This window comes from Ctenocephalides felis, unplaced genomic scaffold (genome assembly GCF_003426905.1).
Source record: "Ctenocephalides felis isolate EL2017-DRISC unplaced genomic scaffold, ASM342690v1 CF-g0.4_SCAFFOLD_01886, whole genome shotgun sequence".
Classification (NCBI taxonomy): Eukaryota; Metazoa; Arthropoda; class Insecta; order Siphonaptera; family Pulicidae; genus Ctenocephalides; species Ctenocephalides felis.
In genome coordinates this window covers 59,666,830-59,738,918 of record NW_020538040.1, presented here as the reverse complement: position 1 = coordinate 59,738,918, position 72,089 = coordinate 59,666,830, and the positions used below count along the sequence as shown (strand labels likewise).

General features: G+C 28.1%; 3 protein-coding genes across 4 annotated transcripts; 2 read left to right on the top strand and 1 right to left on the bottom strand.

Moving 5' to 3' along the window:
• Positions 1 to 14,431: 14,431 nt before the first annotated feature.
• On the bottom strand, positions 14,432 to 36,862 carry LOC113377105 (ceramide synthase 6). The gene is made up of 8 exons (XM_026617304.1): positions 36,548 to 36,862; positions 25,352 to 25,472; positions 17,214 to 17,435; positions 16,369 to 16,590; positions 16,180 to 16,298; positions 15,072 to 15,216; positions 14,783 to 14,906; positions 14,432 to 14,689 (listed from the first exon to the last, which is right to left on the bottom strand). The coding sequence occupies exons 1-7, from the start codon at positions 36,733 to 36,735 to the stop codon at positions 14,808 to 14,810; spliced, it is 1,116 nt and encodes a 371-aa protein (XP_026473089.1). The 5' UTR covers positions 36,736 to 36,862; the 3' UTR covers positions 14,432 to 14,689; positions 14,783 to 14,807.
• Positions 36,863 to 38,792: 1,930 nt separating this feature from the next.
• On the top strand, positions 38,793 to 42,091 carry LOC113377963 (protein unc-45 homolog B). Of its 2 annotated transcripts, none has more exons than XM_026618436.1 (4): positions 38,793 to 38,882; positions 38,973 to 41,314; positions 41,482 to 41,728; positions 41,825 to 42,091. In XM_026618436.1, the coding sequence occupies exons 2-4, from the start codon at positions 38,981 to 38,983 to the stop codon at positions 42,070 to 42,072; spliced, it is 2,829 nt and encodes a 942-aa protein (XP_026474221.1). In that variant the 5' UTR covers positions 38,793 to 38,882; positions 38,973 to 38,980; the 3' UTR covers positions 42,073 to 42,091. The 2 variants fall into 2 exon arrangements, with proteins under 2 accessions (XP_026474221.1, XP_026474222.1); XM_026618437.1 differs by having other exon boundaries at positions 38,869 to 38,892.
• Positions 42,092 to 46,975: 4,884 nt separating this feature from the next.
• Positions 46,976 to 68,583, top strand: LOC113375158 (tetratricopeptide repeat protein 28-like). Its single transcript, XM_026615108.1, has 42 exons — positions 46,976 to 47,043; positions 48,887 to 48,946; positions 49,663 to 49,876; positions 50,134 to 50,336; positions 51,469 to 51,566; positions 51,648 to 51,873; positions 52,532 to 52,649; positions 52,719 to 52,846; positions 53,372 to 53,611; positions 54,700 to 54,813; positions 55,459 to 55,678; positions 55,774 to 55,993; positions 56,132 to 56,405; positions 56,470 to 56,685; positions 56,783 to 56,905; positions 57,094 to 57,329; positions 57,549 to 57,728; positions 57,836 to 57,980; positions 58,394 to 58,641; positions 59,370 to 59,424; positions 59,778 to 59,970; positions 60,080 to 60,214; positions 60,302 to 60,451; positions 61,101 to 61,225; positions 61,326 to 61,468; positions 61,553 to 61,641; positions 62,181 to 62,411; positions 62,543 to 62,685; positions 62,753 to 62,878; positions 63,250 to 63,393; positions 63,568 to 63,785; positions 63,864 to 63,972; positions 64,058 to 64,332; positions 64,852 to 64,987; positions 65,243 to 65,409; positions 65,487 to 65,638; positions 65,808 to 65,933; positions 66,073 to 66,401; positions 66,640 to 66,733; positions 66,788 to 66,838; positions 67,064 to 67,591; positions 68,082 to 68,583. The coding sequence occupies exons 1-42, from the start codon at positions 47,020 to 47,022 to the stop codon at positions 68,546 to 68,548; spliced, it is 7,473 nt and encodes a 2,490-aa protein (XP_026470893.1). The 5' UTR covers positions 46,976 to 47,019; the 3' UTR covers positions 68,549 to 68,583.
• Positions 68,584 to 72,089: the final 3,506 nt, after the last annotated feature.

Below are 72,089 nucleotides of genomic sequence, written 5' to 3'. Positions count from 1 at the left end.
ACACATTTTGACTAACAATAAGAACTGTTTTATCTGAAAGAGATTAATTTGAAAAGACATTGACATATTCTAAGAAGATAAAATAATCGATTATTTTTTTAAAAAAATATGTAAATATTAATTATCTTATAAATTTTATAATTTATGTATTTTAATTAATTTCATCTGAATGAAAGCATTTCCCGAACTAAATAAAATACTGATTGCATCTTATAATTGATGTTTTCTCTTTATTCTCATTTAATACAATTTATGTAACCATCACGCGATTATTGTTCACATAAATTAATATTTTGTTCGATAACACAAACATATATGTAGATCAGTAAGTTCACTATCAATTAGTTTAGAGAAACCAAAAACTTTTAATTGACAATTTTGAATTATCAACAGAAGTTCTTAAAAATAAAAGTCATTCAGTTCTTACTTTACCTTTAAGCATCAGGACGGTAGAAATATGTGATACGGTTTCTCTTTTAACAGAGGTATAATCACTATGCTATTTTCTCCAATTTTATTCGGATTTTCTAGATCGTAGTCCGTAACGTTCAAGATGTCATTAAGTGGTGACAAAAATTCTAGCACAAAAAACGAGGCGGACACTTTCGAAGCAAGAGTAGTTTTTTATACTTCTTGAACTAAATATATATATATATATATATATATATATATATATATATATATACATTATATATACAAATGAATTAAATAATACATATATAAATAAATTATCAAACGACATGTACAAAACTTTTAGATAATCATACGTATTATAATTTTATAAATTATATATAAAATTAAATTATTTAAATCAGGAACTAAAGTTATTTTGACATATCAATATGCAAATTAAAATATTTGATGTGTTTGAATGAATCTTTTACGATATTACTGTATCTTGTCAGAACGTTATGATTTGCTAATAATTCAGTTCTTTATAAAATAAAATATTTGTAAACTAATCGTAAGTCGCTATGTAATATTTAAATTTTGTCAAATGTCTCATCTTGACAAGATTTATGAAATACTGTTTTTATCATGAGATAATAAATGTTAATTTTCCATATATATATATATATATATATATATATATATATTGATTTGATTAGATTATATAGTAAAAACCAAACCAATTATATAACAACAAATAGCACATATCAAACAAACAACTATCTTCAGTAAAATTCCCAGCTAAATAACCATTGTAGAAGTGTGTTTTTTGTTTTTTTCTCAAACATTTGTCATCTGGTCCTTTTTACCCCATAGGTGGAGTAAAATTGGACATCCAATGGGCAAACAGATCCAACGGCTTATTTTTGACTTTAAAAGGGGTTTATGAATAATAGTTACGTTATTCAACCAATGCAAAATATAAATTTCATTGAAACATTTTTTGCATAGATAATACTATATATATATATATATCCTTGATCTGGCATTTTGTCAAGAATAATCATCAGCAGATTTAAAATCACTATTTATTTAACTTATCTCTTGTAAAATTGCTTTCTTTAACTTAATTTACTTTTTTAATTACTTTTTTTGTTTACATATTTGACAGGATAAAAGCTTTTTACCCCACCCACGTGTAAGCTTTTATAAAGGTTATATAAATAAAACTGTTGAATCTAACTTAAAAATAACAATACATCAGATAAAAGTTCAAATAACGTATATTATAAATAAAATATAAATTAAATGAAGGTCTCGTAAACTAAACAACCGTGGTCACAACCAAAAAAGCTAACAACGAAAGAAAATACTTTTGTTATAGATTTCCAAACATTGCCGTTTATTTCCCGATAGTGATGTCGTAAGAATCAAGGTGATGGTTATACATATTATTCCTTCTACTTTCAAATATCGTTGTTAAAAAATTGTTTTTGAGCAATCGGTGGTGGACCTTTTTGCCCGCAGACCTTTAAGCCCTGCTCTACCATATATATAGCGAACAAATGAATGAGTTTTATTCAAAATTCGACGCTCTGCAAGCAAAACAAATTATAAAAAACCTGTTTTTCAGAGAGTCGAATTTTCAATAAAAGATGACACGAATTGTCACTTTTAATTCATTTGTCGCTACCTAAGTTATACCTAAAAAACATTTTTTAAATTTTCGAATTTTTTTCCATCCTATTTCCATACGATGCTTTGCTTGAAATGCGCACTATCTAAAAGTTAATATTAAGAGTTAAAACTTTTAGAGAATTTTTTTTATCAATTTGGAAGCATTTAAGCCCCTGTGAGCAATAAAATTCAAAAATGTCCATATTAAGGACCTCCTTAATATATATATTATATATATACGAGGTCTGTTCAAAAAGTACCCGGAATTACTAATAATTAAATTTCGCGGGTCTGGAGTGTCTGATTGTCAAATTTTTTTTTTATTGTGTTGGTATACATGCCCCTAAAGTATGATGAAATTTTCAGCTATATTCACTGTTTACTTTGTCTGTGGTAGTCGCTAAGGTTCGACGTGTTTTTCTGAGCTCGGCGATTTTTACAATGGAAGAATTGAAAAGTCAAAGAATTTGTATTAAATTTTGCGTAAAAAATGAAATAAAGTGTTGCAAAGTGCAAAAATTCACCAGATATGGCTCCGTGTGACTTTTTCCTATTCCCAAAGTTGAAGAGACCCATGAAAGGACGGCGGTTTTCCTCGATTGAAGAAAATCGCTGAGAGTGCTCAAGGACATATCAAAAAGTGAATATCAAGGGTGCTTCGAAAATTGGAAAAAACGCTGGCATAAGTGTATTATATCTGGGGGGGACTACTTTGAAGGGGACCACATTAATGTAGACGAATAAATAAATATTTTTTTGAAAAAACGAAAATTCCGAAAACTTTTTGAACAGACCATGTATATATATACACCTAAGTCTGTTTTTACACGGAGATTGGTTCCAGAAGAAGTCGTGTAAAAAAAAAAACGTGTAAAAAAAGACATTGATCTTATACAAAAATGGGTGATTTGTCCTACTCTCTAAAACCTATTAAAATTAGTGAAAAACAAGAATTTTCAAGAACAAGAATTCATGTTTATTTTAATAATAATTCCCCTAAATTAGTGCTATTCACATTTGCTTTGGCAGTAAACATTGTTTGTACGCGCTAAAGGAGAATTCACTTAAATCTTTAAGCTGGTGTTCGCAAACTATCGATACTATCGATGGTTTCAGACTTTTTTCTTTCATAAATACTTTTCTGTGATATGAACATACTTAGCAAAAATTAAATTTTACAAAAAAATTTAAGTACATAAAATTTCAAATCGTGCTAAATGGAATAAAATCGTGTAAAAAAATTAAAAATATTCAATTTTCAAACCGTGTTATACCAAAACCGTGTACAAAAAGACCGTGTAAAAACAGACTTAGGTGTATATATATATATATATATATATATATATATATATATATATATATATTCACATGTCTCTGTGTACTCAGAAAATAACTTTCATAAAAGAAATTACAATCGGCTAATCAAATTCAGTCATTTGATATATAACAATTGACTCCGCGGACTCGAGCTCGATAATTTATAATAAACGTATTTTCTCTGTCGCACGGCTACTGTTTATGCAGGAAATTATTTCTAATACTAGAACGGAGGTTTTTGTAGGCCAACTCGATGCTCATTCGAGATCTATACGGAATATTGTACCGAATCAACGAAGAATCTTAGGAATTGTATTTGTGAACCGCGCGAATCTCAGATATTGCAAAAAACAATAAATAACTAACACACGCATTTCCTATGAAATAGATATCTTAGCTATGAATTCTATATAAGTCAATAACATTAATACAAATAATATGAATAAATATAACAATGAAAGCAACTTGCAAAAGAAAATCATTCCAAAGAACAATTTCACATGTATGTAAAGCGGGGCTTAAAGGTCCGCGGGTCCACCACCAAAATATCAAAACCAGTGAAGTTATGAATTTTTTAACTAAACATTTTTATTTAAAAATAGAAGGAAAAAGATGTATAACCAGCCATCACCGCTATCAGGAGATAAACTGCAATGTTTGAAAATCCATAACAGAAGTATTTTTTTTCGTTGTTAGTTTTTTTTTGGTTGTGAGCACTGTTGTTTAGTTTACGAGATTCTAATATAATATTTTGGTAGGTATACATTATTTTTTTGTATTGTAAATTTTAAGTTAGATTCAACCATTTTAATATATAACCTTTATAAAAGCTCACAAAAAAGTGAGGAAAAAACAACCAACTGAAATTGAAAAAAGTGTAAAAATAAAAAGAATAAATTGAGTTAAGCAAAGCAATTTTGTAAAAGATAAATTAAATAAATAGTTCTTCCAACTCTGTCGAAGATTATTCCTAACGAAACACCAGATCAAGGTTATTTACAATGTTATCTCTGTAAAAAATGCACCCATAAAATTTATATTTTGCATTGGTTGAATAATGTAGTTAATATTTTGTAAAATTTCTTTAAAAAAATGAGACATTAAACCTGTTTGTCCCCTGGCCTTCCCAAATTACCTAACCCATCGAGTAAAAAAAACTAGGTTACAAATTTTTGAAAAATACCAATAAAAAACATATTTCTACAATAATGAAGTAGCTGGCAGTTTTACAGAACACAGTCAGATTTTTGTTCGTTTGATATGTTGTGAAAGAATTGGTTTGGTTTTCACGATACAAGTGTTCAAAGTCATATTAGACCTTTGTGTCCCGCTCTACTCAATTTTTTTGTAATTCAATATAGAGCACTTCTGCTATTTTCTCTATCATATTTTTCGCACAAGAGTATAAATCATATTTCAAAAAGTTATCGAGTTTTTGTTACAATACGAAATATGTTGAAGATCACCTTATGTTCTTCGTTGTCGTAATGCTAGCTGAGCAACTTGGAAACTTTTAGGTATTTAACTCAAGTAATTATTATTAAAGTTATATAATTCAAATAGAGAAAATGCTTTCAAATCATTCAATAACATTTCATAATAAAGACGAAAGAATTTATAAGTCTCAAAGCTTTTCCTATCACAAAAAATTGATAAACTTCTGAATACAGAAATGCAATTCTTAAACGATATCAAACAAACAAGAAAACTTGAGAAATTTGAAAAAGTATTTGCAAGTACATCTTACACTGATATCTATAGATTATATATTAGTTCTAGTAGAGAATCTCTATGAAAGAGACTTCTAAGCCATAAAAAATCAACATAAAGACTTATAGAAACTTTGTAAATTTTGATTGAGAATTTAAATAAATAAATAAAAAAGAAAAAGTTCATAGTGGCAACAACAATACGAAATTTAGGAAGAGTTATTAGTTATTAGAAGTAATTAATTATATCTAATTGAATCTAGTAGATGCTCTTAGTAATCTAAAAAGAATCTATGTTGAATCTAATGATGCCGTCGAGAAATTTTCTTAAATGCATTAGATTTCTTGCTGCAGCCTTACCATCTTACAAGATAATTTCAAATTTAACAAAATTTATTTGATTGGGTAAACTTTTTATAACACTGACCGTCATGTTTTATAACTCTAAACGTCATGTTTTTATCATAACTTAATTTTTAAAATAAATCGAATTAGAAAAATTTCATGAATGTAAGCAAATTAGTAACTACTATCTAAGCTCCACGCGTCCTTTGCAATCCTGACATATAAATTGTACATTTTCTTCTTTATAATTTATTTCAAGCTTTATTATTCACAAAATAGTGCTATTTTATGTAGGATTACATACAAAACCCTTCATACAAACACGAGGCCATTTACGACGATTAAATTTTTTTAATTATTAAATTTTCGAGTATATATCATGAAAATATCTTCACCAATTGAGTACAATAATATTCACAATTGCTACGTTTAACAATTAATTGTTAATACCTGTACAAAATGAAAATAAAACTGATTCAAGTGTTTATTTGCTATAGTAGGTGTTTCGAGTACAAACATTATACTAATGTGCAAAGAGAAACAAAAATGCCATTAAAGACAGTTTGCTATATATGGCAATAAAGATTAATTTTCATAATGTATATATATATATATATATATATATATATATATCAATGAGTAATATGTATACAGACAACTTTTGCAAATGCAGCATTTTTACTTGAAAATATGTGAAATAAGCACATTATTGGATTAAATATAAATTATTGTAACCTAAATTGTAAATAGCAAAAACTATGTTATTAGGAAACATAATTTAATGTAGACCATAAAAATTAATATATTCGTCCGACGATTTTTGTATACATTTATTTTGCATGATGTTTCATCATTAAATTGATCAATATATTCACAAATTAATTTTTTTAATAAAATTATAAAAACGGTATTTATCTATTATCTGTATATATATATATATATATATATATATATGAGTGTATTAAAAACAAAAAAAAATATTATATCATTTTCTTGAAATAAAATTGCATCAGTACCATAAAAATATCATTAGTATATAAGTATTTCTATTATTTAAAAAAGTCTAATCTAGTCATAATACAAAATCAACCATATAAAAAAATTTAAAAGAAATATCAAAACTTATATATTTTAATTTACATTTAAATGTTATATTGATTAATTAAAGCGTCCCTTATTCCCCCAATTGCATACACCATAACGATGCATACTGCAACATTAAAAATGAACTGTTTCAAAACATGTCTGAGTAATATAAAAACAAAATAAAAAATCAATAAAGTACAATATTTTACTAGACCGAGAAAAACATTTTGAATAAAATTTATAGTAATTTATTAAAAATAATAAATAATTTAATTAAATTATTTTTTTTTATGTTTAAATCAACATATCTGAATAAATATTATATACAAATTAATATTTTTTAATTAGAAAATTTCAATATTTTTTAAATATTATTAGCGATTACATTTATATATTTTACATTAATGTAAAAGGAATTAATATTTATTTCCTAACTAAAATGATAAACAATAAAAAATATAAAACAATGTTGAAATATTTTAAAAAAATCACCTACCAGTGCAATATAACACACATCCTAAATGTATTCAAACAATTTTATTTATAATTTATAATATTTTTTCACTGTTGTTTTATTGTTATTTTCAACGATTTTAAAAATATACTCTTAAGACACTGTTAAAAACTCACAACTTTAACGAACGATAGCAAACACGTAACTGCGCGTTCTTATTCAGTCAGCCAGATCGACGGGCGTTCCGCCACCTGTCACACTAAGGCCTCTCTGTGTATGACCAACTTCCTACAATGGTCGAAAAACCACCAGACGTTTCACAACGGACAAATCCTCAACAGTCTGCTGCTTATTGCGACTCCTGACGTTGATTCGGATGATGCAAATCGATGATCGATCTTGGTCGCAAATCTTGTTTCGAAAATTTAAACCGGTGGTGTATCAATATAAATAAAATAAACTGAATAAATCCGAACAAACTACTGGTGCACAGCAACGTGCCTTAAGGCAGATAGCAGGAACTTCCCGTATTGTAAATATTCGAGGAATAAAAATTATCAATAACTAGTGGGGAGCATGGCATCGTGCCTTAAGGCAATTTGCTGGAACTTCCCGTACCGTAATTAAAAATCTTGGTACAAAACACAAAAAAAATTACACAAAATGTGCACACATTATTAAAGTCTCTATAAAATATCTGATAATTTGATGTACATATGTCCAATAAACATTTTTGACCGCCAAATGACATTTTTTTAACTTATTTTTATTGAGAGACCTCTGCCTCGAAAACCGCTGAACCTGCCTTCCAAAAAATTTAATCAGTTCTTCGTCTTGTCAATACAAGTAAAATGTTTTTTGAATTATTAAAATCGTTCTCTTCGTTCTCTTAAAAACTGAGTTACCGTTTTTGGCACTTTTTGTCCCGTATCTTCGGAACGGCTACATTTGCCTTCGCCACAAACTAATCAGCACGTCTCCTTATCAATACGCATCGAATGTTTTTTGAATTATTCAAATCGATTGATCGGTGTTTCCGAAATCGTCGACAAAATTTGTATCCGCACACACACACACACATACATCCATTTTTTCTAAGGTATGCCAAAACATTCAGAAACCTTTGAAAAGTAAAGATATAAAAAAAATTTCATTTTCGATTTTTTTGCGATTACTATAAGTTACTCTACGGAAAGTTAAAAATTGATCAATGATTATAACAATTGTTTAAAATATTTTGAAACAGATTATTACCAGTATATATATATATATATATATATATATATATATATATATATATATCTACAGGATATGTAAAAATAGCGCGTATGCATAAAAAAAACCTAATCGAGCCAATTCTTCTATATAACTTTTATACTATATAAAGATATTCGAGGGCCTTATGAGACAAAACTTTAAAAAAAAAAAAAAATTGTGAACAAAAAATTAATTTTGTTGAAAATTTTCATTTTGTTGGAAAATTCTAAAATTTTGAAAAATTTTGAAATTAATTCGTAAGAATTTATAGTAAATACATCAGTTTTCATCTCGGACGGTGAACGTTTTTGACTAAATTTTGATTTTTTGAGCTTATGAAAAAGCTCGATATTACCCAAAAAAAATAATTTTTCTAACACTTATATATTAATGTATTGGGATCAAGTTTATTATTTTAAATATATATATATATATATATATATATATATATAATTTTTATATAACAATATATATTAAGATTTTTATTTTCACTTTTGTTGTTCAACCCAAGAACTAAGCTGCATCGCATTGATTAAATAGTGTAACCATTATTGCGAGAAACCTCTTTAAAGTTAAAATTAACATATATATTAGGGCGGGTCGATTTAAAAGTCACTTTGGCACATACGATTTTCGGATACTAGGGATCAAAATAAAATACTATGCTGAAGAAATCATACCTCTAAAATGAATTCTGATGTCCCGTGCATTGACCCAAAGATAAGGGTTAAATTTTGAAAAACCGCCCAGAGGAGGAACCATGGGCATGGGTAGTTAGTGGGAGTCGATATATATATATATATATATATATATATATATATATATATTACATATACACATAACACATATGACTCCTCTTTGACCTACGATCGAACTACGTTCGATCCACGCTATGCCTACTGGGTTGCCCCGCGGTCATATTAGGGCTCAGACATTCGGTTTATTATTTGTTCGAAGAGTTGACACAACCAAATTTACATTAATTATTAAACGATGAAGAAGGCTATATTTGAATATATGTATTTTAATGAAATATAATTTTTCCTCGCACAACTTTTCTTCGGATGTGAACGCTTCACACAATGAACCAAGCTTTGCCTTACACATTGATGTACAGTGCGTAATGTGAAGCTAAATTCGTTGTGTGAAGCGTTCACATCCGAAGAAAAGTGAAGTTATTTCTTAAGAAATTCAAAGAGAATCTTGAAAATTATCCTACTATAAGAACAAATTTGCAGAAGAAAAGGCTCACTCTCTTATTGCACTTTCACACCACAAACATCTTGAAAAAATGATCAAAAAAACAAGGAAGAAAAGACCAATCAGTCGATTTCTAGTGCCCCCGTTTTTTTCTCGTCTTACGGTACCGGCCAAAGTGATCGAAATAACAAATGCTCGCTTTTCAAGCATGGTCGAGGTTAATATGAAATGTTTGCTCCCTAATGGCTTATTTATCTATGTTTGCTCCTAATTTTTGATATGTCCTAAAGAAGGGTTATTAACTTATTTCGCTAATAAGTAATATTTTTTTACGAAACCAGGAGCTTACCACAGTGTCCCCTATATTTTAATAATAAATAACTAAATGTATATGTTGGAGCAAACTTCTCTGTTAGGACTAATAGGATCAGAACATTTGGAAGCCATTTCCTTCAACATAAAACAGATTTATTTCAGAATTGGGTCACAATTACATAAGTATAACAATGATGATATTTAATGACAATGCAGCTATATTGTATTTACATCATTAACTTTGTTATAGATTTATAATATATAATATTATAAAAAAAAATGTAAACAACTATATCAATTAACCTTTGGATATTGTATTTGGAACTTATCAACATAAAGATTGTTTTAATCATATAATTTCTTTAATATAAATAATCATTGTACTAATATAACTACAATAATATATAATGTGATATATTTAAGAATCAATACTAAATTATGCATTAAAAGTACTAACAATAAATATAATTAAGAATGAAAACTTACTTTTACGACACAATTACAATTTTGACAAAAGGTAAATCTAACAAATAGAATGCGAGTTTAAGCAAATGTAATGATTGACAAAAATTAAAAGTATTTCAAAGTACAGGAAAAGTTAAATGAATCATAATATGCAAAAAAGTATTTGAATTGAAACGAAAAGATAATAGAATTAATTTCTAAATACAATATGCTTCGATTTAAATGCACTAATCTACTTAATATCAAATGTTAAAAAAGGCCTCATATAATGTGGAGCTAGAAGTTTTCAGTGACACACATATAATAAAAATGCCCTTCATCACTCATTGATAAAAAACGTGCAATATCATTAAAACTCTCAACAATAAGCGACAATATCAACTATAAAAATACATTTGGTTATATCCACAAATGTTCATTTTCAAACATATTATAATCCTCTTATTATATATATATATATATATATATATATATATATATACACATATTTATAAAAGATAATGCATCCCATCTTAATCATAAAAATGCATTCATATAAATCACAAATCGATAAAAGAAAAGCATTTTTTTATAAAATGGCACACATAAAAATAATGTAAATCATTTTTCAAATCAATGAGATTATTATTTCATTTGATTTTTAAATTGTAATATCATAACCATACATCAACAATTTTAATATTTCGACAAAAAAAACTCGAAGATGACTTAAGCAAAAACTTGATGACAACATTTTCATTTAAATTGAAAGTCTAAAAAATGTAAATGGAACTCTATATTTTATTTATACACAAACCACTACTAGGATGCCAGAACTGTCTAATCAATAATCAACAAGTAAAATAAAAATGAAAATAAAACTAAATCTCGAGAATGGAATGTGTAACTATAAAGCATTAAGTACTGACTAATAATTAATATGCACATTTTTATTTGATTATATTCCATGTTGCTTGATAACTGATTCATAATATACTAGCTTCCGAAAAGCATATTTCTTGTACTCAATTTCTGTACTGAAACTGATTTATTTGTGGCATGTTCTTGTGAACAGTTTTTGCATAATAACATTGTAATATTTCACTTATGCGTTCAAATCTTGTTATAATCGAATAATAAAAATAATTCAAGAGCTAAAGAAAATGAAATATTTTAATAGTAGAATTATAAATCTGGATAATTATCTTGGTAATTATGACTTTGAACTTTAATTTCAAGCTTTAGTGAACTGAAATAACTAAACGTAAAATTTTAACATCTCTCAGTCTCAGTGTTAAAAAATAAATAAAAACGGCATTTATTCAAGCGCCCCAGAATGATTACTGTCATGTTACCTTATCAATATTTATCTCAGCTAATGTTTAACACATCAAAAAGAATTTAAGCTAGTACATATTTTCTTTATATTACTCGACATGTAAAAATTTAATTTAATTTAACACAGGGAAAAGAATTTAAGCTACTATATGTTTTCTATATATTACTCGACATGTAAAAATTTACAATAGTAGTAACTCAAAATTCTAAAACGTATTAGGATTTTATTCAATAATAATCAAACTAACAATTGAATTAAAAAATAAATTAATAAAATTGATTAAATATAATAAATAATTAAAATATTTTTTTAATTATATTTCACAAGACGATTTATGAAAGATTAATTCTTCACGTGAAAGGTAACACCTCCACTCTCATTTAGTAAAGAATTCAATTTATAAAAATAAAAAAAAGTAAAAACATGACAAATAACATACATTGTTGAGTATCAGCTATTCATGAAATGAGATGTACAAACAGATTTCGGATAAAAACTAGCTATAAAAATGGTTAAAGATATTTTATGCATATTCTCAAAAAAACATTTTATTTTAAAACAACAAATAGGTATAAGTATAGATTGTTATCAATTTCATAGTTTTGCCATTAATAACTACTGTTCATATTGAATTTGTATAAAAGTTATGTATCTATATACATATGAATATATGTATATAAATACACTATATTATCTTTAATTTATTGATGAAATATAAAATTTTGATTACAGTATGAATAACTTCAAACAATTAAATAATACTTTAGTAATAATATTTAAAAAGAAAAAATGAAGTAATATTTTAGGCAACATCCAGTGAAAAGCCAAAGGCAAACATAACACCGATGTAATAAATTTCAAAAAGCAAGTGCTGAATGCAAATACATAAGCATACATATAAACAAAGGCACATGTACACTTATGCACAGATATCAAAACATACATACATACATATATACAAAAAATGTATACATGCATATGTAAATACATACACATTCACACACATATGCCAACATTCGAACACACAAATATATAATTATGTTTATATAAATTTGTTTATAAAGGTAAACTTTCAACGGCGTACAAATATGATCTTTGATATAAATGTGAATTATATTCACATTTTTTATCAGAATGCTATATCATGAGTTCCTTATTTAATAAATATAAATAACTGAATATTGTTACATTATATAACTTTTTCTTTCAATTCAAACTATGCAATGAAAATTAATGTTTAAATGCAGTAGAATTGGTAAAGTATTCAAGCACAACACTAAATTGTGCTGTTTACATAAATGATGAGAATACATACTTAGTAATTTTAATATTTTTGTTATCAACAATAATGTATATATGTATATACATATGTACACATATATACAGAACACATATGTGCATCGGAATGCTCTCAACATGTTCTTATTATAAAATACTATTCCCAAATACTGTTCATATATAAACTACAAACAATTTTGAATTCATAATTCAAGCAATAATAAATATGAAAGTGATGTTTATAGCACAAAATATAGAATTTTCATGTGCTAATTAGGTATTAGATTATTTTATTACAGAAAAATTAAAAAACGTCAAATTATTAAAGCACTATAAATTTGACTGAATTAAAAGCCAAAGCTTTAAAAACAATTTTATGAAATTAAACTAAACCATGTTGCATGATGTTTACTCTTTGTGACATAGAAAAGAAAAATGTATTATTTAAAGCACTTAACACACACACACATATATATATATATATATATATATATATATATATAAATAAGGATGTTTATGCGTTTATCTCATTACTCTGAAGAACAATCGTAACCTAGATATAACAAGTTTCTGTTATAGTGTATGCATAAAAAAAATATAAAATAATTTGATCGAATGACTCTTATTTTTGCTGTATTTACAGTCATAATTGTTAATAAAATGAAAGACTAGAGAAAATATCCGATCTAAAAAATTTATATTGACACAATGAAGATTAAATTTCATTGCAGTGATCATAGAATAAATTCAGCTCTTTAGAGAAAATAAGTGGCAAATATTATACTTATATATAAACTTGTCAAAACATATTCACATAAGAGTTAAACATATATTTTGATAGATGTCTTAAAAACAAACAAAACGATATATACACATATATTGCAAATTTAAGCCAAGAGAATTTTTTAAAGAAGTCATACACCTACTTTAAATTTAATTAACAACTACTAAATTTTAAATAATATTGAATATCATATCTATAAAAAATTGTTTATCGACTTAAGAGCTGTCACTAAAAGTTATGAGATTGTAGCAATTGTGAATATAATACAGACTCAAATATATATTTATATATCAAAGATGAAGAATTCAAAGGCCATTTTAAACAAGGTTTTTAAATTTATAGCTTTTGACAGGCACTAACAGGTTTATAATTCATATATTTTAATTAAAAAAGAGAAACAATTAATACTTGTTCTGAATATTCCGTATTTCAAAATTAGCGTGATATTACTATACGGTATGAGACTCAAATTGTATTCCCTTGAGTAAGTCCGAAAATTTAAATTTAAGCACGAGTTTTAAATTTTAGACCCACATATTGCATACACACAAGCATACAGGTGTATGGAAACCCACATGCATATTATTTATATGCATTTATATATATTATATATATATATATATAAACACATACAAACATATAGTATATACATATATACATACACACATTAAATATGTATAAATATATACTTATGCATGATATGCACACACACACACATTATATATATATATATATATATATATATATATATATACACACACATACGCACACTTATTCATGCATTATATTTACACAAATATGTACATTATATCAATATATAATGTGTGTATGATGTGTGTGAATATGTAATGCATGTATACAAATATAGAACATAAATGTGTACAAATATACATATTTGTACAGAATATAGATTTACAATATATTATATACATAAATATTAATTACATACGTAGATTTTGAAGATGCGTTAACATTCACTAATGTGATAAGTGGTTATTAAGTATAACCCTGTCATTGCCAGTTAAAGAGTATTACCCTGTCATAGCCAAAGCTGAAGATGGATCATTGAACATTCAATTGATCAACATCACCTCCTAAAAAGACATATGTATATAATATAAATATGACCCCATGTGTATATACAATATTATATATATATATATATATATATATATATATATACATACATAGATTATACTAAATATTTCATATCTATTGGTGCGATACATGGTTATTAAGAATAACTTTATCATTTCCAGCTCCAGAGCTTTCTGACAGATCACTGCTTGAACTCCTCAGATCACCCTCCATCTGTAATAAAAATATATCTCCAAATGCAATATTATATATATATATATATATATATATATATATATATATATATATATATATATATATATATATATATATATATATATATATATATTTATATATATATGTGTGTGTGTGTGTGTGTATAAATATGTAAACACTTACTTGGCCTGCAGCTAAAGCCTTATAAGCTATTTGCAATATAAGATATGTCCAGGCAATGTGTAAAACTAGGAGCAAGGATAGAAGACCATTGAATATATAATATGCAGGAAACACAGGCACAAAATTTGGTGCAGTTACTGCAGTACTGAAATTCACAAACATGATTAAATTACGCTTGAAGTAAAACCTTTTAAGTAAAAAAAAAATCATACAGTCTCAGATAAAACAAATTAAGGTTCTGAAGTATTTTTTTAATACAATTAATACAAGAATACTTCTAAAATACATTTGACAGGATTACTAAAATCAGACATCTAAATTTCGATATAACTTCAAAAAACATTTAAAAAAGATTAAATGTCATGTAAAATTATTGATTTATTAATAATGAAAATTTATTGAAATATTCATAATATTATCCTGAAACCTCATTGTTAAAATTTAAACCTTAAATTAACATAAAAAGTAAATGTTAAATCTTTTAAAACCTCTCTTGGATTCAAAATGTATTTTTGTTTTTAGACATCTTCGATACTAAGAGGCAGTTAATCGTTACCAATTATCATCAGAAGTTTCCATTCAATTGAAAAAAAAAATTCGAATTTGTTACTATTTTTATAATTTCAATAAAATTTCAGATCAGCTGTAATTGCAACTTATTAAAAATACTGTCAAGTGCCAGGCCACTTAGAAATTATGATTCAAATCAATTGTTGTAACATATATACCACACGACATAAATTTTCATTGAAAATATGCTCCTACATATTCTTAATTCAATTAAGTTTAGTACTGTGTACTTTGTTTTAGCACTTTTCCAAGGAAATAATATTCATTATGCATTCACTTTACAGCTACAAGTGATTGAGATATTTAATATTCATCTAATCAGCATAAAATGAAATGCAATAAACATTTTTTTCCAAACTTGATTGCCTAAACTATGTATTAAATAAAAGTACTATTTTCTTAAATTGCAATTTGATGGAATATATTATTTCAATTGTTAGTAATTGTCATTGGATTGAAACTAATGCTCCATATATGTAATGATATAATAATAAAAGCTTATTGCACATTATTGCATTTGTAATTTATGATAGAATACCTGTACATGATCCAAAACGGGTAAACACCTAATCTTGTAACAATCCAAATCACTGTGAACAACCCAAATATACAATCACAAAGCTTTTGATAATTTGCGTATTTCGTTATTTTAGCAGCCTAAAACAGACAAAACTTAAGCACTCTACATATTTTCATAATATATTAAAAATAAATAGGTGCACCTTACCTCTAAAAATATATCAGCGCAATCGTGAACCAATAAGACTAGAGTTCCGATTCGATGCATATTGCAAATCCATGAAAAAGCCATTAAGGTAATTGTTGCACAATGATGAACAAACATTTGCCAGAAGTCCTTACGCCGAACATCAGTAAACTGAGATATGCAGAGCGACCAGTAAAAACTCATCGATATCATATAATACCACCAAGTCTCATTGTTGACTGACTGTTGAATAAAACAATTGATTGAGATAAAGAACTAATAAAAAAAAAATATATTAAAATTGACATAAATAAAAGCATTATATATATCTTTATAGAAAGTATGCAGAAAATTATTTTCACAATCAAAATGTGCTCTCAAAATAAGTGTAAAATTTAATAGCACAATATACCAAGATCAGAATGGGGTTTGTAATGAATAAAATCATAGCAAATCAAATGTGTATATCAACAAAGAATCAAAATACAAACCACCGTAATAATAGTAAATACATACCAATAGATTTATCACATAACAATAGTAAATAGATACCTATGAAGAAATTGAAATTTACAAGAGTAAATATTTTCTAACGCAAGATATAACTCACGCATTTAATAGCAATTTCGACAACTTAATTTCAATAAATAATCTGATTGCAACATACACATAAGAATATTGCCAGCAAGAGATTACTATTAAATATTCTTTGCTACAGAAGATTTCTTGTAATATATGTTAGATTGTTAGTAGATATTAAATCATTGCACTTTTATCATAAAAAAATATAAAAGGAAGTACCTAAGAAATGAGAAAAATATAGAATAGATTTTGTTTCTAATCAGCATATATCATACTGCTATTACCTGATGGGGATATTGCTTCCAGCATTCATCTATATCCCATAACCAGGGCTTATCCCAAAGCGCAATCAGACCATATACGAAACTATATGAATAATAAAGGCACCTCCACGAATTCTCGCAAAATTTGACTAAAGTAGACGGTTTGTCTTGAGCTCTTCGTAGCCGCCACCACCTCTCGATCTGTCTTTCAGACCAATCTAGTTGTTTTGACAATGATACTACCTGAAATGCAATATACTCCGTTTAAATATTCTAATAGCACTAACATTTCAGCTGACATATACAGAAATTTGTGAAGTATTTTTCATTTAATTGCATTTCATTTAATTCTTGTATATGTATAAAGTAAGAACAATAATCCTGAATCAATAAAAAAATATAATGAAATGATTATCGAAATAATCTTTCGACTTCTTGATTGAGGTGAGCTTTTTTATAAATGGCAGCCCAAACGGTTGTCCTTTCTTTATCGAACGAATTTAATATTGCAATTTCTGTAATAATTTAGCCGACTAAGGATTATTTTCACAAACATATTTCCATCTATATCATCAAGTGAAAGCCGATGTTAATGCTGCTTGACAACAGTCTGTCCAAAGTGAGTATCCAATCTGGAACCCCTGATTCGCGTCTTATCCAGACTAGCTTCAACCACTAGGCCAAAAGCAGCCGCCCAATTACCTAACATGATTGTTAATTTAACTTAGTTAACATAAACATAATTTTCATAACAGTAGATAAAAATGAAATATTTGGTAAATAAATAAAAGTAAGCTATCAAATAAATCAACTCAATTTAGTTTTATTAATTAATTTTACTTGAATTACCTACAATGATAACTCATCATAGACTGTTTTTATTATATAGCAGTAACAATGATAATGATAGAGCCTTTATAGTCGAATAATCTAAAAATAAATCAATTAAGCAACATCGTCTATTTTTATATTATTAGAAAGATATCTAGTTTTGATATGAAGTGAATTTCCATTTCTCAAGAGCTTTCAAGAGCAGTGAGATAAATTCAATTATAATTGAATTATTGATAATCAAATTGTTAAATGTTACTTAAACTTAAATTAAATTACTGTTAGTTGAAAAAGTACGTTTATTTTTCAATTCACATTAGATGTAATACTATTTACATCTATTATAAATAATATAGAAATTTAATTTCGTAGCGAATACCTCATAAAATTTTAAAATATATTTGCCTTATTAATTACTTGTTCAAAACTACTAGATCCAATATAAAATAAATAAACAAGTTATCAAAAAGAAAAAAATTGTGGTTGTAGGTATCATTAGCATATTTATACAATAAAATTACTGAAGCTAAATCATGGTCGCTTGAAAAATGTTAGAATAGCGATTTACTTATAAAACGTAACACTGTGATGATGTAGCTGTTAGTAACATTAAAAAAAAACTTTTTTATAATTATTTGGTTCGTTTAAGTTCAAATTATTCTAACCAACATTTAATTCTATGAAAAAAAAAAGATCAAAATTTAAATAGTTTTAGAAGGATTTCGCAAAATACACATTCAAATCACCACTGAATAATTCATACCATCGACAGCGTGCAAAGAATATTGTTAATATGCTATAATAAAGTTTTAATTCAATTCGATATTATAATATTATTTTATTTACAGGAATATTTGAGAAAATTGTCAACGGGCACAGTATGCATTGTTAAAAAGTTGAGAATATATACATAATAATTATTATTAGCAGTAATGCCTAAAAGTAGGACAAGGGTGTGAAACACCATCATTAGAAGCAAATACACACACACACACACACACACACACACACACACACAGATATATATATATATATATATATATATATATATATATATATATATATATATATATATATATATATATATATATGTATATACAGATATAGAGATTCACACACACAAACACAGATATATTTATATATGTTTATATTATAGAATATATTTCTACAATAAATATATATTACTATATTAAATTTGATTGGTCATTGATTTTAACGGTTCAATCATTAAAAATAGTTTCCAATAAATCAAGCGTTGAATGAAAGTTTTGTGCAAACGATGTTGCTCAAACTATCACAAAATAAAACGGTAGTGAATCTTAATAATCAAAACATGATCAGATCTAGAAAAGGCTGTGACACAATCTACAATACCGCATTTCTGAAAAACTTTACATTATCTTGAAAAATAATTGCAACAAATGTAACCTGCGATTCCTGATAAAATTAAATAAAATGCTAATAAACTAGCGTTATGGCGAGGACCATTTTATATTTATATTGTACGCAAGTAGTAATAAATGAAGAGTGTAATTTGGTTAGCAAGTTCTAAATTCTAAATATAAGTTTCCTTTTAGAAAAATGACCACGCCAGCATTCATTTCAATAATGTTTTCCAAATAATGTGATTATTATTTTAAAAACTTAGGCATTTTTTTTATTACAAGTTCATATATAACAATGCTGATTTTTCAGCGTATGAAATAGACACATGAGTTCCTGTGCATATTTATATTGAAATTTTAAAAGTAGAATGTAGATCAGAAGCCTAGAACTAGCAGAAATTAAAATTAATATTTCAGAGACCATAAAAAAATTTACGTTGACGAATTTTCTGTCGCACGATTTAAATGGCATAATTTATGCATAATTTTATTTCAGCAATAATAAATACAAATGTTAATAAATCTGCTTTCATAATCAGAACATAAAATTTATAGTACATAAAAAACAGTATAAACTGCGCAATTTAACATGACGTGTATAACTACAATTACATTTTTATCCAATGTACCAAATCTCTATATATTATACAGTCAATAATTATGTCTGTTTGCCACATCGATAATTTGTTACTTTTATTATTCAGTTGAATTATAAATAATATTATTAGATGATTGTTATCCGTATAATAAAACAATTATAAAAATGATTGCATTTGTGATATTCTGCATCTAAATTCAATACATTTCTCAAAACCATTTTTAATATATAATACATAGCAACAGACTAAATGTGTTTTGAAAACATCAAACATGTAAAAAAATACACATTTTTATCTGGCGCTATTTTTAATTTTCTGTCATTTATAAAGAACATGTTTAGACCAGCCGCAATCGAAAGAACTTATTTTTGCGACCTGTCGATAACATTCATTAAAGGTTACTTCTACTCTTTCAGAATAGATTTAAACTCAGTTATCACCAAATAACAGCACAAGAGGCAAAACACACATGCAAAATAAACACATGAATTCATACATGTATATACATAACATGTCAAAACCATGCCAAACATGCCAAAACCACAAAAGGCTTATTTTTATATTGTAAATTAATTAACTACCAATGAAACTTCGTACAATGACCACTATGATCTTAAAATTATCATGTAATCGAAGAATACAAGCGAATAACGCAATTTGAAGATTTTTGTCATTTATCATTTTTTAACCGATTCGAAATTCTTCCTTGATTGGTATTTTTTCAAAGTTTCATTTAAATCAAGTTCGATGAACTTGTCCATTATAACAAAGAAGTAAGGTCCATTCTGAGGCATGTCACAACGTTAGAAAAATAAAAGATTACTAATTCTTCGCACGTGCGGAAGCGACGGCACAATAACTTTTTACCACAAACGAACTGTAAGTATCGTTTTAGATTTTGATCCAGAGACGTACAAGTAATGAGATATGGATTACTGTAGTTTTGTTCTTCGTCTGCTTATTTGTCTCATATTGTTAAGCAAAAGAAAATATATAGTTCTGGGTTGTGGACAATGGCGGACTTTCGGCTAAAAATAGCATTTGAATTTTTTCATAACATGTTATTTCATAAAATTACATTATTAAGATGACATTCAATTTATACGTGATTTAGTGTATCTAATGCAAAAGCAAATATTAAAATTCGTTATTCCATGATGTGAGATAATATCAACTATGAAAGCTCAATATCAGTAGCAAAAAAAGCATACTACGCTGCTGAACGCCTACTTCTATTTAGTGCTTCTTGTACTACCGCAGACAACACTAAATGTATAAAACGTCATGTTTCTTAAGTGATTATGCCCACCAATTAGTATAAAAATGTTTTCGTATTTGATTGTAATTTAGTAAATGTAGCCATAAACTATGTTCTGAATATCATGGTATAACTTACTATGACGATCGTATAATATATAATTAATTCAAATCCATTATATTTTTAAACACATTCATTGATAGACGCACATTTCAATGCGCTAAGCGAGAGCAGACTTTAGAAGATTATGTATTGATACATTTCTCACGTGAATATCAAAGTAAGCGCTGTCAAAGGTTAAAGAATTCCAATAATTTTTAATGCATTTATATATATATAAATATATATATATATATATATATATATATATGTATATATATGTGTGTGTACGTGTGTGCATATATATACGTTTTTATAATTTTGATATGAGGATTTCAGAAACTTCGAATGATTGAAACTAATATTTTATTTAAATAAACATTAAATATAGAACTATATAAATTTGCTTTTCAAAACAAACATACATACAATAATTTTTTTGTTTTATATTTGAATTTATTTATTATTTCTACCTGCACCATCTACTTAAAATATTGGTTTGTAGTACATGCTAAGTATCAGAGATGACGCTGTACGTGAAAAAAGATTTTTCCGCTTTTTTGTTGAAATTTTTCTTCAATTTTCTTTGCTATAAACCTCACGGAGCCCGAGACCTTTCCAACGAATGCAAAATCGTTGAAATCGGTTCGTGCGCTCTGGAGCTACATCATCAGGAAGGAAAACCCGACTTATTTTTATATAATAGATAATATATAACGGTTAGTACTGTCCTAGGGCAAATCCGAGAACTGAGTTAAACTCCAACTCGATTCAGGCAAGATCAGTGTGAGATTTTCCATTGCCATTTCACACCGCAGTTCCCGAAATAGGCTATTGTCAAATAAAAATATATTTTTGATCTATATTTTCAAATAGAAATAAACATCGCTGCTACCCGATGTCAGGTTGTCAGAGCGGGGGCTTAAACTTTCGTCCCGTCCACACGAGGTAGCGGGCGTTAGCCCGTTACACCAGGGAATATATATAAGTGTGTGTGTAACACTCAACACATATATATATATATATTATTATATGTGCATTGTATATATAGTAAATTTACTATAAACATATGCAATATGAGCTAATGAATATTTAACCTTTGACAGCACTTTGAAATAGGCGTTAAATATTGCAATAGTATACTATTGCTATAATATATATATATACAGGGCCGGTCCTGCCTTGCATGCGATGCATGCAAAAAATGCGGGCGCACGCCTTAGAGGGCGCCAAAACGAGTTTCGGAAATTAAATTTATAATATAATATTTATAATTTTTTTTTTAAATCTAAAATTATTTATATAAAATCTACAATACTTAATAACTAATAATAAACAATCTAACTTAATTAGGAATACGGAGGCACAAAAAGCATTTATTCACATTTATGTTATTGTTATTTATTCACATCAATGTTATATCAGTAGAAACAATTAACCAATTAATAACTATGAAAATTAGTAAATAACAGCTCTGTTCTTTGCTTAATCTACTTAATCAATTTTTCAATTTTTTCTTTGTTTGAACTTACCGTGGAATAGAAAAAGAAATTATCTAGTGTTCAATACCATAAGCTAAGCGAAAGATTAAGTTAATTATTGGGCATTATTGACGAAAAATTGCGAGCTGATTTAGTTGAAACGGAACTTGTTAAAAAATATAAACAAATTATAATCCGGAAAATGAAAAATGGGGAGTCAGTACTTAAAAAATGACATGTTTATTCCGAGAAATTGAATTGTAACTTTTGTTTTTGTTGCAAATGTTTCGCTTCTGATGCATTTTGAATGTTGAAGACATTCGTGGTTAGGGTTATGGAAATGGAACAAATATGAAAAATGAAAGCAAAATTTACTTTGGATCGAAAATCTTAAGGCTTTTTTTATACCTAGCGGTGTCTATACTCTAAATTTAATAATGTTTAACTATGCTGAAATAATACATATCAAATATAATAAGTTTTTTTTTCAATATAGCTCAAGAAATGATGAAAAATTAAATTAAATTAAAATTTCAAAAATCCAACATGAAATACGAGTGTTATGATTGAAAATGAAAAGTTAGTTTTTGTTAGATTGGCATGATTTGCTCAATAGAATAAATCACATAATAAATAAGTAAAATGTTCTAACAAATATTAATATTGCACATACGTTAAAAATAATTGAAATTTTAAAAATATTTGATTATAATCAACCCGCGAATCGTCTCGATTTTCTAAATAAATTTAAAATCAATATATTTTATACGCTTTTAGATTATATCTAATTTTTTGTGTACTAAATCCAGAATAATTAAAAGTTAATGATTAAAAAATATGTAATTATTTATATAATTTTAATGATAAACTGTTAAAACAGTTAATATTGATAGGGGGGGGGGCGCTAGAGAAAAAAGTTGCATGCGGGCGCTAAGGACCCCAGGACCGGCCCTGTATATATATATATATATATATATATATATATATATTCAAACTATTCAAATATATATATATATATATATATATATATACTATTGTAATATGTAAAATAAATATAGGATTCCATTTGTATAATATAAACAAACAAAAAATGAAGTTAACAAATTAAAGAATTACCCGAATGTTATCGAGATATTTAGCGGAATTGATTAAATATTTTGTTATCTGCTTAATTAAAATTGTTAAGGAAATTAAACAAACAGTAATTTACATAACAAAACTCGTTGCTTACAATAAAATATTTTTACTAATTAAAATACATGAGCACCACATACCATTGCACTTGTGCTCAAATCAAAATATACATAATTGAACCAATCGAGTATGTGTGCATTTTAGAATTATGCATATCCTGTTGATAAAAAGTTGATAAAATATTGCTTTTGTTTGAATACTTAAAATGAGTTATAGAAAAATGCCACCCTCTCTTTGCCTTTTCCATTTTTTTTTTAACAAATTTTGCAAAACCAGTCCAAGAATATTCAATTCTCTAGTTGACTTCTATTTTTGAGTAGTATAAAATCATGCTAATATTATTTATGATTTTATTTTAACATCACACGATTATTACAACTTTTTATTGCATAATTTTGTCAAATGATCTATCTAAAGCTGTACCATCTAGATTTTAGACAATTGAATTCTTAGGTACCATGAACTATAATTTTAAATTAAATAAATTATAATTGAAACGTATATAAATGTATTAATATTATTTTATCTATTCGCAAGTAGAAAATACCTAAAAATGAAAAACTAAATAAATAACATCACAAACAGCTTTTAGTTCAGAAAAATTATATATATATGTATATATATACACACATATATATATATATATATATATATATATATATATGTTGCATGTATAACTAGCATGCAACACATGCAAACCGTTTAATAATCCTAATTGAGTGGTGATATTTAGCTGCAAGCTCTGTTTAAAATGTATCGTATTTCAATTCGTTTAGGAGATGTAGAGACAAAATGAACACATTTTAATCATATGTACATTCCTATAACAGGAAACAATTATTATGCAACATTACAATAGCCATTTATTGCTCTATTTGTCTTAAATATCAAGTAAAAAATTGTATTTTTACAAACGTTAAAATTAAATTTCCATTATTGCAATTAAATTGAGTTGGAATTGGAAGTTGAACATAAAAATGCTATTGAGCTAGCTTTTATAATTCTAATGCTTGCGAAAATGAGGATTACGAGTTAATCTTAATTCATGAAACATAACTTTAATTTAATACTATTAGATCATTAGATTTATATCGAACTTATATGATATAGCAGCAAAGAAATTTGAGTACTTTTGGAGATTTTAACCAATAAAGTTTAAGGAGTTTTCTTATACACTGGTCATATTCGTACTTTTTATGCAACGTACATTTACTCCATACTGTATAACAATAAAAATGTTCAAATCACCATTAATCTATTACCCCAAACATATTAAAAAAGAAATTAACAAAACCTATCGTAATCAGTGTACCTGTTTATATTTAAGTCTGCTATTTATTTGATAGGCACTTTCTAGTAGTGTGTTGGCAACTGCTCGCTTTGGCCTCGTATTTTTGATACCAAGAGAGATGCCTATTGGCCAAAACCAATATCTGTAAATACACAAATATTACAAAATTCAACAGACATAACATTAAATAATCAAAAAATTGCGCAAAAATATAAACCATGATAATGGCACGACTAAGATATCATATTTTTTCAATATCATACAGAACATTCTATATAATGTTTCTTAAATTGCACTAAAATAATAATATCCAAATATAAAAAGAAAAGATCAACCAAATTTATTATTATACAGATAATACATATTAATCATAAACCAATTGTAATAAAGTGTAACCAATTGTAATTCAATTTTCAATTGTAATAAAGTGTAGTAAAGTGTAATTCAATTTTCATTTAAAGCTTACGAATTTGAGTAAAGCTTTACAACCTAACTAATAATTGTTATCTTCAGTTTCAAATTATATTAAATAGTGAATAAATAGTGAAATTATTAAATCGCGCAATGCACAAAATAAATATATGGATTACAATTTATGATTGTACATTTTTGCTCCTAATCATATAGGTATAGCTAGTTTATCAGAACTACAAACTATTGTCAATTCAATTAAACTAATTTAGGAAAACAACAAACGTAAATACGAAAAATACATTCTTGCAATGTTATCTACAAATTATCTTTATGGTTTAAGCAATTGACGTATAAAAATAACGTCAATACGCAGTATATTTTACGATTACGATTTAAATTTAATATTATTACTTGAAATAATTTTAAATAATGTGTTTGTTTTTCACATTTTGGCTTCAATTAATTTAATTGATATAATAATATCGAATATATGTGTAATAACTCAGACGAAGTTGTACCAATGATAAAGTCAAACGATATATGATACATGAAAATGCTAAATTTCGGTTGCATTATTGTTGGACCTACGGTTTAACCGAAAGCTCTATGGCAACCGCCACAGCAAACAACATAGTTCCTTACTTAAATGAATATGTACTGACTATCACCCTATTATATTCCTGAAAACTATTACTGCAGACTAATTTTGGTGCGTTTGTGCCCATGTTCATCGTATCACTCACTGTAATAATATTAATATTTATCTGAACATTAATTTACTATGATTTCAAATCATCCTATTTTCTATCGGTAGCGATCTCGGTTTTCGGTATTTATCAAATTCATAATAATTTCCTTATAATTAAAACACTTACTTTGTTCAAAACATTCAAAACTTGATATGTATTGTCATTTATAAAATAATATCCTAAAGCCATATTATATAAAAAAAAACTTAAACTCAAGAAGCGATGAAATACGAAATCGTCTTAGACAAATACAAAAGCCGCATCGAAGACCATCCAAACTCACATGCAAGACAACTTCGCCACAACACTGCCTGGGCAAGATTGAAACACAAGTTCAATATATATTAAATTCTTCGTTGGTCAGAGGATTTTTCACCTTTGAAGCACATTTTATATTCTCTAAATTTTACTTATCTTGTTGGGATAGTAAATTATTACAATAAATTATATTATTAGTAAACATTGTCTTAAAATTGTCAAAAATTGTATAAAACTAGCTGTAAGTGGAATTCTGTCTTAAGGCAATTAGGGCATCGTGCCTTAAGGCAAATTGCTGGAACTTCCCGTACCAAAAATTATTATTTTTTTAAAAACGATTAACATTTTTGAAAAAATTTTACTTCGAAAAAAATAGATTTTTGAGAAACTATAAAATTGACAAAAAATTACTTTTTTTTATGAAAAAAAAAAAATTTTTATTTAAATAAAAAAAATTTTTTTTGAGAAAAAAAAATTTTTTTTTGAATACAGGAAAATTTTTTTAAAACATATTTTGAAAATTTTGAACTTTTTTTCAAAGCAATCGCACTGCTTGAACTGCATAGAGACGAAATGTCAAAGCTCGCAAGTGCCGCGCCGCCGTCTAACGCATAAGCATTGGTACGGAACCCATAGAAATGTAAAAAAATTTATACTTATTGTTAAAATCTCTATAAAATATCTGATAATTTGATGTGCATATGTCTAATGATCATTTTTAACCGCCCAATGGCATTTTTTTTTACTTTTTTCATTAGATCTCCGAAACCGCTAGACCTGGCTTTATGAAAATTTGACCAATTCTACATCTTGCCAATACAAATAAAATGTTTTTTGAATTATTCAAATCGGACGCTCCGTTCTCTTAAAAACGGAGGTACCGTTTTTGGCACTTTTTGCCCCGTATCTTTGGAACGGCTAGACCTGCCTTCGCCAAAAACTAATCAGCACGTCTCCTTATCAATACAAATCGAATGTTTTTTGAATTATTCAAATCGGTTGATCCGTGTTCCCGAAATCGTCGACGAAAATTTGTATCCGCACATACATACACACACGTACATACATACATACATACATACATACATACATACATACATACATACACACACACACACACACATACATCCATTTTTTCTAAGGTATCCCAAAATGTTCAGAAACCTTTGAAACGTAAAGATATATAAAAAATTTCATTTTCGATTTTTTTGCGATTACTATAACTTACCCTACGGGAAGTTAATAATAAAAAAAAAATTAAAAAAAATTGAAATAGAATTCTAACTTAATATTTGTAGTACTGTCTAACATATATGTAGGTATAAAATAAATACATTAACGTAGTATCATAATGTAGTAAAAAACGTATAGACTACATGTTTGTCTAGTATTATATAAATATTGTTGAAACAAATTTGATAGAATACATGCAAAAGTAAGAGATAGGAGCTATTAGAGCCGCCCTACATACAAGAGTACCTTGAATTACATATTACGTCTGTTCGACTTGACGCGTGCATTGTGCTGTACTCGATGAAACTAGTAGTAAATTTTTAAAACTAGTAGTGTATGGCATCGTGCCTTAAGGCAAATTACTGGTACTTCCCATACCATAATTTGAAATTTTTCAAAACATTATCATTTTATGAAAAATTTGAAAAATTGATTTTTGACAATGTTGACTTTTTGAAAAAGTTGAACTTTTTTGAAAAATTTGATTTTCTTATTTTATTTTTTTATTCGCGTAGCATAACCGCTTAGAGACAAAACATCGAAGCGCGTAAAAGCCGCGCCGAGGTCTAACCATTAAACATTATAAAACTTTGTGCGAAACTCATAAGAAATGCAAAGAAAATTTGTACTTATCATTAAAATCTCGATAAAATATCTGATAATTTGATTCGGCCTGCTTCGGCTAAAAATTAATCAGCACGTCTTCCCGCCAATAGGAAACGAAAATTTAAATAATTCAAATCCGTGTTCCTGAAATCGTCGACAAAAATTTGTATCCGCACACACATACATGCATCTATTTTTCTAAGGTAAGTCAAAATGTTAAGAAGACTTTGAAACGAAAAGACATTAAATTTTATCAATTGTTAATGCGTTTTTTTTTTAACTTACCCTACGCAGTTAAAAATTACAAGCACATAATACTATAAGGAAAACATGCAATATAATTTTTATTATATAAATGATAAATATTTGGTGAAAACAATTTAAGCGGAATATTTTTTTTATAGCATATATTAATGATTTATACTATATTTTCGTGCACAGTACCCATATATTGAATTTGTTGTTATCTATATCTGCTGCAGAAATGTTTTTATGGTGACGGTTCTAAAGTTTAAATGAATGAATATAATAAAAATCATTCACATTAACCGAAAAATGGTCACAATCTCTAGGCTGTGCTCATAATTTGAGTTTTTTTTCTCATGATATTTACAATCAATACCGTCACACCCTGTTTTGGTTTGGCTTGGCTAATATCAAATTTTCTTGGATTGAATGAATGTTCGTAGAAGAAACATCAGTTTATTGAAAAATCAAATATTCAATATATATATATATATATATATATATATATATTTATAAATCTTTTTTTCTTTGATGTATCGCCCTATAAGAAATTACTCATATATACATAAAAAATATTACATACAAAATATACATACAAAATATTCACAAATCCAAGACTACCATTTAATATATATATATATATATATATATATATATGATGTCATAAAATATCTTATAATGATCTCATCAAAAAAGGAAGGACAGCCACTGGGTTGCCTTCTAATAATGCTAGGTTATACGAATTACATCACAACAGCTCATAGAAGAGTAACAATAATTATTTATTATTGCTGTTCAAAAATAAAAAAAATAAAAACAATAACATCCTCAAATTTAATTATAAGAGTTTAGAAGTGTAAATAAAACAATTCGAGCATGATTGATATGAGTAAGAGAGAAACTATGTATAAATAATTTTTAATTAAGTGATTATTTCTGTTTAATTAACTGATTATTATTGTTTAATGTTTCAATCACATTCAATTATGAATGCAATGAAATTTAGAAAAACAATTTGGTATGCATATTTAACGGTCTTTTAATTATACTTCATTATATTATAGACAAAATGCATTTATGCCGTATATTTTTTAATGCATTTTTTGCAAGAATATGCGCCATTGATAAGATTATCAAAATTGATTTCATTTTGACATTATTAAAACAGTTTAATCAAAATAATTGACCTTGATAAGCGGGTGCCCGTATTAAGTTATAGTGTCAAGTGATTAATAGAATGGGTAACTGGGCAATAGGTTACGTTGTTACTCTTTAGACAATAAATGATTTCGGCCATTAATAAATTCTTTTTCTATTAAGCACATTCAGGCCACATATTTATTTTAGATAGATTAATATCTGAGAGAGAATTACATGCTCGCGATCTTTAAACTTTTGTAAATTTTACAGTAAGTACTTGGTGCAGTAGTAGTAGATGCAAAAGTTAGTTGATGGTTTTGAGATATTTAATTTAAACCAAGATAGCGATAAGCAGGCTTTCTAATCTATACCCTAAAAGCACAATGTTTCAAGGATAGTGGTACCTCGCATAAGGTACTTAATTCATTCCGGGAGAATGTGAAAAGTTCGCTGTGCGAAACGCGCTTTACCATAGTAATGCGTGAAAAAAACTAGTGGGGCGCATGGCATCGTGTCATGGCAAATTGCTGGAACTTCCCGTACCAAATATTATTTTTTTTTTTTAAAGATTAACATTTTTGAAAAAAATTTACTCTGAAAAATTAGATTTTTGAGAAACTATAAATTTTTAACAAAAATTTACTTTTTTTTAAAAAAAGACTTTTTGAAGAAAAGTGTATTTTGAAATATTTTGAAACCGTACAGCTTTAACTGCATAGAGACGAAATATCAGAGTGCGTAAGCGCCTCGCCGCCGTCTAACAGATAAGCATTGGTACGGAACCCATAGGAATGTAAACTAAATTTATACCTATTGTTAAAATCTCTATAAAATATCTGATAATTTGATATGCATATGTCTAATGATCATTTTTGACCGCCAAGTGGCATTTTTTTTTTACTTTTTTTACTAGATCTCCGAAACCGCTAGACGTGCCTTCATGAAAATTTGATCAGTTCTTCATCTTGTTAATACAAGTAAAATGATTTTGAATTATTCAAATCGGACGCTTCTCTTAAAAACTGAGTTACCGTTTTTGGCACTTTTTGCCCCATATCTTCGGAAGGACTAGACCTGCCTTCGCCAAAAACTAATCAGCACGTCTCCTTATCAATACGAATCGAATGTTTTTTGAATTATTCAAATCGGTTTATCAGTGTTTCCGAAATCGTCGACAAAATTTGTATCCGCACACACACACATACATCAATTTTTCTAAGGTATGCCAAAATATTCAGAAACCTCTGAAACGTAAAGATATATACAAATTTTCATTTTCGATTTTTTTGCGATTACTATAATTTACCCTACGGGAAGTTAATTAATTCGTTCTGTGGTTTGAAATATAGCCATAGAAAATAAAGTATATTATAGATGTAATTAAGACATTTAAATTAAAAATAATGATAACTTATTTATAGAATAAGTTACTTATGCGTTATACTGTTTTTGTGCTGCTCTTTCCTGTGCATTTTAAAGAAATTGTCGTTCGTTTTTTATTGATTTCTCTTCTTTAAGCGATACCAAAAATTATAAGCAAGCATATGATTGTACATATAATTTGTTCTATTAAGCTCAGCCTTGTTTGTAAACATTTGCAAATTTTTGTTTCTTTTTTCTATTTGATCAAAAAGTCCTTAATGACTGAATGACTTAATTGATTTGCACTAGAAATCGGTTGACAGGCCTTTCATACCTCCGTTTTTTTTTCAATTCTCTTCCAAAATTTTCTCTAAACTTTTGGGACGAGAAGTTGCATCAGATAAGTTTTTGACAAGGTATTATCAGAACAGAATAAAATTTTCCAAGATCCGCTCTTTGAAGACAAGAGCTTTTTGCCCTACTGATTGCCACTAAAAGGGACACATTTTGTACTAGGAATGATAACAAATGACTTAATTGATTTGCACTAGAAATCGGTTGACAGACCTTTCATACCTCCGTTTTTTTTTAATTCTCTTACAAATTCTTCTCTAAACTTTTGGGGCGAGACGTTGCGCCAAATGCATCTCTGACAAGTATATTTCCTAATGCATCTCTGACAAGTATATTTTCAGAACAAAACAAAATTTTCCAAGGTCCGCTCTTTGAATACAAGATCTTTTTGCCCTACTGATTGCCACCAAAAGTGGCAACATTTTTTACTAGAAATGATTAAGATTCGGCGCGTTATGTAAAGCCAAATGCCCGTTATGTAAAGTTTGTTGTTCAAAGCTTCGTGTCCGAAAAAAAATTCGTTATGCGCAGCATCCATTATACGTTTTGCGAGGTGTACAAATGTACCACTGTACAATGTTTATGAAGCATATTTAAGGACCTATACTAGAATCATACATTAAATAAATACACACTGCTTGTATGAAAAGTCCACTTTTATCTCTGTTTCACAGACATCCTTTTATCATCGATATTTCAAGCTAATAATCATAATTCTACGACAAAAATGATCAAAAATATAAAATTTCCGCATTTAATAGAATGCAACAGCAGATCAAAATATATAACTTTTGTGATATGCTGAAAATATATACTCAGCACTCATTATTATTATTATTACCCATTATGATATTAATTACATAATATCTGCATCCAAAAGAAAACATCAAGTTAATATACACAAATTAAAAAATAGCAGAAAAAACTTTCCACATAAACATACCATATATATAGAGACTCATAACAATTTTCATGCTGATGCAATTTTTTAATTTATCTAACTATTTATTTATCTTCAACGCAATTGATTTTTGGGTTAAAAAATATGATCATATGCATGCGGAATTCATTGAACAATTACAAATTAATTCAAGGCTATAAAAACGTTGTGATCCTTGGAAAAATTCATTGAAATGAAACTATAACTATACAAATAAACCTTTGCAAATCTTACTCAATAGCAAAATGTCTAGTAAAGACCTAATAAGATTGTATTTATGTTAATCGTTCGAGTTGCGCAAATAGTATGAAACAGATGTCTTCACTTTCAATTTATGGTCACGAGAGCAAAAACACATTCAGTGTTTTTTAGTATCTCTATATACACTGAAAATATGCTTTTTGTATAAGTAAAATATAAATTAAGATATAAAATTTATTTGAGAATAAGACTTATTTATATAGGTCACATTCATATTAAATATACGAAGGATATAAACTCGTTGTGGAAGAAACAACATTCTTAGCTAATAATTATTCTTTAGTAAATGATATCAACAGCATATCTCAGTAGCCATCTGAAATGATGAAACAGAAAAATGAAAATTTGTATATTATCTTTTTTTTTCAAAAAAAAGACCTTTAAAATCGTGTGTAAAATATTTAAATACTAGAGGGAGGCCGATTTGTTTTCAATCTACTTTTTTTTGGTTGTTTTCTGCGTTTTAAAATTCTAGGAATAATTTTATGGAATAGAATATATTGCATTTAAAATATTGTGGCCGATTATAATTTAAGATTGTAACCTTTATATATAAAAATATGGTTGCAGTACAAGATGAATTTTTAGTAAACTATTTTTTTTAGTAGAGTAGAGTCATAAAGTTTATAAATGGTGAAAAAAACGCATAGAAATAGCTTATTAAAAATTGAACCAGCAAACTAAAAGTATATAGGGAAATAATACATCTTAGAGAAAGATGTAACCAAATTGATAACTTAAATTTCAAAATATGAGATACGAGCGCTATCTGGATAAAGTATTCCAATTCCTCACAAAAATCAGCTTGTGCAATATGCTATATAATCATAAAAAAGCCCACATCCACAGAGTGAATTAACAAGTGAGTTATGCCACACCAAAAAACAAAATATAATAGTATAAAATCTCCAGTAAACGACTGTAGTTTTTAAGTTATTAAACAAATTATTATCAATCAATAAAATTTTCATGAGATAATTCTTTACGATGTCACGTTTACGCTTTTCGAAAAAATACCAAGAAAACTATTAGTAATTTGTTCAATGCGATTATATCTACATTATTAAATTTTTGCACTTTGTACATAAAATTTTATTACGCTTCTACTCCACTTGAGATAAAATGAGCAATTAACGTAATTTTAAGTGGAAGTAATATTTGTGACGGAAATAAAGAGAAATATGAGTATGTAAAATTTTTTTAAAAATAATGACAGTACAATTATGGTAAATTTCTGATTAAGAGAAAAAATCTAGTAAAGTGTGGGCCGAAGTTGTAGGAAGTTTAAGAGTACAATTGCTTGTGAAAGAAAAACTTGTTTTTATGATGCAAGGCGGCTTGTAATTTATGAAGAAACTCGTACATTTTACTTATGAAATTATTAATATATTATAACATAGAAAAGCAGTTCGATATTTGATATTATAGCAGTTTGTAAAAAATGCCGAAATTACAATCTTGCAATATAATATTCATAAAACTATTTCAAACAAAAATTTTAACTAGTGGCATCGTGCCTAAAGGCAAATTGCTGGAACTTTCCGTACCGTAACGTTATGTTCGAGGAATATTAAATGTTTTCAAATAGATTATTATAAATATTGTAATATTGTCTATATAAGATTGTATATATAAGAATCATATAAACTGAATTGCAAAGTTGAAATCATTTGTTTAAAGTATATTAGAACTTTAGTCAGAATTAAAAATAAAATCTGAATAATTTTCGATATACAAAAAAAATTTGAAAAAAATTGAAACAATTTGTTTTCCAAAAGCAATTATTTTGTTAGAACAAGCAGTAAGTTCTTTGAATCATTCACATCTGACGCTTAGTTCTCTCAATAACTGCCGTTTTTTGTACAATTAGCTCGGTATCTTCAAAACGGTTGGACCTGCCTTTGCCAAAAACTAATCACCTCTTCTCCCAATCATTACAAATTCAATGTTTTAAAGATCATTCATACTCCGTTCAGTAAAACTGGATTTGTATTTTCAGCACTCTTTGCTCCGTATCTCCGTAACAGCTGGACCTGCCTTTGCCAAAAACTTATCAGCACATCTTCCTATCAATAGCAATCGAATGTTTTTTGAACCATTCAAATCGGTTGATCCGTGCGCCCGAAAACGTAGACGAAAAATGCGGACATACAAAACACACACACATCATTTTTCTGAGGTATGCCAAAATGTTCAGAAACCTTCGAAACGTGAAGAAATGCAAAAAATTTCATTTTCAATTTTCGGCCTATTACTATAACAGGAAGTTAAAAATAAAATCTACAATTTTAGAATTTATAATCATCATATTTAATCAGAAAATTAGATTACAACGATCACAATAATTATGATCAATGATCATCTTCTTAAATTTATAGATTAAAATGTTTTGAACTAAAACTTCAAATGATTGATATATAAATACAACTTTAGTTGAATGAATATTAAAATGGTTTTGAAATAAAATTTTAAATGTGCTCAAATAAGCTCTGTGAAGGCTTTTCGCGTTAAGTATACTTTTTCTTCAAAGTTATGTGACTTAAATATAGAAAATAGTGCTTTTCTCATTTTATAAAATTTGTATTAACGTATATTCTTAATGGGATTTATTCAAGGAAAAAAACAAATTGAAAATAGAATATATTTGGTTTACTTGGAGCCTAATGAGCGTGGAACTGTAAAAGATTTGGAAGTAGACCTCTTATACAAATTTTAATGGTAAAGAAATAAAATAGAATTGGCAGTTATAAAATACCGTTTTCAAGTTTAAAAACTTTTCATTTATACAACCTAATAGTATTAGGACGTTATTAACAAAAAATTACATTTATGATATGTATGAAAAATATTTTTTCAATGACAATAACAAAAGTATAGTACCAATAAATTTATAGTTATATTTTTTACATTATGAAGGGCACTTTAACCCAACTAGCTACAACTAAAAGGTAAACACAAAACTATAACAAAGGTGTGATTAAATTTAGTAATTCAGATTATATACAATAAATTAAATAAATCATATAAAGTTTATTCATAATATAGATAAACGTGTTACAGCAATCTAAATCAAATATAGCGTTTACTCGAAGTTGATAAAGATGCAATAAAGAAATAATACAGACGCATTATATGAATCGAAAAATATTAGGTTAGAAAAAAGTACAATAAATTGTTACTGGTTTTTATGTAAAAATTATACGTTGTTGGGATAAAATTATTATTTACATTGCATACAAAAGTATAATAAGGTAAGTGTTAATGATTATAACATTGCGTGCTCTACTTGAAAAAAAGAGAAAATATAATTTAAATAAATAACCTTGTGCATATTGATATAAATTTGATAATGAACATGAATTAATAGAGCAATATTAAAAGCATTGTGCAATTGCACATGCACTTCAATTTGAATGATTCAATCACGTACTTTATAACTAACGTATTAGTTATTTACTGTGCAAGTTGCAACTTCGAGGTCGACATAAATATTTTAAATGATATAAATCATCTTTTATCAAAAACATGATCCAAGTTAAAAGCACTATTATAACTGTCAATAAACAGAGATATAATTCATGATTCAAAACTTGTGATATACTACCTAGAATTAGGTTAGGTCGATAAAGTAAAAAGATAAACAAATTAACAAACCTTTCCAATATTTTTCTTAGGAATAATACGACAAATGCCATGGGTATCGGATAAATTAAATCTCTATAATCTGCATGCTTAATAACATCACTGCTTTCCGGGGAAATATCATGCCATGTCGTATTAGGCGGTAACCAAACACTTTCTGACCAGAACACGTTAAACACAGGCCGCAAAACGTCGAACATTTTGTTATTTATTAACACTATAAACTTTACAAAATAATAAATTGATAGTTCTTGTTAAAAATCATTTTTGTTCTATAAACAAGCCTCCATTACAAAACACCTATTACTAAAATAATCGACTGACAGATGAAAGCGACCGCTTGTCTTGTGCCATTTTTTGTGTGGTCCGATTGAGCGCAGTGTTGTCGCAGGCGATAAATATATAGCCGAGGCTACACTGAAACAATAATACGACTAACGTCATAGTACATAACGTCATAATATTCATCAACAAATTAAACTAAACTAACAAAGTGGCAATGTATTTATATTAATAATACACTTCATTACATATTGATTGTATTCAAAACTTTATATTCAAATATAGTTCGCAGTTTTTTTAGATAGCGATTATTCTTGATGATTGTAGTCGTTTTCTTTAATCTATGATTATATTCATAGATAAAAGAAGAGTATGATTATATTCTTCTGAACTAAAAGCTTTTTTTCCAAAAATAATTTTAACCATATTTAGTTAATTTTACATTTATAAATATTTCCCAATGCTTTTCCAAGTCATGCCATAATCAGCATAAAAGAAACAATAATGAAAATTTAGTATATGTACGAACATAATTCCAAAGATAACTCAAAAGTTTTAATCATATTTTGGTTTGTATTTATTCACAATTTCAAAGGCTCTTATTATTATTACCTTTTGAATCAAAAAAATATTATAGCAAATAAATTAAATTAAACTAAAATTATTTTATATTAAACTACTGAAATATCGACCAAAGGTTTTTTTAGAATAACTGTTGGGTTTGAAGAGAATGAGAATGCTTGTTTTCATTTATCTTCTTCTCTTCAATAAATTAGTCTGTTTTCACATTTGTTGATTTTAGTATGCTATCGCGCACTCCTTTTTGTTTACATTATAATAATATCCATCCTTGTCCCTTCATCTTATTGTTAGACTCTTAAGATTTGCTTTCTAATATTTCTGTATATATTCAAATGTTTAGTACTGTGTCAAGCATTGTAAGATATAGTTCGTGTTTTTTGTTTTTCAAAAATTAAATATAATTTAAATATTAAATAACGTATTAGTATATAATTTTTACTTTTTGAAGTTACACTGAAGATGAGGCATACCATGGTCTCGAAACGTCTGTAATTATTAGATAGAGTGTCTGTTAAAAATCTGAGTGTTGTATATTATACAATATTATACAATATTGTTCATATTTAACATTTAATATTTGTTTCACTCATATCACAAAGGATATATATATATATATATATATATATATATATATATATATTAAACGGCATAGTCTGGGATCTGTAAATTTTTTGTAGAGCTTCGAACAAAAATTCCCAAAATAATAAAAATAAAAAAATAAATATTTTTTTTATTTACTGTCGACGTTTTGGAGCTAAATGCGATCCAGTTTCAGGACATCTATCAAAAAACATGATCTTAATGAAATTTAAACAAACAATATTATACTCAAAAACTCAAGAAGTAGAAATTGCTGAATTTTCGTAAAATAAATCAAATTGAGAAAGAAGGATATTGTATAAAACATGACAATATAATAACAATAAAAATAAATAAATGATTTATTTAACGAAATATTAGAATAATATCTAGAAAGTTTCAATCGATTAAACCCTAATCACTTTATATCACTAAAAACGATTTGTTCTATATTAACTTTTTTTTAACGATAAAGAACAATTTTTGCAATTCGAAAATTATATACAAAATATAATATAATATTTTTTAAACTAATTATATTATATATATACAACCTGGATCTGGTTTATATGCCCCACCCTTTTTAGCTGCAATTGTCAATATGAAATATTAGAAAGTGTAGACGACGCTAAAGTGTGGAATTTTTAGGTTAAGTTATTGTTGACATTTGTTTTGCACAATTTGTTTTATATTTGTATATATTCAATAAAATTTACATCATTCGTTAAGTAATTGAAATGTTTGAAGCTAATATTTTTTTTAAATCGTGCCATATTTTATCTTTAATTTAATATTTCTTTACTAAGTTATTATGCCCAAATCTAATTTTAGACTTATGAACGTGTGTGTAAGCTTTCTAGAGTTTTCTCATTTTATAAATAGATTTCTAAAATTATAGAAGCTGGTATTTATCAGTTTAGTGAAAAGATACCATACAATTAAATAAGGTTGATGTATAATAAAAAATAATAATATTTTAATAATTTTTTTAAAGTATTTACAATGTGTTCTAAATCTGAAGAAGCTCAGGATTATAAAAATAAGGGAAATGAATATTATCAAAAAGGCGATATTGATAATGCAATAAGTTTCTATACTAAAGCTGTACAATTAGCCGATGCCAATAGTTTTGATTTAGCATTATTTTTGAAGAACCGAGCGGCTGCTTATCTAAAAAAAGAAAACTATGAAAAAGCATTAGAGGATTGTGTTGCTGCTCTGGTTATTACCCCCACAGACCCCAAAATATTATTCAGAAGTTGTACATCATTAGAAGCATTGGGTAGATATGAAGAAGCTTATCGCGATGCTAGGGCAGTTTTAAAGTCTGATCCTTCTAATAAAGCTGTGGTACCTGTTTTAGAACGATTGCACAAGAAAGTTCAAGAAAGAGCTATCTACAATGCTCAAAAAACCAATAAAGCTACAAAAATGTTTGATTTGGCTTTTGATTTAAACAATGTACTCGACAAGCGACAGAGCGCTATTAATAACATACTTGTGCTCGTACGTGAGAAAGGAGGTGCAGAAGTATTGGCTGAAATGGGGATTGTTCAAAAAATGAGGTCCTTGTTGAAAGTTGAAAAGGATCATGAAATTATTGTTAATAGCATTCGCATCATTGGTGAATTGTGCCAAAATTCTATTGAAAGAACTCAAAAAGTTCTTGAAGTATTAGGGATTCCTTGGTTTTTAGATATATTAAATTGTAGAAAAGAAGATCAAATTATGGCCTCGCAAACATGCATGCAAACCATCTTAAACACATTTTCAGGACTGCAGAATAAAGAAGATTCAAAGCCTGATCAAGCACTGTGTGAAAAATATAAATCTGAAATTGATACTCTGCTCACATGTCTCGTTTATTCAATAACAAATCGCATCATTTCAGGAATGGCAAGGGATGCCATTATAGAGTTAATAATAAGGAATGTGCATTACACAACGCTTAACTGGGCTGAACGTCTAGTTGAAATAAAAGGTTTGGAACGTCTTATGGAAGTGACTAGTGAACTAGAAGAATACAAATATGAAAGTTGTATGGAAATAACTCCATCGTCAAGAACTATTGCTGCTGTATGTTTGTCCAGAGTTTATGAAAATATGTATTATGATGAAGCTAGACAAAGATTCATGTCTCACATAGATGAATTCATCAAAGAAAAATTATTAATACCTGACATTGAATCAAAAGTGCGTGTTACTGTATCAATTACTTCATTACTTCAAGGTCCACTAGATGTAGGAAATCAGGTTATTTCAAAGGAAGGTATTTTGGAAATGATTATTGTAATGGCTGGTTCTGATGATAAATTACAACAGAAAGTAGCATGTGAGTGCTTAGTAGCTGCAGCTTCTAAGAAAGATAAGGCCAAAGCGATTATTGATCAAGGCATTAATATTTTAAAACGTCTTTATCAGAGTAAAGATGACAGCATACGAGTGCGAGCATTGGTTGGTTTATGTAAGCTTGGCAGTTCGGGCGGTAGTGACGCTTCTATAAGACCGTTTGCAGATGGTGCTACATCCAAACTTGCAGAAGCTTGCCGCAAATTCTTAGTAAATCCTGGAAAAGATATGGATATGAGAAAATGGGCTGCTGAAGGTTTATCCTATTTGACATTGGATGCCGATGTTAAAGAAATGTTTGTATCTGATAAACCAGCCTTACAAGCTATGATAGAGTTAGCAAAAACCGGAAATCAATCTGTTCTGTATGGTGTTGTAACAACTTTTGTAAATTTATGCAATGCATATGATAAACAAGAGTTAGTTCCTGAACTTGTAGAACTTGCCAAATTTGCTAAACATCACATACCTGAAGAACATGAATTAGACGACATTGATTTTGTTAACAAACGATTGTCAATTCTAGCAAATGAAGGAGTAACTACAGCTCTAGTGGCACTATCGAAAACGGAAAGTGATAACTCTAAAGAACTAATTGCTAGGGTGTTCAATGCAATATGCAGTCAGCAGGAGTTGAGAGGTATTGTAGTTCAACAAGGTGGTACAAAAGTACTCTTACCAATGGCATTAAAAGGAACTGCTAATGGCAAACGGCAAGCTGCTCAAGCATTGGCTAGAATTGGTATCACAATTAATCCAGAAGTAGCATATCCGGGGCAAAGAAATTTAGAAGTGATTCGACCTTTATTAAGTCTTCTACATCCAGATTGTTTAGCATTAGAAAATTTTGAATCTTTAATGGCTTTGTGCAATTTGGCTGCTACCAATGAAGCAATCAGACAGCGCATATTAAAAGAAGGTGGTTTATCTAGAATCGAGGCAATGCTTTTTGAAGATCACATGATGATTACAAGAGCTGCGACACAGGTAAATAATAAATAAGGTTTGGTTGATACTTTCTTCAAAACCCATTGTATTGGTTTTATGTAAATTTGCCTAATAATCCTAGAAAAATTATTAAAAAGTTACTTGTGCAAAGCTATGTAATTTCAATTACAGGTTCTTAGAAATTAATTTATTTTGTTCTTTCATAGGTACTTACTAATATGGTCATGTCACCAGATGTTGTGAAGATTTATGAAGGTGAAAACGATCGCACCAAATTCTTATTTCTTTTGGGCCTGGAGGAGGATGAAGCAACAAGTGAGGCGGCTGCAGGTGCAATTGCTATGCTCACTAGTGAGAGTGAAATTTGTTGCAGGAAATTGTTTGAGCCTACACAATGGCTGGACGTATTTCACTGTTTACTGGCTAATCCTAATCCTGGTATACAGCATAGAGGTATCAATGATAAAATATAATTAAATAAATATAATTATGACTAGTAGCTACTGGTACAGACCACATACAAATGTATATGAATTCATTTTGTTCCAGGTTTATTTATTGTACAAAATATTATTAGAAATGATAAAACCAGCGCTGAGAAGCTGTTTGCTGCTGACATTTTGGAAATACTAATGGCTTTATCAAAAATGGAAATACCAAATGGTGAAAGTAAACAAGCAGTAGTAAAATCTTTTGCTGACAAATGCTTAAAAGATGCCGAAGCAGCTGGTTTCATTAGAAAACCCACAAATGAAGAATTAAATTCTACTGAACAAGAAAACATTGATGATAATTGATTTATTGATCAATCATGCAGGCAAGTATTTTATGTAAAATTGATATGTGTGATAAACACTATATAAGATTTCAAACGTATTGTTACTAAAGAACTGTATTTTATAGATCAAATTTTATAAATATTATTGTAAACATCATTAAAATATATTTTATATAAATTTTATGTCCGTTTTCAATATTCTGACATAATTACTATATTCGTACTAATAGATTGCAATTAATCAAATATCATTTTATTTAATTTAGATTATCATAAATGATGCTACAGAAATAGATTAATTTAATATGTTCAAATATTACACATTTTTGTGTGTTTTGCGTACTAATATAGCTATCAAACCGAAAATTTAACATTTAATATTCCAATATAAATAACCTATGTTTTCTTAGTTATTATAAATAATGTTGTCATTATTAAATTTAATTGTTGGATGTTTTGAATACAAAAAGAAAATAGAATCACTTTCGTTCTTACATACATATAATTTGAATACAAGCATGTCGGATTGTTTATTCTAATTTCTAGAGGTAAAATATGGGGATGAAATATCACTTGGCCTGCTCGTTTTCTTATATACTTCTCTAACTTTTATGGGATACTATTCTTCTCTTACTATGCGATACTATTCTTTTCTTAAATAGAAATAGAGGGCTTATTTTGTAATAACTATTTAATTTTATTATTTATTTGCTTTTTTTTATTAATTTAGTATTTGATATATATAAATATATACACCTAAGTCTGTTTTTACATGGTCTTTTTGTACACGGTTTTGATATAACACGGTTTGAAAATAGAATATTTTTAATTTTTTTTACACGATTTTATTCCATTTAGCACGATTTGAAATGTTATGTACTTAAATTTTTTTTGTCAAATTTAATTTTTTCGAAGTATGTTCATATCACAAAAAAGTATTTATGAAAGAAAAAAGTCTGAAACCATCGATAGTATCGATAGTTTGCGAACACTAGTTTAAAGATTTAAGTGAATTCCCCTTTAGCGCGAACAAACAATTTTTACTGGTCAAAGCAAATGTGAATAGCACTAATTTAGGGAAACCTTAAAAATTGAATAACCTATTCTTTTCGTTCACAACATAGTTTTTTAGTTCCTGAACTTGCCATACATTTAATTTATATTACTTTTAAGATTAGAGTGCATAACTTTTTTATCATTAATTACTATGCTTGTGAAAATAAGCATTATATATTTGATTTAATAAATAAACATGAATTCTTGTTCTTAAAAATTCTTGTTTTTCACTAATTTTAATAGGTTTTAGAGATTAGGAACAAATCACCCATTTTTGTATAAGATCAATGTCTTTTTTTACACGGCTTCTTCTGGAACCAATCTACCGTGTAAAAACAGACTTAGGTGTATATATATATACTGGATTACAGCAGCACATAAAGTGAAGTTAAATAATTTTTAATTGAAAAAGTAGTTTACTATTATTAAGGAAAAAAATGTGTGATCTTGTATATATATATGCAATAAAACTCCGTTAAGACGATTTCCCACAGATCTGGTCAATAATGCGTCTTAAACGAGAAACAGTATTATAGGGGATAGAAACAATATGTTTAATGGTGCAGTGACCGCTATAAAGTGGGGTATTATGGGACAAATCGTATAAGGCATTATCGTATTCAGGGTTAGTCCTACCCTGAATGAAATGCGGGCGCAACGTCGAGGGGGCGCCATCACACGTAGTTTTTCACATAATTTTAATGACAAACTGTGAAAACAGTTAAAAATAATAGAGGAAAAGGGGCGTCAAGGAAAAAATCGCATGCGTTCGCAGCGTAAGTGTTAATTATTAAATTAATTAAATGTCTTTAATTAAATGTCTTAATAAACATGATTTTCGTTGATATCTATCTATGTATTTGTTATTTTTAATAAATACATAACAGAATTGTTCATACATTCGATTATCCGGATTTTTGATTATCCGAATGCCTATCGGCAACGATTATCGAGTTTTTACTGTACATATATGTGTTACTTTCGTTAATAAAATAGGAGAATCATAACACTTAAGAAATTCTAGTTTTAATTGTATGTACGTTTCGGTATACATCTAGACAATAAAATAAATTTAAAAAATCCAAATAGTTACAATTTAGAAATTATGTTAAACATGCTAAAAATATAAGTACATATTTACAGTATTTAAAAATTGTACATCTAAAAGTGCATAATTACAAAGTCTGAATTAATTGTTTTACCCGAGATTTTTAAAATATTACTCTATGGTTTGGCAATAAAAGATTCAGAAGGGTAATAAAAATGCCACTGTTTATCAAATTTGCAAAATAACTGATACAAAAATATAATTATATTTTTACAATAATATAAAGTATAAAATGCATATGTAATTATAAAATTATAAAGGTCGTTCAATGGCGTAATGATTTAACCAGCTGCCTTGCGAGGACGGGGTCGCGAGTTCAAAACCCCGCTCTGGACAACCTGAGGTCATGCAGCAGCGATGTCTATTTTTACTTGAAATATGTTTCGAGTTGAAAATAGCCCATTTTAGACACTGCGGTGTCAAATGGCATTGGGAAATCTCTCTCAAATAGAGTTGTAGTTCAACTCTCTCTCTCTCTCCATATATATATATATATATATATATATATATATATATATATATATATACACACCTGTGTGTATATTTGCAAGTACATATGGATATATGTATAGTATGCATGTGTATAAATTTGTGCGCCTTAGATGTGATGTTTTTGTATACATATGTTGGCAAGGGCGCTTGCGAAGCTTATTTCTACAGGTAGGTAAACGCACTTCAGACATGCATACTAGGTATGGATACAATTTTACGAATGTCGACATCGATATCGAAACTATATACTACATACGTTTCTTATTTTGTAAACTTTATAAAATTATCATAATTATACCATAAGTATAGGGTTAACTTCTGTAAGTATGAAATTAAAATAATAATAAATATAAGTACTATCTAAGTTTTAAATTGAAATCGATACAAGTGTAACACTACATGGATGTTGTTATAAATTTCAGATTTTTTACATTTCTTCTTGCAAAAGACAAAAACAATAGTAGCGGTGTTAGGCGTCGGCATACCGCCAACGGCCACGCAAAGTCGTTAAGCAATTATTCAAAAATGGTTTAATCATTTCATTGGCAATAAATCGCATTTACTCATACAGTTATTTAACTATAATTTGGTTTGTGTGATTTAACGTTATCTTAACTGAAAAAAGTGAGGTCTTTGCAAACTCTAATTTTGCCGATGAAAAAAGGAGTATTGTGATTAAATTTTGTTCGAAATATATAAAACTATGGACAATATTTTATATATATATATATATATATATATATATATATATATAGTAAACAAAATCCCCAGTCTCGCTAGTTTTACAGAAAATTTGGAACGAGCGAATGTACAAATCTATATAATGTAACACAAATAATTCGATGGAATTACAAATGATATAGTATGCGCTCACAGTTTTCAAAATTTTTAATAAATTTCGTGCACTACAAAAATTTAAATTAACATTGCTATAAAACTTATTAACTTCCCGAAGGAGTTTATGTTTTCATCAAAAAATCCGATTTGCTAATTTTATGTTTTCTCGACGTTTCAAGCCATTCTGAATCGAATGAGACCAAATTTGGAAAAAGTGTGTGTGTGTGTGTGCGTGTGCACCAACAGATTTTTTGCCGTAAATCGCCGTTTTCTCAAAAACGGCTGGACCGATTTCAAAAATTTAAAAGCCATTCGATGTATCTCGATGAGGACTATTGTTTGTCAGTTTTGTGCGACGATCGGCCAAGTTTCTTCGTAAATAGCAGAGAAGTGAAAAGTTTCTCGTCCACGTTTTAGCCTGCAATTCTGAATCGATTTTGAAAATTCAAAAATCGTTCGAAAGATATTGGTTGGGAATCGACCTGATTAGTATTTGGTAGAGATCGGCCGGGCCGTTTTCTTGTAATAAAGTTTTTAAAAAAAATTTCGACGAATTTTATGATTATTTTTTTCACGGTAAATACCATAGTCTTCTAGTTTCTATTTTTATCATACCTGATTTCAAAATTTCGATTTTGTCGATGCATTTGACCACCCCTAGCAGTTAACCTGTCAGCGGTGTGGAACGTACACAGGTGTTCGACACAGGTTTTTTTTTTTTAAAGATGGATAAAATAGTTTATATAAAACTTTTTTAATAAAATTCTTTTATATAAACTAGTTATAAACAAAGATAAAGGAGAAATATAAACAATAATTTATGTATTAGAAATAGCTATAATAATTGTATTAACTGAAATTCTTTGATAATCATATAAATTTGTAATAATTTTTAAAATTTTTATAATATAATATATTTTCTATAATTATACCAAATAATAAATAATTTTGCTTAAAAATGTATTAATTTAGAAATGAGGTAAAATTCATTTGATGAGTGAATGATATGATGATAATATCTGGTCCACCTATTCTGAAAATGTTTTTTACCTCACATTCTCTCGACGGCTTCAGCGGTCTTGCTTTAACAGCCAGCGCACATAGATATATGTGAGAATATTTTATATGTATTGTAAATTATAAGAACAAGGCAAAAGCAAAGAAGAATGTTGGATCACAAAAATCAACTGGCATTCTGGTCTGCAACACCGTTAGTTTAATGATACATAATATGTACATTTTTAATGTTTATTCGCAAATAAACATATTTATCAAGTTTATTTATTAAATATTGTTGTGCAAAGTGCAAAATGAGTTCATCATCAATTCAGTTTCCGAGTGCTCTAAATTGTTTCTGTATTAATTCCAAGTTTGGATCATGTATAAAATAAAAGTGTTTGTGTGTATTGTTTCAAGTTTAAAGTTTAGAAGAATTGTTGTTAGAACCAAAAACAGTGTTTACATATAGTTGCAATGTCACAAAGGGATTATTCTGAGGTAAGCATATCTCTATACAAATAAGTTTATACAAACTATTTGTATAAATTTAATAAATTGCATATTTACTCATATATATATATATTTACTCATATATACTTTTAAAATTACTTTGCAGGTCTATATACCCTTAATTGTAGAGCATCTAACATTCCCATACGTTAAGTATCACATCTCAAGAATATTGTGTTAGAACACAAAAACATAAAAAAGTAACTTGCCTACTGATATTAATCTAATAACAATTTTAAAATATGATATGTTTCTAAGTTAGTCGACCTATAAAGTTCTGTCATTTTGTAATGTTGATATAGAAACAGTGCTTTCAATGATTTATTTTATTTGTTGATCTCACTTATGTATTACAAGTTTTTTAGTATTTAAAGCAAATTTAGCAAATCTGTTACTTTTATCCATGAAGCCTCTAATTCTTTTTGGTAAAACTGTTACACATCATATGAATTTTTCGTAGTCCCAGACTCCCGAGGCAAAGAACCGCGAAAGACCGACATGGTAAATAAAACATTATGGATCCTATTTGAAATTTCCTGTAAGGAACCTTAAAACCTGATTCATGTCGGCATACAAAGCAAACACTAATTAAGTCAACATATGCATTGCGCCCACTAATCTCGCCGCAACGTCGAACAACAAATCTTGAAAAATAATAATATAGTCAAGTTAAGTCAGACTTAAGGGTTGTCTGCACCATCGACTGAAATATATACATTTATGTTTTATAATGCAATGCACCAATTCCAATTGTAGAGTCGGCCTACATTCACTGATTTTTTTTAAATATTATGATAATATAATTAAATATATTATCGTTTTTTATTTTACAATTTCCTTAATAATTAATTATTTTTGAATGCTAGAAAATTACTAATAAAGTCAAATGTTAAATTTGATGTGTAAATAGTATTTTGATAGTAGAATACCCTATATTGCAAAATATATTAAAATATGATATGTAAAGTATAAGATTGTGATACAAAAATGATTGAATTACTATATTCTGTGCTTTTTCGTTTTTTTTAAATTATGGGCATTTTTAGAGTTTTTGTGCAAAAAATAAAAAAACTCAAAAATTTATAGAGTGACTGAGAAAAGTTCTTGATTTTCTGATTATTTTATATATAAGATTGGTTTTTCTACAAGTGTTTAATACACTAATGAAAAGTCGTATATGGGTAAAAATAATGAAAAATAAATTTAAAAACCGCGATTATTTTATACCCATTCACTTTTAAGTCAGTAGTTACTGAGCGAGTAAAGAATAGAAAATTTAACAAAAAAAAAAACTTTACTGTTTGTGGTTTCTGGCAGGACGAAAACATCATTAAACCATTTATGGTCCCAGCAAAGTCAAATGATACTTTGCCTATGCTTCGCCCCTATAATTTTCTACCTATATACAACAATATAAAATGTGGTTTTCGTTACTTTTCGTTTACCTTACGAATGCGTAAAACTTAACAGTAACGATAGAGCCTTATGTATAAAATATTGTTATTTTAATTTATTTAAAAATATCTTTCATGAATTTATATTTTCTTTACATGTAAATTTTGTATAATCTTATAGAATATTATGCTTATATTAACACACTATAATTCTACAATTTTTTAAGCTCAAACTTTAATATGACTGAAATAAAAATGATAAAAAATAAATTCTTCAGAGACCTGTAAACATATATAGTATTTGGACATTTACAACTACTTCAGCACATATTATTATTTAAAAATAACTCAGAAAATTTATACATATGCACGTTGTTTTAAGATAAACTATATTGATTTTCCACATGTAATCAAAAATTTTATTTCATTATTTCTAGGTGGAACCGCAAGGAACTTCAGAATTGCCAGCAGCTAGTCAATCTTTATTTTTGGAAAAGGTAAACAAAGGAACGAACATAATTTAAAAAACATTGATGTATTTGTTCATTAGTTATATACAATTATATTACAACGGTACGTTATAACATTATTGAATTAAATTTAAATCATGCTATATTAGCTCTTAGCCAAAATTAATTCTATTCCATACCATAAAAGTATTTATTTCTGCTCCAAAATAATATAATCCACATTCCTGCATCGTAGGATAATTTAATATGTTTTTATTCAAATGTTGAATCAGTATTTTATAGATTAAGGGGCGTTGCTCTACTTTCTCTCTGTTGTAGAACATATTATTATTAACAAACTTTTCAGAGATATATTTTTTATATTATTTTTAGAAGCGTTTTTTTTTCCTGTAAAGCATATAATTGATGTCTGTTTCGGATATTTTCTTACTTTATGTTAAAGGTTTGATCCAATAAGTAGTAGATATACATCAGAATTTTCTTTATATAAGTAGTATTTTGGTCAAGGGACAAAATAAAATAAACTCTACTAATATTATAAAAAGTTTAGTTTAAAGCGAAAATTATTTAGTAAACATCCAATGAATTGAAATTAACAGCTGCCTAGTTACGCCCACGTATATAATAATATATTTCTATTTTATACAAAAATGAAATTTTAAGATATAACTATCTGAAACAAATCCTTAATATTTCTGCAATGTAAGAATAGTGTTTAAATATTATAATTATTTTTTATCAAGGTGAGGCAGTCAAATGCTGCATGCGAAGCAGGTGATTTTGCTAATGCAGTAATACTTTACACAGAAGCTCTAAGTTTGGATCCCACAAATCATGTTTTATATTCTAACCGTTCTGCAGCACGAATAAAGCAAGGACATTTTTCTTTAGCACTGCAAGACGCATGCAAAGCTAGAGATTTATGTCCGACATGGGCAAAAGGATGCTACAGACAAGGTAAATCTCAATCAATCGTATATGTCACTTGTATAGTGAAGCAGAAAACATTGATCAAATAGATACTTGTGAGACATAATTATATTACCCATGCAATAATAATTCTAACAAAAAGTAATAGTGTTGGATACAAATTAAAATTTTTGGCAATTAAATTTTAAAAACCATAGCGTGTGTAGTGTTGTTCTTCAACAAATATGGTTACTTTTCATTTTCAAATTATTATATTAATTTATTAATCTATATTAATAATTTAGGTGTAGCATTGCAATGCCTAGGAAGGCACGACCAAGCCTTAGGAGCTTTTAGTGAAGGTTTGGCGAGGGAGCCCAATTCAGAGCGGCTTTTATCCGGACTGATTGAGGCCTGTGAGAAATCACCCCTCGCCGGTAAACTGAGACCAACATTTGAACAACTCAGAACAATGGGCTTGGGACAAAGTCCTTTCGTCGTTATATCAGTAAGTGTAAATAATTTATATGTTTATAAAGGCAACTGAGTATTATAGATTTGACACCCAATTGAACTGTGATATCTTATCATTGTGTCTCAGAATCAAACATTAGCTGGCAGAAGTAAATGCATCATTAGTAATAGTAATACTAGACTTCGAAGAAATTTACTTAATTCTAGGTTCTGCAATAATAGAAATATCCATGGATACCTCCTATTCAATTTAAAAACATACATAAGCAACGTCATTACATATATTCAGTGGCGTCGAAACCTTGTGGGCTGTGTGGGCTTGAGCCCACCCATCAATCTCAAAAAATAAAATGCCCTAGTATGTATTTCTAAAAAAAAAACAACGAAGCCACTGGCTGTGTATAAAAAAAAACAAGCCCACCCATCAAAAATTTGCTTCCGACACCACTGCATATATTGCTTTTGCGCATTTTGTTGTAGACGAAGCTTTTGGAACAAGATTATGCGCTACCACCTGTACCTTAATATGAAAACAAAAACTGAAAACCAGTGTTTATTTAACCATATTTTTTTGATTATTATAATGTTTTTATATTTTATTTATATATTATTGATTATAAAAATATTACTTTATTAAATTAAAGCTTGAATAGTTGAAATATTTTTAAATATTTGTCAGTTAAATAATCGTAAAAGTACTGAAATATTTATTATTGATTATATATGGATTTGAAATAAGTTTAATTTGCTGCTTTCAAAACTACATACCTTATGGTGCTCAAAATTAAAGTACTCTTTATGTACTATAGCAACAAAAGTAAAAGTTATATCATACTTTTGTTTGACATTAATTTTATAAATGCGTTGATATTTCAAAATATCTTGTGATGCATGTTATTTTGTTAATAGCTATTGTATAATCATATTGCAATCGATATGATTGTAATTGATTTTTGATAAAAACTTGTTCGACTAAAATTAAATTTAAAGAAAATAGTATAGGATATATGTAAAAGATAGTATTGATTGAAAAAAAAATTTTGTAAGGGCTCTAAGTAAGCGAAGCCAATAAAAAAAAGAGTTAAAGTTTAGTATACTTACTTCAGGACTATTTTATCCTAATTTAATTTTAGTCTGTCTAATATACAACTTATATCACTTTTCAGGTAGTGGGTCAAGAACTTTTGGCAGCAAGTCATTTTCAATCGGCTGTAGTAGTACTGGAATCCGCTCTGAAGATCGGTTCCTGTTCATTGAAACTGCGGTATGATCTTTTTCAAATTCAATTTGGTTTAAAATTTAAATTCCCAAGTTTTTGTTTATAAGATATTTTTATTTTTAATAGCGGTTCAGTGTATTCAGCTTTGAGTTCTGCATATTGGGCGTTGTCCCAGCTTGATAAAGCCATATCATGTATGCAACAGGACTTGGCTGTTGCAAAATCGTTAGGTGATACTAGAGGTGAATGTAGAGCACATGGCAATCTAGGATCCGCTTATTTTAGTCAAGGAGCAAATAAAGAAGCTTTAACCGCACATCGACATCAGCTTGTACTAGCAATGAAAAGCAAGGTATGTTTTTTTAAAATATAATAATCTTAGAAATTAAAATCAGTTTAGTAGGGCTTCTCATAACTAAAAGCTAGATATCTTTATTGCAAGCGTATCTTATAGAAATTCGTATAAAGTTTTACTGTAACATAATAAAATTTTCATATTATTGACGTGGGATATGGTTATACATAATCGTTTATACTAGTTTTATATCAAATTTTGATTTAAAATTGATTAATACTTTGCTTTTGTCTTATGTTGCTTTCATGGTATTATTTTTTGTAAGAAAAAAATTGGAAATATGTTTCTTAAATACTTAAAAATTTTCTATAATTTTTTATAATATAGAAGTATTGTATAATCGAAACAAATCAGAAATAGTATAATCTGTGCTATGTTATGATCTGTATCGTGATATCAATTGCCATTTAGATGGATTTGGATCGAGGAACATTTATACAAAATCAAGTAATTTTTCCGAAATTTATTGTTATAAATATTTTAAATTCTTTTAAATATATTGTTCAAATTAATAAATTAGCAACTTTAACTCTTTAAGTGTTTATTTTTACTATTCTTGCGCTAGAGGATAAATAAAATTTTTGCTTTATTTGTTATATATGTGTTTACTTCAATTTAAAGCAAATACCAATTATTGGTACAATATTCATTTTAGGATATGCAAGGGGCAGCTATGGCACTAACATCTTTGGGTCATGTGTACACAGCTATTGGCGACTATCAGAATGCTCTCGCCACCCACAAGCAATGCGTACAGTTAGTAAAACAATTAGGTAAGTTTAAAGAACATATTATTTATGTAATATGTCATTATAAATGCTACTTTTTTGGTACAAATTTAGGAGATCGACTTCAGGAAGCGCGAGAGATTGGTAATGTGGGTGCAGTTTATTTAGCAATGGGAGAATTCGATTCGGCTGTAGATTGTCATACGCAACATTTGAGGCTAGCTAAACGATTAGGAAACGTGGTATGTAAATACATCACATACATCTATACAATTCATCTTGCAATAAACTAAGATATCGAACTATTATCATTTATGCAATCATCGAACTTATTAGTATATCTCTAGTCTATTATATGTAGACAGATTGAACAATATTTAACCCCTAACGAACGAGTGCCGCCATACTCGCGACATTGTAAATATTCTAAAATAATTTAATGCCGCCATACACGTGGCATGACATACCAAGAAGATTTTTGGGTTTCTCTTTCTGTAATTTCAATATAGGCACGATGCAGTTAGAAAATAAATTTGAATGGTCAACAAGCAATATTAGACAAACTAAACAAATCCAATAATGTAATATTAATTATGCTACTTCTCTATCTTTGGAAAAGGAGCACTTAATTTTTTAAAAATCCGTCGAAAACTATGCCCAGTAGTTATAAGCAATGCGCTCGTTTGTTAAAGGTTAATAAATGTAATAAAATATTTAGACTATAGGTCTAATATTCGTACCCAGTTAAACTAGCAAGTTTTTTTTAGACCGAAGAAGCTCGCGCTTATTCGAATTTGGGCTCTTGTCATCATCACAGACGAGACTTTGCTCAGGCAACGTTGTGCCATGACAGGGTTTTACATTTATCTCGATCTCTTCGGGATCGATCTTTGGAAGCTAGAGCTTGTGCTGGACTAGGACATGCATCCAGGTGCGCTGGACAACTGGACAGGGCAAAACGATGGCATGAACGGCAGTTGGACGCCGCTTTGGGAGCCAAAGATAAGGTAATTATTATATACATATTGTGACAAGTGGGGGTTGAAGCCCCCTTCTTGGGGATTGTAATGGCTGCCTAATACTATATTTTAGCATTGCATCCCCATTACGAAAGGGTTACTTCGACACTTCAGTCGCCCGTTAGAGTACCTGTAATTACCTGTAGGAGTTAGTAGCTACTATGCGAATGAAACCAAGATTACTTTTATAACTAAATCTATTTAAATAATTAATAATACATCTCGTATGTATTTGTGGAACTTGACTGTACTTGCATACAGTCAATGTTTCCTAACTAATACCTTTTATTCTTATATCTGCTTATATAAATGCATGGGGGAGAATAGCTACAGCTTATAATTTACATGATCTGACCTTTAAGCTGGACCTGTCTTGTGGCACAACACACACAACTAACACTAACGTATCCCAAGGCGTTCGCCTATGAGATACGTCTTAGATGGCTGTAACTTCTTAATTGCACAGGCCCTCAGAGCAACTCACTGATGGACCCCAAGAACCAATAAATGGTTAAGGGTAGGGATGGTGTACTTTGGGGTGGACGACCATCAGGCGACAATAATTATCAATAACACGATAATATTGATTATTGTCACAATATATACACACATATATTGATATTATAATTTTATAACAATATAGAAAAAATCAATTTTACTAATAATAGAGATCAATCAATCAAATTTATTATCAATATCTAACAAAGTCACTGGTGTTCCACTGATCTACCATCGCTTTTTGACCTAATACAATAACATATTTTAAAAATTATAGTAAATATTATATATTTATGTTAATATTTGATGTAACCATGATAATGAAGCAAAAAAAATTAAAATTATAATTAATAGTGATATAATATAATATATAGAAAATAGTATATGAGAGAAAAGAATATAAAAAATCCTTACAATATTAACTATTTATAATATAGTATAGTATAATAAAACTATTGCTCAAATAATAAATATAATATATCTTTATTTATAGTATAATATAAAATAGTTAAGTAAACAAAAATAACTCGACGTTATACTATAATTTTATACCAATCAGTAAACATTTGTGTTAACAGGTGGGAGAAGGAAGAGCCTGTAGTAATCTCGGAATAGTATATCAATTGATGGGAGAATATGATGCTGCATTGAAACTTCACCAAGCGCATTTAAACATTGCTCGCCAGTTACAGGTTCGACCATTTATACATATTATAAACAAAATTTATATAACTGCTGATTATGTTCTTCTGGCGTACTTCTTAATATAAATATTGATTCAATATATTTTTGCCACAATAAAATAGCAATAACTTCATTGCTTACTGGTAATAGTAATACATTACGAAATACATATATAGGTTTTGAATTGAATAATATGTTTAATTAATCTATTGAAATAACATGATAAACAGTTAAATCGGTTGATCCGTGCGCCCGAATTGTGAACGAAAATTGTATCTACACAAAACACACACTTATACATGCATCCATTTTTTTTTTTATAAGGTATGCCAAAATGTTCAGAAAGCTTTCAAACCTAAAGATATGCAATAATTTACATTTTCGATTTTTTTTGCTATTACTATAACTTACACTACGAGAAGTTAGAAAAAATCCAAATTTTCAAAAAAAAATCAAACTATTAACCCTTTCCACTCGAATGTCGCCGCTCCGGCGGCAAAATTCACATTAATCTCGGAATTAGCGAGTGGAAAAGGTTAAATGTTTCAAAAAAGTTCAAAATTCTCAAAATCTATTTTTTTTCAAGTTTTAAAGAACGGATAAAATGCTATTATTATTTATTATAAATTTTTATATATGATATTCTTTCTTAGGATAAAGCAGGTATGGGAAGAGCGTATGGTAATATAGGGAATGCTTATTCTTCTGCTGGTCTTTACGAACCTGCCATAAGACATCACAAGCAGGAACTTGCTATAAGCCAAGAAGTAGGTGATAGATATTCAGAAGCATCAACACATGGAAACCTTGCAGTGGCATATCAAGCTTTAGGAGAACACGATATGGCCTTGCTGCACTACCGAGCTCATCTAGGTAAAGTTACATAGAAACTATAAATTACAATTTTTTCCGATGGTATTAGTTGTTTATTACATTAAATTTAATTGTTTAATATATTTTATTTTCAGGCATTGCGCGCGAAATGAAAGATACTTCTGGAGAAACCTGTGCTTTGCTGAATTTAGCAAACTGTTTGTCATGTCGTGGTGATTTTGCACAGGCCGTACCATATTATGAACAAAATTTAGCGTTATCCCAAGAAATGGGAGACGTAGCCGCAGAAGGTAAAGCATGCCATTTCTTGGGATATGCTCATTATTGCTTAGGCAACTATAGAGAAGCAGTTAGGTGAGTTATTTAATTTAGTGTCTAACTTATATTTTGATCTAAAACTTAATTTAAATACTATATGATATTAATATATTTATTTTATAAATATCGCTTGTGGTATTTAATTTTAATATCATTTATTAATTTCACTTATAGATATTATAATCAAGATTTGACCTTAGCGAAAGATCTGCAAGATCATGCCGTTATGGCTCACGCATATTGTAATTTAGGCTTAGCACATCTGGCTTTAGGTCATTTAGAAACAGCGCTGGAATGCCAAAAATATTTTTTAGCCATAGCTCATATGACACAACATCAACAAGGAAAATTTAGAGCGCTGGGAAATGTCGGTGACGTGCTAGTAAAAATGCAAAATGAAGAAGAGGCGTTAAAAATGTACCAAAGACAATTAGAATTTGCAAGACAGGTAATGAGAAGTAATTTAAGATATTTTTATAAATAGATATATTTTATTGGTTTTTATCAATTAGACTCAAGATCGGCATTTAGAAGCACAGGCCTGCTCTTCTCTTGGTCGTGTATATCGGCTTCAAGAGAGATACGATTTTTCTTTAGCACACCATACTCAAGAATTATCCTTGTTACAAGAATTGGGAGATGCTCGGGGCGAGTGTAGAGCACAATCTGCACTTGGTGCTATACATATTGCTCTAGGTCATTATACACATGCGTTGAGATGTTATCAAGTAAGTCTAAAAACATGAAATTATTTAATATGTAATTTATTATTTATATTTATTATGTTTATAAAATTGACTTTTATACTTTATATTTTTAATACAGGAACAATTAGACAAAGCGCGTGAATTGAAGGACTGTATCGAAGAAGCTCAAGCTTACGGAAATCTCGGTATTGCTAAATTTAATATGGGATACTACGAGGAAGCCATAGGATTTTTAGAACATGTAAGCATTAAATTAGTAAATTAGATATGTATTTACATATAATATTCATTATTTGTTTTATCTATTCACATTTATTCATCAGTATGATAAATTCATCTACTTTGATTAAAAATTACTACATAGCATAAATAAATAATGAAAAATTAATTATTATTGTTAAAATTATAAACTGGGACACTTTCTTGCAGCAACTAGCACTACTTGAGCAAATACCTTCTCACTGTTCAACAGCTAACATATCTTCACAAGCCATTGTTGAACAAAAAGCGCGGGCTCACGGATCACTTGGTGATTGTTATTCATGCTTGGGCGACTATGAGGAATCTTTAAAGTGTCATGAAATTTATTTAAAATTAGCTTTGGAGAATTTGAAATGTGCGAAAGATCAAGAACGGGCATACAAAGGACTCGCGCATTCACATAAGTAAGAACAGCCAAGATTTTTTTTACATTAGTCGTTCTTAAAAAGTATAATATAATATTATAAACACCGATTTATTCCAAAATTATTTGATGACTATTTAATATTAAGATATCAAATAAATATAAAGTTCAAATAATAAATAATGATAATAAATAATATTTTCGCTATAAGACGGCTTTAATTAATATTATTTTTACAATTGCTTTTGTTTTTATTAAGGTCGCTTGGTAATTTACAACAAGCGCTGGTTTGTCTGGAGAAACGGCTAGTGGTTTCAGATCAATTAGGAAATTTACAAGAAAAATGTCTAACTTACGCTGATTTGAGTTTTATCCACAACTCTTTGGGACATTCGGAACAAGCTATTTCGTGCTTGGAGCATCAAAGAGATATTGCCAGGTGAAATATTTTATTACAATGTTTTTCAATATTTTATCCAAAAAATCCTCTATAGTATAATTTATCTTATTTTTTCTTAAACTGTATATTATTGATTATTTTTATAGAGAACTGAACGACAACACCATGATTTCCAATTCATTATCGGGATTGGGTCTCATGTATGAAAAATTAGGAGATCATGAAGCGGCATTGAAGTTTCACCAGGAAGATTTAAAACATTGTACAGATTTGCAACTAATAGATTTACAGGTAATTTACATGAAAATAATCTTTGTTAATGTTAGTTATTGTTTTATTTAAAGAAAAAAAAAAGAGTAACTAATTACGTATAAATTTAATAATAGTTAATTTTGACAACATCACGGTTTCTATCATTATTTTTTATATTGTTTTTTTACTTTTAACTCAAGAAGTTCAAAACTGTGTTTGTTCCTTACTAATCAGGTCTAATTTTTCTTAAAATATGCTCTATATAATTTCTCGCATGAGATTTAGTTCACTTCAATTTACTTTATTTGAACGCGTTACGGACCTTTCATCAAATCCTCGTTTAACGATACTAAAAAGATAGTTATTTAAAGTTTATTATGGTAATTATGGAACATTATTTGTCAAAATAAATTAATTATTTTTATTTCGACTAAAATGAATTTTTGTTTCAGATGCGTGCTTTGGGTCGCATGGGCCGCGCCTACGAATCTCGCCAAGACATAACAATGTCCTTAATGTGTCTTCAGCGTGCCCTTACGCTTACTAATTCAATTTGTCAAGAGGAGAAAGAAAACAGTGATATCAGTTTTCAATCAAATTTGAGAGGCAACCGAAAAAATATTAATAAAGACCTCTGCGAGACTCTGAGAACAGTTGGCAGAGTAATGTTATGCAAGGGAGATATTAAATACGCTATTAGGTAATAATAATTAAGTCACAATTTTGTATTCCATCTTTACAACTTGAATTACTTCTACAATTGTATAACTGTCTATAGTACAAATTTATGAATTCTAGTTTCAAATAATAATTATTGTTTGTATTTAACTAAAATCTTAATGGATAGTATTTATTAATTAACTACCCGAAGGAGAAGTTTATGTTTTCATCAAGAAATCCAATTATGCTAATTTTATGTTTTCTAGACGTTTCAAGTCGTTCTGAATCGAATGAGACTAAATTTGGAAAAAGTATGTGTGTGCGAGTATATGAACAGATTTTTTGCTGTAAATCGACATCTCAAAAACGGCTGGACCGATTTTAAAAATTTAAAAGCCATTCGATGCACCTCGATGAGGACTATTTTTTGTCAGTTTTGTGCGACGATCAGCCAAGCCGTTTCTTTATAAATAGCAGAAAAGTGAAAAAAAAATGAATCGATTATGAACATTCAAAAACCGTTCGAAAGATATTGGTTGGGACTCGTGCTGATTTGTTTTTGGTAGAGATCGGTTTTCTTATAATAAAGTGTTAAAAAAATTGTTTTCGACGATTATTATTATTATTTTTTTGACGGTAGATACCATAGTCTTATAGATCATACTAAAATATTACGGCCCTATGACAACTCGTTCAATTATTTTAGTTAATTGCTTGTAAATTGAAAATACTAACATTAGTGAAATAATCATGATATATTTATTTCAGATATTTAACGCAAGGATTGGAAATAGCTGAATCATTGGGCGACAAAGAAGAAAAGGTATAATTCCAATTTTATTAAATTTCCTGAGAATTTCCTTAAATATATTATTTTGTTTTATATTGTATTACACATTATTTTATCAGAAAGTATTTATATAATAATGCGTATGTTTCGCGACAACCTTGTTTTCAAAGATAAATAATAATCTATTAGTAATTTGATTTTCATAAACAGATTTTTAGGCATAGGTATTTTTATCAGCATAGGTATGTAAAATATATCTGCATCTAAACTATTTAATTTATTTAAAAATTATTTCTTATTTTAAACACTGTGTTTGCACACTAGTATCAATAAAAAAATAATTTGTATTGTGTAAAAATTTGCAATAATCAATTTTTTTCTTTCAGGCAAGGATGCGTTATAGACTAGGTCTAGCTTTACACCAGGACGAAGATTATGTAAATGCTTTAGAAAACTTCAAAAAGTCGATCGAATTATTGGAAACGTTAAGAAAAGCACATCGCACTCATGATAAATTAAAACAATCATATTATGATGTGCAAACAGATTGTTATTACGCATTGCAAAAAACTTTAGTAGGTCAGTACATTTAGATGACATCATCATGATTGATATTTTTGCTTTTCTTTATTTACACTATTTTTTATGAAAAATAATTTGCTAATGTATGTGTCTCAAATAATTTCAGCATTATCAAAATATGAAGATGCTCTTGTGATAGCAGAAAAATGTCGAACAAGATTATATGCGGATTTAATAATAGAAAAACAAAATAAAGCAAACGAAGAAACTAAATTAAACGATAGCTGTGATATTACTTTAAGTAAGTTTTTACTACATGGCTCAATGTTTGTTATTTATTTTTAAAAATACATTTCTAATTAATTATTTTGAAATATATCATTTTTAGGCACACTTATAGAAATAGTTAATCGACAAAAAGCCTGCGTACTTTACTATAGTCTTTTAGAGAATCATCTTTATGCTTGGTGCATCGTTCCTTTCAAAGGTGTTATGAAGTTTCATGATACTCCACTATTATCAGAAGAAAGTGATGAAGGTAATAAAATACTTCATATGTCTCTAAATACTCATTTTATATAGTATATCGATTTTATTATGTAATGAATGCATATGTTCAACTTTCCGAAGGAGAAGTTTATGTTTTGGTAAGAAAATCCGATTTGCTAATTTCATGTTTTCTTGTCGAAGTTGCCGCTTAACCGTTTTTAAAAGTCTAAAAACCGTTTGAAAAATATTAGTTGGTAATCGTCCTCATTAGAAATTTGGTCGAGTTAAATTTCTTTTGACAATTTTGATAAAACTTTTATGATGATAGAGTTTATGGTCTTAACGAGCATCTTAAAATATTATAGGCCTACAAAATTGATTTAATTATAAAAATTGATTAGTTTGTTAATGGGTCGTGTCACTATTTCAAGATTATATTGTCACAATTTTAATTGATGCTAAATCTTAAATTTTATTGATTTATTTGATTATTTTTAAATAATAATATTAAAATTATTTAATATCGATTTGAATGCTCAAAATTATTATTTTGATAGATTCTGGATTTACTTGAACAAAATTATTAAGCGGTTTTATATCATCATCTATAAATAATGTGATAATCGAAGTACCAATTGTACCATATAAAATTCAATTTCATTTGAATCGCATTATTATATTTAATTCATTGATTTTAGGTTCGCAATTAACCGCAAAAATAAAATTTCTACGAGAACATTTAATGACTAAAAATGCTAATAATCAAAATAATATAGAGGATATATCAAATCAGCCCGAAGAAAAATCTGGTTTCTTGCGAATGGTGAGTTAAAATCAAAATTATATCGTTTAATTAGAAATAATTTTTGAAAATACAAATGTATGTTTATGATTTATAATATTGATGTTAAAAATAATTATAGGTAAATAGGCATAATTTGCTGAATTCTAGCAATTATTCGCTCAGTTCCTTATTCAGCGTTGGTTCAGTAACTAGTCTTAGAGGATCAACACGATCTAGAGGATCACTTCATTTTGATACTCCAAATACTCGATTCGATAAAAAGTTACAAAATTCTACTACACATTCAAGTGCGCAGTCCCTGCTTGAAGATAACTTTTCTGAAAATAATCTTAGTTCAGAAAATAGGAATCAACATACAAAGTCTCTCAATGATACTTTATCGGCGCTGTATGATCTACTGATAGCGCCATTTGATGATATACTACAAGAAACAGGTATTAAGTAGCTTTTATTACTAAATACATATTTATTTGGTAGTTTAAAGACAAAAGTTTACATGACCAGTCGCTCAGCTTCGAATGATTTTTTGTGTTTAAATTACAACTTTGCTTCCATTCTTTAGAGGTAAATATTTTTATTTTACTTTAACTTTATATTTATGCTATTTACTTGTATTGTTTCTATAATAAGTAGATTGATTTTTTAGGTATCAAAATTCGTCGATTTTAGTTCGACGATTTGGTTTAAAACGACGCAAAATAATTCGTTAAAAAATATTATTCGAAATATTTATTTCATTTACTGTTTGATTTAAATATTATGCACCAAATATAAAAAGCTTGCGGTAATCACTCTTTAAGTTTAGAATTATTACCATTTTTGTTAGAAAATTTTCGTATATGGGTTGCAGTACCTAATAAATCATTGATTGATTTTTAATTTGATCGATTAAAAAAAAACTCTGTTATTATAATTATTCAAACCATGTGCATGTGATTCAAAAATAATTAAAATTAAAATATTTTCAAAATAGATACAAAAGAAAATAATGTCCAGAAGCGAGAGAAATTGATACTGGTCATTGAAAATGATCTGTTTGCCGTACCTTTCTCAATATTGCGAAACAAAAATTGTAGCACACTGGCTCAAGTAAATGAAAAGCAACATCAGTATTTGGGTGATCGTATTGATTTAATGGTCGTTCCGTATCTGAAAGTTTTGAAACCAACTGGACATAAAAATTCAAGGAAACAACTGGGAAATGGTATGTATTTTTGCTTAATTAACGTAGTAATTGTTTTAAGCTGCAAATATGATAAGAATAATTAATTTATAATTATTATATGTATTTAAAAGTATATTTAATCATAATGTGAATTATGACTGTTATTTTAGAGTCTATGAACGCGCTCGTTATTACAAGTCCATTATATGGTGGATCAAATCATGCTGGTTCGCAAAATATGAATGTGAGTTCAAGCCAGGATGCTTCAATGATTGCTGAGTTGTTACATTGTAAAACACTCACAGATACTCAGGTATGTGCTTAATATATACCTAACAAAAACTAGTAAAAACTTTTTTAAAATAAACTTGTATTTTCAGGCTACCAAAGAAACTGTAACTGAGGAAATGTACAACGCAGATTGCGTCCATTTCTCAGCTCAAATATGTTGGTCTTTAAAATCAATTGTCTTGAGCACGGGCGAGCCAATAGAAAATCAGGTTCAGGTAATATTTAGTTAATCAATAATTTTCTCTATACGTAATGAATTTATTTTATTTTTTTAGTTCTTATATAACTATTCACCAAATTGTGTTAAATTGTTCGGATTTACTATTTTTACCAAAAACAGATAATCAATTTATTTTTAATCTCTTGCTATACTTATGCATTATAACCTTTATTGCCAATAAAATTTTCTAATGTTGTATGTTATGTACAATATATTAAAAATGCTAAATCTAATAGCCAAATTTGTATTTGTTCAAAAATAGTTTAGAGCGAGAATTTTATCTTGCTGTTATTTTTTAAGACTAAGATATACAAATATATTCCCATAATTGTAAAAAATATAAAAATAGTCATTATTACATTACAGAGCTCAAGTCGTCGAACATTTAGTGGCGATGGAAGTTTAGAGATACATGAGGTAGAAATGAATCCGAATATATCATTGGGCGGTTTAAATGATGGTCTATTAAACACTAAAGATATTTCACAGTTACAACTCAATACAAAACTTGTAAGTAATTAAATATAATAATAATTTACAAAACATTATTTACTAGTACTCTACTAAAGGTAGGTACTACAAATATAAATTTTGATATTAAAAATGTTCAAAGAATTTGAATTTTGTACTATCGTAATTGTAAATTAAATAGGTTGATAATTTAATTTATTAATATTTTTGTAGGTTGTAATTAATGCCACGATATTTGATGAGACTGATGCGAATTATGATATTGTTATGAAAACTAATACAAATGCGTTATATGAATTATCAAGTGCTTTTTTAAACTCTGGTGTTCATTGCGTTTTGGTCTCTTTATGGCCAGCTAGTGATGTTGGTGCAGTAAAAATACTTTTGAAAACTTTTTATTCTTCGCTAATGCAAGGATCGAGAGTTGCTAGGTAAGCACACTTTTATTATTTTACATATAAGATGTATAATTACTTATGTAAATTATTTGTAAAATGTATTTTATTCAGAGCTTTATCAGAAGCTATGCAAACGGTTCAGTATACAAAGCAATTTTCGCATCCGGCAAATTGGGCTGGTTTCACATTAATGGGATCTAACATTCGTCTCTGCACAAAGGTAAATTCTAGCAATTAGACATTTCAGCACAAATATTAGCACTTTTACCAAAGACTTACACCAAAATATATTAAATGTTCTACAGGCTGCACAAATGAATGAATCTTTACAAGATATTTTATTACATCATAACCCGGAGCATTCAAGAAGGCAATGTTTGCGAGTGTGTTTGCATCTGGTTGAAAAGTCTCTTCAGCGAATTCACGAAGGGCGAAGAAATGCAATGTATACCACTTTAAGATCAATCGAGAACAAGACGACGAGCAGTGGATCTAAAAATGGTGATAAGGAAGAAACAGAAGATTTAACGAAGTATAATAATGCTGGATGGAAAAATTTACTGATTTCTGTTGGATTCAGGTATTATTTTTAGATTTTTATGCATATAGTTGAATATATCTTACAATATATAATAGCATGAGTTATATCATCTAATGATTTTTGTTCTTGTGTATATTTACACTACAGATAAATTTCTTATTCCATTTAGTTTGTTATATTTTGTGTATTATGTTAAAGTTACCTAACTATTAACTTGTGCCGAGCGTTGTTGTTTTCATGCTCATATCTAGTTTATACACTTGACCATTAAGTTTTTTTTTATTTCATTTATTAATTACAACTGTCTATAAATATGACATTTAGTAATTTTTTTGATTAATATAAATAGAAAGGGCATATCAGGCCCCACAGTGATGGTCCCAATATTATTGTTGTTAAACTAAAATAGGTTTGATCCAGACCATTAAATAATATGCGATAAATAAACTATAGAGTGACTAATTCAAAATATATAGCAAGAATGATAATCATTTTTTGCTCGACTTATGATTGATTATGATTGAATTATGATTGATTGCCTATGAATTGATTTTAAAGATTTGAGCCAGCTGCGAATGGTGTTCCTTCATCTGTATTTTTCCCACAAAGTGATCCGTGTGCACGACTCGCAAAGTGTTCTGGAATTTTACAGGCTCTTCTTGGTTTATCACATGCTTCACTGCAAGCAGTTCAGGTATTGTAAATGATTTTATAGAGTTTTTTTTACATCTAAATGTCGTTAGTTTCTAAATTTTTTGGCTAAATTTTGGCCTAATTTGTATTTAGGCCAAAATAGCAAAATACCGGATATGATAGTAGATAATATTTAGTAATTATCTTTATTGAAGCACCAAAAATTTTACGTATTTTTATATAGCATGGTCGATGAAATGTTTTCTACAGATATTCAAAAAATTAAATAAGTTTAATCAAATTTGCATTTTTGTAGTCATTAATAAACGATGAAACGAGATCAAAAAAATCAGCGAAGCTTAATTACAATAACACGCAACAAGAAGAAATTTCACAAGAAATAATTTCAGCTGTAAAAAAATGTTCCGAACAATTAGTGGAGAAGCAACCTGGCGATGGAATCGAAATTTCTTTGAGCGTCAGGTTAGATTTGCAATTTTCATAACCACTTTGTCGCTACAATTATATTGAAATTATAATTGTAATTATATCTTCTTCAGATCTTGGAGGATTACTGGCTGTCATGAATTATTTGCTTCGTTAGGATTTGATTTAGTGTCCGTCGGCAGTGATCGGATCAAATTAAGAGCAGGAAAAAAAGCTAATACAAGGCAGACACAGTTTGCATTAGAAGCACTTACAGCATTAATAGGTAAATTTGAAAATAATCATATTAATTTCATATTTAAATAAATTAGACAGTTTTGAAAAGTATGGTCCCATTCCTTAATTAATATTTTATTGTGTATAATAAGATAATATATTTTAATTATAGGAATATTTAATAACGATTCTTTAATTTTTTTTTTTTATTATTTTAGCAATTGCAGATGAACCAAAAAGTTTGAGTAGCAGTAAAAGCAGTTCAATGGAAAGTCTGAATAGTGATAACAGCATTTGTCCATATATATCAAATCAAAAAAATGTTAACCCGCAAACTTTAAATGGTAAATTAACATAAATATTTATTACAAAATTTACTGGATCATCATTTAATGGATTGATCATGTCTTCATTTATAATTTTTACAACGAAGGCTATAAATGAATTATTTTTTAACAAAATATTTATTTTTTAATTCTGTAGATGTGCATCAGCAATTAGATAAGTCAATAAGCAAGTTAAGTTCTGGAAGAGGCGCATTTATATCTTACGTCCGTGGTAGAGGCGAACCGGATGGTGGGAGCACCATCAACAGTCATGCCCCTTCGACCACTTATACACAAAGTCAGCTCAACTCCAATGTGCACATTCATCCGCTAAATAGTAATTCTCACATAAATCTACTTATAAATTCAGACAATAATCTGCACACGAACTCAAGAATTGCAACTGCAAATATAAAGAGCGTTGAAACTAAAGGCTTATGGAATGCTAGGAATCATTATATGGGTCTGAGCAGAACTGCTGTAAAAGTGAGTAATTTATGGGTTACATATCAGTGACAGCTTTTTGGAATTATATTATATAGTTAAATGACTTTTTAACATAATCATTTTTATATACCTATTTATATATTATATATTTTGTGTATTTGATTTATTTTGCATGTTTTTTTGAATATTTGAATAAATTTTTTATTAATGCTTGCTAACTAAATTATTTGCTTTATTTGTTAGCAATATTACACCATAATTTGAAATTTGTCTTTAGGTATGCAGACCAGGCGGAGGAAGTGAGAGTGATGCAGCATTCACCCCTAGCCCACCTGTTTTCTTTCAAAATCCGCACAGTACTATCACTAATAGTGTTGACAACGCCATGACTTCTGAAAATATCTTAGCAAATGACGTTCAAATAGCTCTTGAACACCAAACACGCATTCGATCTTTATATAACTTGCACCGAGAAGGTATATTTATTTCAAGTGAATTATATATACGCATAAATTGTTTCCGACCTTGAAGGACAATAATTTAACAACTTCTCACCAAAATGATTTGAAAGCACGTTTTCAATTAGTATAAATGAGTATTCATAAAATAATGAATCCTGATTTATTTTTATTTTTAACAAATTTACTCATTCAAACTTATAATTTAATTTGCTGTACTAATTTAAATTTTTTATTTATTAGATGTTCTGCCACCACTGCCGCCACCAAGACACGTCAATTCATATACAGATTTTATAAAAAATAAAAAATTAACCAAAGAAAATGATTCTGTAATAAAAAAACAAGAGTTTGACAACACATTTAATATCAAATTCGAGAAAGAAAATGCAGCCAAGTGCAATATGCATATCGCTCAACATACTTCTAATCCTTTATCAGAACAGTCAGAAAAAGATGATAGTTTCTCATCTAATGATTCAATCTGCCAAGTTAAAACATTGGTTAAACGGCAAGGTGCTCTAAAAGAAAATTCTAAGTTTTTGCCGGAAAATAGCATGCTTTCGCTGTCCGTTTACAACAATTTGCCATTAAGTGGTTTGAATTTTGAACCTTCAAATGCTGATGCTGATTTTAATATGAGATCCAGTAATAAGTCTGATATGCAAATTAATGACCGATTAAGTGTACGTACAAGTACTTCGATTAACGACTCTGGAAAAATGATGCAGCGTCATAAATTGCTTGAAATAGCAAATAACTTGACCATCGGTAATATGATTTATATTTTGAAAATAATATACTAACAGTCCGTGCATGCAATTAGTCGAATATTCTCATTATGAAAACTAATTTGATACAAATATTAATAAACTTTCAGTTTTTTGGCCCAAATTACTCACATACTTATATGTTAAATTTTGATCATGTAATATCGGATTTAATATTTGTTATTTACCAAAATTTCTATTCCTGTGTTTTCTAGTAATAAGGTTTTTGAAGTGAAACTATTTTTGGATTAAGGTAGTTACTTTATCGGTGAATATAACAAAAAAATCATTGTACAAATCATTTACCGTTTACTAATAATTGATGATAATCTCGTTTTTTATTTTTATTTTTTTATGTTTTTCTAAAACTGGACATTCGATTTCGTCTAGCAATAGACATTTTACAATAAATTTTATATAGTGTCTATATGGATAACAAACAAGTATGTTTATACATGCTCGAGATCTATAAAAACATTTTTTTTGTTTAGATAAAGATGGCGAGCCTTATAACAGCAAAGAAAAAGAATCACCTAAAGAATTATCAAATTCGAACACTTCATCACTAATACGACATCCGAGTCATGCTTTAACTCCTGCGATATCAGAAGTTTACCACGAGCGCAACATAGGATTAGGTCTAGCTCCTCCTTTATCAACTTTGCTTTTGACCAACGATTTAAAAAATGAAAATGACAAATTTGATGGCGAATTTAATGAATTTTTGAAAAGGGATGAAGGTGACGGTAGAAGTGTGGCTGATTCTCAATGCTCCAGTCATTACAAGGCATTAACAAATGGGTCGGAAAAAGCAACTGGTATGCTGAGAAAAATGCAAATGATGTCAATCAAGTCAAATTCTGATGCGAGTCCAGCAACAGAAGGAGCCGATAAAGAAAAGAAGGGGTCTAGTAAAATTGTCAAAAAATGTTTATACAGGAAGAAAAATCCTAATTAGTCGTTAGTAGAATGTAACGTCCCCAAATCCATCCAAGCGCAAGAAGGACTTTAGAATTTAATCAAGCTCCAAATATCTAAATACTTTATTTAGAGGTTTATAGTCAACTAGTGAAATCGATAAATCAAGATCAGCAAAAGATCTTAAGGTAAAGTATATTAATTGACTACTAAAATATGCGTTTTCCGAAATCGGACAATTTGAAGATAAAAGCAATTGTGAGCTTTTATAGCAAAGCGTATTGTGATTTATTTGTATGTTTTATAAAAGTATTTTTATTAAGTCCCGAATATTTTACGTATTTATTAGTTTTATATTGTTAATATATATTAGGATTTAATTTCCCTTTCGTCCGTGATATGTTTGACTCGTAAATTAAATATTATCACTTGGTTGATTGTATAGTTTATAAGTCACATTAAAGTTATTATCTAAGCAAGCACGTTTACTTCAACTACGTTCATTCACTAATAGAATTTAAAATATTTCTTGATAATTTATGTATAATATGTGTTAAATTATTTTATCTTATATATAAATGGAATCACTGCGATATGTATTTTGATATATCAATATTAGGATCTTAATATTTTTTTTACAAATAGTATAGGCACGTAAGTATATAAATCAAAAATTATCCTTTAATTATAATACTATTTTACATAAAATATTTATCCTTCTGTGGAACGATAGTAATTTAATGTATATTCAGAAATATATTATTGATAAGTGTATATTATATATAGAGTGTTTTTAATAATAATAAATTATTATATTATTAGTAGCTTATTAATCATTGTAAAACAAACATATGTTGTATTAAATATACTTAATTTATCTTTTATAGTATATTCTTTAGCCATGTGAGCCGGAATAAGTTTTATTGAGATTTAAATTCTAGCAACCACGTGCGTAGCTGGCTATAATTGTAATAAAAAAGACTCGATTTTAATTGTTATATACTTAGGACTCCTAAGTTAGGAGATTTTGAATATTTGACATTATATTTAATCAATGGCATGTAGTGCTTGATAAATATTTATGCTAGAGTTCTAGCAAATTATTCAATCATTTTCAAAATTGGCTAATAAACTGCTTATCATATGACGTTGCACGAGGCAATTAATGAAAATAATTTTGATGACAAAAGTGTCTACATAGTAAACAGCAGAAATTATGAAATAACTAGTTGGTATTGATTTTTTGCCTTGAGACCAGTTACATGAACTTACCCATATGTGTAAATAATCGACTTAATCAATAAAAAATAAATTCATTTATGAGTGATTAAAAGTATTATGAGTGGATTTATTGCACATAGTTGAAAACGAACAAACACGTTAACTCGGAGTATTTTCTGAAAGCAAATTTTCAAAAATAAATAATTTTTATAATTGAACCAGTTTCCATAATTACTTTGATTTTAATTGACTTTAATGGTTTAGTATGTTCATTAAGACCAAGTACTCAGTTATGCTAAGTGAATCGTCTAATTTTAATTTTAACAAACGTCAAAAATTTACTTATTTTCTCAAACTTTGATGAATTTTTAAAATTAAACTATTTGTCGAAGCCCGTTATATTTCAGTAAGTTCTATAAAACCATGATATATATCGCCAAAAAAAGATCCATAAAAATCGATTTAAAATTTTTTTTCAACAGTTAATTACAAGAAAACGGCTCGGTAGATTTTCACCTAAAACTAATCAGTATCATTCTATTCCAATTAATATCTTTTGAACAGTTTTTGATTTTTGAAAATCGATTTGGTAGTATGAGTTTAAATGTGAACAAAAGGTTTAACACTTTTTTCCAAATCACAAAAAAACAGCTCGGCCGATCGTCGCTGAGAAACGATAATCCTCATCGAGATACATCAAATGGCTTTTGAATTTCTGAAATCGGTTCAGGCGTTTTTGAGCAAACTTTGACGAAATGTCTAATTTTGGAAAATGTAAAAAAAACAATACTAATTTTTGCAAACTTTGTCGAATTTTTAAAGTTAAACGAGTTGTCGTAGAACCGTAATGTTTTAGTATGATCTATAAGACTATGGTACTTACCGTCAAAAAAATTATAACAAAAATTGTCCAAAAAAAAATTTCGACACTTTCTTACAAGAAAACGGCCCGGCCGATCTCTACCAAAAACTAATCAGCACAATTCCCAACCAATATCTTTCGAACGGTTTTTGAATTTACAAAATTGATTCAGAATTGCGGGCTAAAACGTGAACGAATTTTTCACTTTTCTGCTATTTATAAAGAAACGGCTTGGCCGATCGTCGCACAAAACTGGCAAACAATATTCCTCATCGAGATACATTTTTAATTTTAAACTAAGTTAAAATTAACACTATATCTTATGAAACAATTGAATAACGCATACTTAAAACTTATATCAAGGTCTTGTAAGCTCAACAATAAAGCCCACGATGAAAAAACTAACAACAAAAGAAAATACTTTTGCCATACTTTTGGATTTTTAAACATTGCTGTTTATCTTCTGATAGCGACGTCGTAAAAATTAAGGTGATGACTGGTTAAACATTTATTTTCTTCTATTTTCAAATATTATTGTTAAAAATTTCTTAACTTTACTTTTGAGATATCGCCGGACCTTTAAGCCCCGCTCTACCCTATTCGAATTCAATAAGCGATTTTTAAATTGCTGTACAAAATTCAAATCAATCATAAAAGTGTTTGAAAGCGGTTTACTCGAATGGTTTTAGTTAATGTTACGTGTCATTAAACAAAATACGAATTTCTCGGTAAGTGATCATGAATATATAAAAAACAAATTATTTAAGTAATAAATGATAAAACTAATTTTATACTTGCATATTCTTGGAGGTGATTATCAATAATAAAGTAATGCTTTTGATAATTAATATCAGTAATACATATTGTTCGGTGATTTATTCTACAAAACAAAAAATAATATTTATCATTTAGTGCCGATTTATAAACAAGAAATGAATTATCATTCTTTATTAATTATTATTAGTGTTAATTATATATTATTATTTATTACCAACAATAATTAACTTAACTATATGGTATAAATTAATTGTTTATGTTTTGAGCTTTTAATTACTACTTCTCAATTACTAATTGCAAGGACTTATGCGATCAGTTACATAAGCTAAAAATAATTATAATGCGAATTTATTTTTGTACAAAAGTGTTTTGTATATTACAGAAATAATCTTATTAACTTCCCGTAGGGTAAGTTATAGTAATCGCAAAAAATCGAAAATGAAAATTTTTATATATCTTTACGTTTCAAAGCTTTCTGAATATTTTGGCATACCTTAGAAAAAATGAATATATGTGTGTGTGTGTGTGTGCGGATACAAATTTTTGTCGACGATTTTGAGAACACCGATCAACCGATTTAAAAAATTAAAAAAACATTCGATTCGTATTGATAAGGAGATTTGCTGATTAGTTTTTGGCGAAGGTAGGTCTAGCCGTTCCGAAGATACCGGGCAAAAAGTGCCAACGGTAACTCAGTTTTTAAGAGAACGGAGCGTCCGAT

Coding starts and splice junctions, on each gene's coding strand:
- LOC113377963 (XM_026618436.1), top strand. CDS start 38,981: ATGTGTTCTAAATCTGAAGAAGCTCAGGATTATAAAAATAAGGGAAAT. Junction 41,315..41,481: donor TTACAAGAGCTGCGACACAG/GTAAATAATAAA, acceptor GTTCTTTCATAG/GTACTTACTAATATGGTCAT. Junction 41,729..41,824: donor TCCTGGTATACAGCATAGAG/GTATCAATGATA, acceptor ATTTTGTTCCAG/GTTTATTTATTGTACAAAAT.
- LOC113375158 (XM_026615108.1), top strand. CDS start 47,020: ATGTCACAAAGGGATTATTCTGAG. Junction 55,994..56,131: donor AACTATAGAGAAGCAGTTAG/GTGAGTTATTTA, acceptor TTTCACTTATAG/ATATTATAATCAAGATTTGA. Junction 61,226..61,325: donor AATCTGGTTTCTTGCGAATG/GTGAGTTAAAAT, acceptor AAATAATTATAG/GTAAATAGGCATAATTTGCT.
- LOC113377105 (XM_026617304.1), bottom strand. CDS start 36,735: ATGTTCGACGTTTTGCGGCCTGTGTTTAACGTGTTCTGGTCAGAAAGT. Junction 25,473..36,547: donor CTAAGAAAAATATTGGAAAG/GTTTGTTAATTT, acceptor GTGTATTTACAG/ATATTGGTTTTGGCCAATAG. Junction 14,907..15,071: donor AGGCTTTAGCTGCAGGCCAA/GTAAGTGTTTAC, acceptor TTTTTATTACAG/ATGGAGGGTGATCTGAGGAG.